We start from the raw sequence: 51,980 nt of genomic DNA, 5'->3' as shown, positions 1-51,980 counted from the left end.
CGCAGTGGTGCCAATAACTTGCAACAGATAAGTGGGCCAGCGGCCCATTCGCCGGCGACGCTTTACAATTCGCCACAGCACAGCGCTCAACACACATCCCTAGCGACGGCAACAGCTCACGGACATCATCCCCTTTCGCACAATCATCACAATCAGCAACATAGCCCAGCGGTACAGTCCGATGCTTTTAGTGTAGGCGTTGGTGGTCTTGGCGTTCTTGGCCCTAAAGGACCTTCTGCTACGTCTGGAAATACAACTGCCTCCTTGCGACAACACATGTACATGACAGCAGCCGCTGCGGCTGCTGCCGACCAGAGCATTAGCAGTTTTAGTTCAAATCCTTCAACCCCGGTAAACTCCCCACCGCCACTGACACAAAGTGGTTTATCGCAATCCCTAATTGATAAATCAGTTGTTGGTAGTTCTGGAGGTGGAACTCCATGGGGAGCCGTTTTAAATGGTGGTGGTGGTGGTGGTGTGAATTCAGTTAGTGGCGGAGGCATGGGAGTTGGTGTAGGCGGCAGCTACGCCAGTGACGTTGGTCCATCCGGTTTGCACACAATGGCCGCTGTCTTCCAAGGTGCGCGCATGGAAGAACGTCTTGATGACGCGCTTAACGTGTTACGTAATCACTGCGAGCCTGAGCTGCTGGGCGGCGTAGGCGCTGCACTTTCGGCAATGGACCACATGGATGGGCTGTCTAGTTTTGTGCCAACATCTCCGCCATCGCACATGGTCGGCGGTGTGGGCAGCACAAGTGGTGTATCAGCTCTACATTCACCACATGACGTTCTGTCAGGCACCGGTCCGTCGGTGGATACAGTAGGCGCAGCTAGCGGTAGTGGTATGAATGCCACGCCATCAGCGGTCACACAAATAAAGATGGAACGAACATCTACGGCCACATCCAGCGGCTCTGGAACCACGACGAAGTCATCAAAGAAACGAAAAGAAGCAGCAGCCGCCGCTGCTGCCACAACCGCAATGTCTGCCGCATCGGCTAACTCTGGCGCAGGAGCTTCAACGTCGTCAATGAGTGGTGCTATGGGAGGCGTAGTTGACGGACCTGATACGAAACCAACCAGCTCAATGGAGGCTACTCAACACAACCATCCTGGGGCGTCAGGCAAAGGCTCAAAACGACCGCGTCGATATTGCTCGTCAGCAGACGACGATGACGATGTAGAGCCAGCCGTTAAGGCGATGCGAGAAAAAGAACGACGTCAAGCGAATAATGCGCGGGAACGTATACGCATACGTGACATTAACGAAGCGTTAAAAGAGCTTGGACGGATGTGTATGACACACCTGAAGTCGGATAAACCGCAAACAAAGCTGGGCATCTTAAATATGGCCGTGGAGGTGATAATGACACTGGAACAGCAGGTACGTGAGCGTAATCTAAATCCGAAAGCGGCTTGTCTGAAACGTCGTGAAGAAGAAAAAGCAGAAGATGGGCCAAAACTTGCGGCGCAGCATCATATGTTGCCACAGCCACCAGGCGGTGGTGTTTACGGCCAACCGCCATTGCCACAGGTGTCAATACCACCTGGCGCCGGTCTGCCAGTACCACCGCCACAAGGAAGTGGAGTGCAATTGCCACCACATCTACAACAGCACAATCAGCCGCAACATCCACAACAATAGCAGGCGGCAGCAGCATTAGCAGCGGCTACAGCACTCATGACTGATCCTCCCACTTCCCAACTACCACCCTTCACCACCCAGCAGCAGCAACAGCACCACCAGCAGCAACAGGAGGCCATCAATAACAGCAACACCAATACAACAAACGCCCTCGAATTGGAGCAACAATTATTGAATAACCTTTTCAGGCGAAGACATCCACCGCCACCACACCTACAACACAGCGGAAGCAACACGCATGCGCAATTGCAAATTCAGCATGCACAGCACCAGCTGTAGGTAGACAGGCAGGCGCAACACCGGCAGGCAGCAGGCAGGCAGTCGCCTTTTTGCAATTTTCCCGGTGAAGAACAATAGCGAGGGCTGGCTGGCTGTCTTTTGTTGGTAGTTGCTCGCATGAGCGGGCGCACACAAGCGCACATCCCTTACACGCGCACACGCAAACACATAGGTACGCACATGGAAGCGTCACAATTGTATATAATTGATAAATGAGTAAGAAAACTAAGTACATACATACATACATATTATGTAAATATACATATGTTTGTCGTACCTTTAATTTTCACTGCGATTATTTGCGTGGCATGCACGGCAATCGCATTTTTTACCGTCTTATACATACTTATTTGTTTTTTATATTAGTGCTCATTTCGTTTATTGCTTTATGATTTATTTAACACACATACATACATATGTACAATGCTATACTGTGTTGAATTGTGTAGGTTTTATCAACAAGCTATTTTTTTAACAGTTTTTATTTCATTCTCTACTTGTCGTACAACATCAAATCATGTATATACGACAGCCATATTTTTCTATACCTTTATAAATTAAGTAGCGTAAATGATAAGTAGATTTTGTATCGCTTCGTTTGTCGTTTGTTGACCGTATTTTCGCATATATTTTATCGTAAATCCCATCATTGTCATAATTTCCTTTTTTTTTTTTTAATATACTTTTAGAATGTTTGTTTTAGATAATAGAAACCAATATTAGATGAGCAAAAAATTATGATGAGACAAAGTTCAATTCCCACAATCCACATCTGCCATTTTATTTTAAAAGCAGTAAAGTTATCAAGAAAACAACAAAAAAATGTTGAAAATCTAATCGCTTGGTGCATATGGTTAACGGGAGGCAATTTTTTATTTTAAAAGAAAACGTTAGTATCAGAAAAATATTTAGATTATGTCACCACCGGCAGGCAAATGCTTACAAAAATGCATTGCATTAATCTCCATTAGGATTTTATGTGAGCTAAGCATTTATATCTGGTAAGCCACTCCAGCAACATTAGCATTTGTTAGTCACCAGAACTCAAGAAGCAGCCAATGATCCAGAGTTAACTCTGCAATGTCGGTATGGTTGGCAACAGCTAACGGATATACGTTTTAAAAATTAGCAAACATGAGTCAAGTTATTAATTGTTGTTTTTGCGCTAATCATAAATAACTAACGGTTGCTCCGGCAACGTAATCTCGAACATCATTAGATCCACTGGCATTACATTTTTTTGTCGAAGTTTTTCAAAGCCTCTTGACGGGAGCCTATGAATTGGCAGTACTACTGCTGCATTCGGTCGACATACCGCACCCTACGATTATCTGCCGATAGAGCTGCCAGTACTGCTGATAACGAAATGACAGAAGTACCATTTTAAAGCTCAGGACACAATCACAAAAGACGCCGATCTTTCTCTAGTTTTTCGTATGTGTTATTATATACATATATATATATATACGCATATTCGTTCGGCTTTTGTGAACGTTAAAGACTTCTATATGAATAACGGAAATACGGCATAAGCAAACCCAAAGCAATGAAAAATCTGTAAGGATTCGACGAAAAAAGTGGCACCTAGCCGTAAATCTTAAACCTCAAGTGGAGTTTGTCTGTTTGTTGATGAAACCATTTGTGAAACAAATTTCTTATGAAAAGTTGGAATGTTTTAAAATGAAGAGTTAAAAAATTTAAATTTTTTGGAACTTCTTCTTTGGTGCCAGTCGTTTCTCTTCTGTGCCAACTGACGGCAATTGGAAATGCCAAGTGAAGCCAAGTCCTTCTCCCCTTTCCCTTTCCATCGCAATAGCGGCCTCCCTCTTCCTCTGCTGCCACCAGCGGGTTCCGAGTTAAATACTTTCAGAGTTGCAGCGTCGGTGTTCATTCGAACGACAGGACCAAGCCAGCGGAGCCGCTGTATTTTAACTCGCTGCACTATGTCCATATCATTGTAAAGCCTCATACAGCTCATCGTTCTATTGTCTTTTCGGAACGAAACAAATTTAGTTATCTATATAGACATTGTGTTCATCCTTACATGCAGACGAGTGCTCAGTCTTTCATACTATAGAAATGTGACCTGCCTGTCTGCCGAGCGATAAGTTGCGTTAAAAAAAAAAAAACAATGTACTAGAACTGTTTTGTAATATAAAAAAAAAAACGATAATAAAAAATGGCGTGAATGAAGCGAATAAGGCATGGATATGGGCTTAAATAAAAATAAAAACAAATTAAAAAACACACACACAAAATGAAGTAATACATATTTACATAGATTAATAAAACTTAATTATTAGCTGCATATACATATACATACATAGGTACATAAATGCATACATATGTTATAATTACGATAAATAAATATATATAAAATAATACATATATATAAAATGGTTTAAATTTAATGATATAGCCTATAAGCCCGCAAAACAAATGATAACAAAAAAAAAAAGTTGAATGTTTAACGAAAAGCGATATATAGAACTGCAAGTGTAACTAAGTATTGTATCGAAAAGAAATTGTTGAAAGTATCAAGTGCAGGATAGTAAGACTATGAAGGATTAAAAGCAAAAAAAAAAAAACTAATAATATTTTAGCAAGCAAGGGGAGTAATATTTGAAATGCCAAAACGTTAAGTGCTCGTCGCGGTGAAGTGTATGTAGCTACTTTGTTCATGTAACGTTGCAGTAGATCGTCACACCAGCGTTGAAAATCTGAAATACTTGCTGTGGCGTTTTTTGCGTTTGCCGATACTCGTAAAACATACTAAAAGGGTAAGGGCTCAATCAATTACATTGCATAAATATGCTTACACGATTGTGTATTTATATGTATGCAATGTTGACAGATTGTTTTTTCGAAAAACTGCAAATTTCCAAAAAAACTGCAAAATTTCCAAAAAACTACCTTTTTTCAACTAAAAACTAGCTACAAAAAAGGGATTTTCGGAAAATTACAGTTTTTAACTGTGTTATTTTTTTTTTAAATAGAAAACGCTGCCCCTCCATCGTGCTTTTTATATTAAAAATTTACTTTCGAGAAAGAGATATTTTAATTTATTCGTTGAAGTCGGAAATTTTGAAAAAAATGTAATTTGTACTAGACGGAAATTTAAAAAAACTGTAGCCTTGTCTAAAAACCAGTATCTACAGTAAATACTGTCAATGTTGCAACACTGTATGTATGTAACACCTTCTGTTTAAATTTAAACTCACAGGACTGTTGCATACAACTATAACTTCACCGCAATGATACACTTACGCATTCCACTGAATGGCGTTTGAAAATTGTTTAATTGTATTTTTTTTTAAGGCGCTTAGTGTTTGCTCAAATAAAACAAGATTTTTAACAAAAAAATGTTTTATAATGGCAAATAAAGCTAATTAAATGTGATGGTTCAAAAATTTCTCTATTGCATACCACCTTAGACACACACATGTAAGCCACAAGAAAATGCTGTAAAAAATAATTTTCGAACCTCATTCAACTGCAAAATACCTACATAAAAAAATGAAAGTTAAGATTGCAGCTCCAGTAACAAGTTGGCCAAATTTAAATGTAAAAAAAAAACAGAATTTTAAATCGCAAGCAATTGTTAGCGTTCAAACTACTGGCCCTTTATGCTCATTGCCTCTCTTAATTCCGCATAAACCGCAAAAAAATAAGCAGCGCGCAACTGCAAAGCATGCAAAACGCTAGTTTATAGTTTTCTGGTAAATACAAATTATTTTTTTGTTAAATTATTATTTTTAATTCTTTTGTTAAAATTTTTAGTACGCTAATTTTATTGCCAAAATCATTATCCGTTTCTTTGTAAGCGTTTGCCCTCCTGCCTTTATGCGCCAACAGGTGCTATGCCTAGCAAGTGGTGTAGAAAACGGAACACTTATGCCAGTACATCATTCAGTTACAAAAACAAAAATAGTTAAACTCAAAATACATAAGTTTCATTAGTACTAGTTACAATCAATCGCCTTTAAGTTAATATTCTATATAAAACATAGTTAATTTTTGTTATACGTATGTATTTTGATTATGCTTTTTTATATGTATTTTTTTTTTGTATGGTACTTTCTTGTTTAAATAATGGCAAACAAATGTCATGCAAAAGTATTTACTTAATCGATTAAAATAATCTAAGTTTTATAATAAATTTAATTAGTTTCGAAACAGTTTAAAATTTTAGTGTAGCTACATACATACATAAAAATGTAGTATTTTAAACGAGAAGTGCATCCAACTGTTTACCTACATAATACGCATAAAGTTTGTATTTAGTATATATACATATGTAAGTATGTATGCATCTATTATAAATTTTATTTTTTATATACTACATACATTGGTGGTCACGCATAACACCACAATTTTTTTTTTTTGATGAAGCAGGATTTTGTACATTAATATATATTTTTTTTTAAATATAATTCACACTGGAATAAAAACTCCAAAAATGAAATTTTCAAACTATGTACAACCTTTTGAAAAAATAATCAAAATGTATAATTTTTTAATCAAATTTTTTTTTGAAAGTTGTATGTCGTATAATAATTTACAAGTTTTAAGTAGCCGTAAATTCCCGTTGATTTAAAAAATTGCGCAGTTTTTTTCCATGCTTTTTATATGAGGGAAAATGCGCAACATCGTACGAGAAAAAAATTTCAAAAAACGACCATATTTTTGAGCTACTTTGAGCTGCACTCTATGATACTAAAATTAATTATGTAAAAAGTTTGAAATTTTTATGTATTTTTTTTTTTAAATTTTGGACAAAGTTTGAAACTTTGATTTATATAGGTTTTGTTATATATAGTATGAACTATATTTATAAAAAAAAGTATTTTATATTAGTTTACAAAATTTTACCACATTAAAAAAAAAGATAGTTATGGTAAGTTATGCGTTACCGCCAACGTACATACATACATACATACGTACGCGTTTACATGTTCATTTATATTTTCGTGGATGTGTTTTTTATTTAAGGGCCACGCGTTAATGCGATATAATAACGCAAGTGAGAGAAATTGTGAAAAAAATATGTTTATGTATAGCAAACGAAATTGGATGATGATCTAAGGAAATTCTATGTATTAATACTATTAAAATGGTAAAATATATCACATGTGTATATTATATGTACTTAATTTTTCAATGTTGTTGTTGGTTTTATTCTTTCTTCTGCTCAAGCAGTTGGTTTTCAACTGCCGAATCTTACGTATTATGCTCTTCCAATCAGCTATTCATTTAATACGCGCTTAACTCTTCACATCTTAGTGCAAGGAAACGCATTTTTTAGTGTTGTAGTAGCAGCAGTCATACTAGGCTCTCAAATCACTCGCCGGCAGCAAAGACAAAGGTACGTTGTTGGCAACATACGAGGCTATTGAACGTCCCCAGCAAGCAGTTCCAGACTGCTATCGTAGTGAGCATCCGAACAGACATTTGCTTGAGGCAGAGCCCGTCCCAGATACGCCAGAAGACGTATCGAATCCACGGCTACAATTTAGATATAACCATTGAACTCGATGATACGACAAGCCCAACAGCAGTCGACCAGCTTCAGTTGCCTCGAAAGGCCAGAGTAAATCTGGCTCAATTGAGGCTTGAACACTGCAGTCGACTGAGCTTGTATGTATCCAGACTAAACCCTGACATACCCTACAAACTTGCGGTTTGTGAAGGCTGTCCCACGACACCAACCATCTCTTCAGTTGCCGACTCAAATCCACTCAAGCTAACACCGCCCTCCGTTTGGTCCGTCACAACCGTTTTATATGTGTCACTGTTCACTCTGACCATCGCGCAGATGTGGAATCGTTACACTTCTTAAGCCAGAAAAATAGGTAAACAAAAGATAATCCTACATGCCCATATCCGTGTTATACCCAATATACCCCAACATCTTACAATAGTAGGAATAGCAGCATGGAAAGCAACACCACAGAAGTCAACTCCATCATTACACATAACTGAGGGTCTGGATCATATTCCACCTTGCGATAGGACGGTTATCGTTGCGCTTGATCTCGAAGGTACTAGATACCGTTAACCATACGACCCCTTGCCAAACCATTCTGTATTCTTCACTTTCATCCCGTACGAAACGGTAGATAACCAGATATCTGTGTGGAGGTAAATCGTTATTTGAATTCAGAAAAGACGAGACTGCTACGTTGAATTAGGGGTGCGCACTAAACCCGACGCTGTGGAAAATACGTAGAATCCATTACCCTTTAAGCCACAGATGGCGAACGCAGGAGAACCGTACAGACAAATTTGCCTTATCTCCCTCTATCTTCTCCCCAGACTGACTTAGCATCCTAAAATAGTCTGAATAGCAGCATGGATAGCAGTGCATGCCATCACTATTCAGATAAGTGAGGGTTTGGACCAACGTTGACCTTATAATAGGACGGATCAAGTAGCGGTTAACCTGTCTAGTCTCTTCAATGTCACATTTTTCACCATATGCACCAAGGAGATTAGGCTAGAACTCGACGTGTAAGTTGAGGCCCAAAAATATCTACTGCGTACCACCTCCCAAGAGCTTGAGAGCACGTTCGATAGCGGTTTGTCCTTCGCTATGGGTTACAAAAATTATCCCATTCGATACTTTTTTTCCTTCTCAGTTGCAGTCCGCCCCTCAACACGGGAAATGACAGCTGTATGACTGGAGAGCGCACGTAGACTACACGTATGATGATGCACGATACAAAGCGGCGTTCGACAACTTAACTTAGACTCAGCTAACGCCATTTTTACATTCGACTCGATCAAAGCAGCCTAGGAATAAACGCCATTAACGCTCGAATAAAAGACGCTCTCAATCAGAAGCCCATGTGCACGTAAAATCTTCGTAGCACTCGATCTGTCGATGGCCCTCGACACCGATTTCCACGCTACACTGTACACTGATTCACCACTATATATCAAGCGCTTGATGTCAACAGGTAAATTAAGGTTACCTCCAACCCTGTTTAGCATGTACCTCTGCAATCTTCCGCTCCATCATGGCAACTGGCAAGATATCGAAGATTTGTGCAACGGTCTTTTAGTACGCGAAGTCTTCGCGGAGTCCACGGCCACCTTATTCATAACCTTGGTGAAAGACGTCAGGCTGGAGTTGGACCTAGAGACAGATGGCACAAAAATTCTGACCGTAAATCACCCACGAATACGGGTTGTAACGTTTAATAGCCTGCTCTCTTTCTAGGTTCACCCCACGACAATCAGCAGCAAACTCCGAAGCAGCAATTAGGTCCTGCTTGCCACCTACTAGATTATCGGATGATATGTAAACAACGACGACCTGTCGGTGGGCACCAGCAATGCACAGTGGACCAGGCTCCAAACCGGGTAGAATACTGCCACTCGCTCCGCTACAGGTTCTCTTTTCGTTTCGGCGGAGCAACATCTACAAGATAAGACCAGAACTAACCGAAACACCTTATAAACAGCACCTAAGTAAACTGGGACACCTAGATTAGCACGCGAGAAACCCTTTGGGCAGAGGAGTCTACATGGAAGAATAGCTTACACCATAAAGCAGTCGCGTTCGCAACTAGGCTGCCCCCATTCACCTACATGTATCCCCTAAGAGAATTTGACGTCCCCGATATACCAGAGTTACACTGAGCCAACTCCGATCCAGTTGGTGTAGCAGACTCAATTCATACAGAGCAAGACTAAATGTGCACATCGAAAGCATCGGTTCGCATTCGGAAACGGATTAAACGGTATAAGTCACCTCTTTGGCACCGTAAATATTTCACACATCTCTTATCATATACTCAACCAATGAAAACTGCGCGCCGCGGAGATGACTAAACCGCTATTTAGGGTTTAGACTAGCCGAATTAGACAGGCCTTGGTAGTGCCTCCACAGCCATCAAAATCACATATCTTCCAAGAAGTTAAGACTAGGGACCGAGAACGCGCTCCGGTTTATGTTTTAGTTCTGCACGAGAACTGTAACGTAAAGAGCGTTCCCGCAAAAGAGAACAATGGGAACAAAAGCGTTCAGAGCAATATGAACGGGAACTAGAACAAAATGTTCGGGAATGTTTCCAAAAAGGTCAAAATGCGAACAAAACTCTCGGGAACTTTCTCAAAATAGAGAAAAAACTTCTAAAAACGAAAAGAACAGAATGAGAACGAAACTTTCGGGAACGTTTCCAAAGAGAACGGAAGTATCGAAAAATTTTTCAAGGAGGATCAAATAAGAACAAAATTCTGGGGAAACGTTCTGCTAGAGAATACAAGTTTTGAGATCATAACGTTAAGAATCAGAGGGGCGGCTGCGTGTTGCGATGAAAAATCGTTTCAGTGATTTATCAGTAGGGTGACTGTCAGATAGTTCCTGAGAAATTGCTCTTTTAAACTTTTATTCCCGTTTTTTTCTTTGTAAGAAAGTTCCGGACATTTTTGTTGTTTTTTTGGTTCTTTTAGAAATGTTCCCGAAAATATTGTTCGCAATTTGTTCTCTTTGGGAACGTTCCACAGAGTTTTTTCTTGTATAATTCCCGTTGAGAACTTTCTCGACAGCCTACTCACTTTCGTTTTTGTGAAAACATTCCCGAAGGTTTTTTCTCATTTTGGCTTGGATTTTTAAGCGTTCTTGGGAACAAAACAACGAGAACGACCTTTGGTTTCGATCATATTTCTTGCACTCGGTACCTGGTTAAGACCATTTAGTCTGTGTATGTGTAGGAAACAGAATTCCTCGGCAGCCACTCTCAGCATGTCTTTGCAAAGTACAGATCAATTAAGCGGGAACAAAGTTTAAAATCTCAATCTCTCGCCTGTTAGGATTTTCTTAAATGGAAAAATAGGAATACTCGTATTTTTTGTTAAAAGGAAGAAGATATTTAGAACTGCCTCAAAGCCCATAAAGATTTCCTTGTATTTTATATGGAGAAAAATAATTTTTTTTGTAGAAATTCTTGAAATCAGTATTTTTCGATCGGAAAACTCTGTTTCTCTTTATGGATGCCCCATAACACCCAATTGTTTATTTCATTATTTTTAATATTAACTATTTTTTATAGGCCTTCTACAATCCTAAAAAAACGCAATGAGGGGGGCCAATAAAAAGTCGCTAGTATTAAAATATGGTAAAAGTCTTCTGAAGAGAAACAAGGTTTTTCGATCGAAAAGTATTAATTTTCAATTAACTCTATACCCTTTCTACGAAAAAGTGTTTCCCAATATAAAATACATCAGGGGCGCGACCAGGAATTCATTTAGGGGTTTATACTTCAGAAAATTCGATTCAGATAATATGCTCTTTAAATACATTTATGCAAGTTTTATGTATAGTATATAATAAATAAATAAACTTTAAAGTTTCATAAATTGCACTCTATTTACATAAAATTAACAAAGACCTCAAACATTTTTAGCCGACTTCAAAAAAGGGAAAGGGTTATCAATTCGACGGAATATTTTTTTCTTTTTTATGTATGCTGCCGCATAACTGTGGACCACGTGAACCGATTTCCATAGTTCTTTTTTTATCGGAAATGTGGTACCTCTCAAGGGTCGTCCCGTAATTTGGTTTAGATCCGATCATTGGATCATGAAAAAATTAACGGTATTCCTAAATTTGTATACGAGAATCGAAGTCGGTTATGTTTTTTTGCTAAAAAATGACTTGTTTAATAAGAAGTTCTATATACAGATGCGCTCAATTTCAAAAGTAATAAAATTGTTAAAAAAGAGTTTTGTTCATTTCCTCGCTTCTGGTTTTTGTATTGGAATTCTGACAATCGCTACGCAAAATTTTCGTCGCCAAAATTCTCTAAATGAAAAGCAATGGGCCTAAAAGTATACTGAATGGAAAATTAATAACCAGGGCCCGGATTTCTATGCATTTAAATTTTTTTTGGTAAGTCATAGGAACTTAAAGATTAGCAAATGTTGCGAATCAAGAGTTTTGTGTTAAGATGACATCGATTTGTTAGTGCATATTCTTACATATTTTGCCATAAATGCACATTTTTATAAAAACCAAAAAAAAAAAAATACTTTTGGTGAAATTTTTTTTATAACATTTCAAACTTTTTAATTTTTTTTTCGTTTTGGGATAACCCTACAATTATTTTTACTTAGTTTTTATTATGAAACTTTTATTAGCTGGAACAGGATAACCGATCTTCTTCAATATTGGCACCTTTTCTGCACTTTGCACTAAAAAATTTAATATAAACAAATAAAAATTCAAATTCGGGATCAACTAGCCTCTTGAAAATTTTATTAGCTTTGATTTAAAATACAAAAAAAAATATGAAATTGGTTGAGAAATGGAGGCTCCAGTGAATTATGAACATTAAATTCCATTTATTGACCACTGTGCGCTGATGGCTGGGCCTTGCAAAGGACGGATCAATGCTTCGAGAAGCAAGCAAATTTACTAAGAAAAAAAGTGGCAACAATTTTATTTTTTTTCCAATTTCAATTTTTTATTCTTTATTTTTTTTTTGTATTTCACATGGCATGCTTTGATTTAGAAGAAAAAAATCAACAGTTTTTGACACTTTCGATATCAGAAGCAACAAAAAAATACACGCAAATGTTGTTTTTGCTCTAATGCTACTACCTGTTTGATATGCCTTGGTCACAACTAATTTTTAAGCAAAAAACAAAACCGACTTCAATTCAAAATCGGTTAACGTGGTCCGAAGTTATGCGGTAACATACATAAAATTTGTGAAGTCGGTTAAAAATTAAACTAATAGAGCACGAATTTCGATGTGAAGCAATACTCTCTGGGAAGACAATATGTACTTGCAATAATTGCACCATGGGCGGGAAGTAAATAGTAAAAATATTTTTAAGAAATTCGATGTCCGAAATATATTTATTTACCAAAAAAATCGTTAATTAAAGGCAAATATTCTGAAAAAGGATATAGATATATATGTATGTATATACCTCTTAGTCTCTTAGAACTTGGATAATTTTTGCAAAGAATTTTTTCTTTTCTGCAAAGTCATTGGTCAAAATCTGCACTACGTCCAAGAGATTATCATTGATTTCCATTTGCTTTTGTACCAGTTGTCCTATCGTTGAATCGGAACGCATTTTCGGTGTTACAGTTCCCACACCCAAACGCCTATAGGACTTTGCCCGATTTTGTTTGCGTACAATGCGCTCTAAATTGTAATGTTTCAACAACATGCACTCATCAATCTTCTGGCGATACTCTTCGTCGTTTGCCTTTTCACCTTCAATATTGTTGTATAAACGATTTAGATCGGCGCGTATGCGTTCGTTTTCGCGAGTAACCTTTACAAGTTGCTGATCGTTAATGATGCTTATCTCATTTTGTATCTTCTTCAAACGATTACGCAAATCGATGACTTTCTGCTCGGATGAAATACCAGTTTTCATGCGTTGTGCTTTCACCTCGGCCAACTTCTTTGCCGAGGCGGCAACATAGATGTGCTCACGATGTGCCACACCATGTTGCAAATCTTGTGCAAGCTTCTCTTGAGCGCGCATCAGCTGTTGAAAACGTATACGCATGCGATGTATCTCCGATTTCATATTACCGATTTCGCTGGTGAGATTCGTTTCATCCTTGCGCCAACGCAGCGTCTCCTCTATGAGCTTATATTTGGTCTCCCACGAGAGTGATTCGCGATGTTTATCCAATACCAAGTCTTTATAATGCTCGATCTCATCCTGCAGCTCATCAATTTCGGCTTCCATATTCAAAACATTCATTTCGTGGTCCTATGTAAATTAAATAGAAATTCGTTTTGTTAGAGGCTGAGAGCATTAAGAAACCTCGTTAATGGCTTACCTTTAATTTGAGTACTAGCTCCGTGTGCTCCAATTGGCATTCATTTTCCTCGGTATCATGCTGCTGGCGCGCCTTACTTATTTTTTTATTCAATATCTCCAATTTCGTTAAGAATATTTCTATGTCACGCTCCAGTTCTTTTGTAGCTTCCTCTTGCTTTTCTAGATCTACATCGATCTTCAGCGACTTTTGCTTTACAATACCGAGCTCTGCAAAGTGCCGGATATTTTCAAAATAAGTAAAAAATAGTAAGAAGCAGATAAAGGGTTGGAAGTATGTCCGCCCCTCATACAATTAAGTCCCCTAAAGCGTGAGAGTTATTACTGGTTTCGATATTCTAAAGTCAGTTCTTTGCTTAGTCAAGTTCTTTGTATACACCTTTAGGCATTTGGATAACGGAGGAGCTGTGTTTTGTGTCACTATTCGCATTAATGCCGAAAGGAATAATTTAAATACATACCTTCAGATTACTTTGAAAACTTGGCATACCACAGCAGACCTATTGGGCTTTAAAGTTAAAAATAAAATGTCCATAAAATAACAGTCCATGCTGGTAAGACCGCGTAACCAAAAGGGGAGGAGGGTTTCATGCCAATGATCTTTACTTGGAAGCAGTTATAACAAATTTTACTGTAACCGTTCAGCGAACGTTCTTATTGCTAAGGTCTAACATCAAAGGGTAGGCTAGGTTAGCCTACTCTGATACAGAATTGTCCATTGTGAGTGTCCTCTTCAAGCGAGTGTCAGGCGGAGACATGTACCCAAAACCGAGAGAGTAGCTAAGTACTTTCAAATCATTCTACTGAACCAATTACTATCCCTAATGAAGCCGGGGAGATCCAACAGTTCCAACTTCGCTATCTCGCTCAGACTGTTGAAGAAGTGTGAACCCAAGTGATTCAGGCGCTTCGACTTTAGACCCGGACGTCGACACAGAAGGTGGTCAATTTGACTCATCCTCATATCAGCAGCTTTTGCGGAGATTACTTGTTGGTATTCGACACTATTTAAGCATTGGTGCTATAGCATAGTGTCCTGTGATGACAAGGATAAGGACTCTTACTGCAGACCTATTGAGCTTCAGTGGGTCCCTCGCCTTTTTCCTATTAAGCCGCGGCTTAATAATCTTGTGGTCTCGCAACGTTCCTGCTTATAAAACAATATATTAGTCATACATTTTCCGTATCTGGCCATCTCAGTAGCCGACTCATTCTCTTCAATATTGCTATGTCCGGGGACCTAGCATAGAGTGACGTTGATATGGCTCAGTTACGTTAGCTTTGTGCGACCGACGATGGAATACCAGATATCACTATTTTAGATCCTACTGTATTCAGTGCTGCTTGACTATCGACAAAGATAGTGGCTCAATCTTCTGGAACCATACTACTACGTAAAAGACTAGCCACCACTTCTATAGCGTAGATCTTTGTTTGAAAGACGCTGCTGTCACTCAGATGATGTCAGGATCGGTTGATCTGCAGTCCTTCCTCTGGTACTGTTATTCCTGCATCCAATTCTTCTTTGGCCGGGAACCTCATAGGAACTCTAGTATTGAATTCCCAAGCAGGCGTAATGTAATCAGTGCTAGCTTCTATGTCAGCTTTAATTGCATTGAGCCGGCCCCCTTTTATTTCATTCAGTATTTCTGCATACTCGAAATTGGTTGTCTTCCATGTATTGGCCCTCACTGAGCCTGAGGGCGCATTTTGTAATGAGCGGCAAAGCGGCTCAAAATTAAAACATATGAAACACTGTTGAAGTGGCCATGCACTGAGCGGCTGAGCGGTGTTTTTGTATGGCGCCGCTCACCGCTTTGCCGCTCATTGCGTGGCCTCGACCTTAGGCATGCGAGTCTTTGCAATTTTCCTATTATTTTCCTGTTATTCCCTTTTTCTAGAGCCTTCCACCATACTAAGGACCAGTGGGTTGGAAATTGGTCTGATGACTGCGGTATACATCCCACAGGCGCCGCAACAATTCCCATTGCTTTCCAAATGTCCTTTTGAGCTTGTACTATGCTGCTAGGGATTTCTTAGCCCTTTCCACTAAATTTTTCCTATTCAATTTGGAGTGCAGAAGTGTAGAAAATCTTATTAAACATTCAAAAAACTAAATTGAGAATTTTTATTAAAGCACTTTTAGGTCGCTGTAGACTACGAAAGGTCTACTTGACTTATCGACTGTGGCATCAGAAAACGTGTTGGAGTTTCCGAAACAATCCAATCTTAAACGGACGGGACAAGCTTAGCGCTTGCAAATGGGTTACAACTTAGTTGAGGCCTACACAAACGTAGTAGGTGGGACGATATATTTAAGGTCACTTAGTAAAAATGAAGGAATTCCTTCATATACCACATATAAATAATATTCTGCGCGGATAATAGGAATATACATTTTCTTCTTTTGGAAGTTGCTAGGAACGTTAAAAGTCAACAGGTTTTATGCAGAGATGCTCAACAAACTATATGAATCGATTTCGTTTTGTTGATGCGCAAAAATAGCTTGTCAAAATAATTTCGTTTCGTTGCAGAGCTGAATTAACGAAACAAAACTCAATCGCTAACGTCGAAACGAAATAAATCTTCAATCGTTAACAGCGAAACAAAATAAATCAACGAAAAGTTGTTGTTGTATGCCATTGCCAACTCACTATAAACACCTAGCACCATGATCTTATATGTAATACTTCCCCTATAAACATTTTGGCGAACGTTCGAAAATTACCTTCGATATCCAATATAAATATCGAACTGAGAACGAACTCATAACCAACCTTAGTTTTCCAACGTTCATAATGTATTGGAAATACATTCGAGATGTGTTCGAAAAAAATTAAAACCATAGTAACAAGAGAGGAAGTGAAATCCAGCTCATTTTTGAATGGAAATATAATACAAACACTCTCTCTCATTAAAATTTCAATTCGATAATGGGCTGGATTTCGAATTCAGAACGAAGGAAAAATTCATTGGATAACGAAGGCTCCGTTTTGCTGGAGAATGGCCTAGTTCTCGAATCGAATACTAACATATTCCACATTCATTATCGAAGGTGAGACTTGAAAAAAATGTTAGTTTTCCAATCATTTTAGAATTGTTAACCAAGCCAAATGTTTATTGGGTCTATATTGGCAGTAAGCTAACTTCTCAATGTGTAAGCATTCCGAAATCAAAGCGAGACAGTCTAGTACTGTTTTTGTCAATGTATTGTGTACTTGAGTGCCGTTTTTGTATATGTGTTGTGTACATGTTTACATATTTATAAACGTATGTGTTTCTATTCTTTCGTACGTGTTTATTGATATATCTGTACTGTAGTGTTTTCGGACGGTACTAGCTCTTACTGCCAATATAGGAGTATTATATATATGACCATGATACAAAAAAGAAGGTATTTAGTTTCAATAAACAACTTTTGATGGATAATAAAATTTTTTTAAGTTTATAAGTTGTATAAGTTGTGAGTATTATCAACGGCCTTGCCACTTTGATGATATTAAAACAATAAATCGGAGTATTTTCTTTCCCATATTTATACCAATGTAATGACATTTGAAATTAAAAACCATTAATGGTAATTATCAGTGTTTGGTACTTTTTTTACTTACGTGGTTCGCTCCTTTTTTTTATTAAAAATATTTAAAATGTAAACTGTTAAAGGAGACTTCATCGTAATTGTTCTTTTCATTTTGTAATAAAAACCACGCGCGCATTATTCTGCTATTTTTTTGTTTTCTTATTTTGAATGCAATCTTGCGATTCGAATCTAAAGGATGTTCTTCCCAAATAAAACCTTTTTATATTTCGGTTCAAATTTACTTTTAAATTTCTCATAAGATTTTGCAAAAAATTAGGCTTTGTGATTAGCGCATCATCATTAAATTTCACAAATTCTTAATTTATGCAAAATACCTGAAGTCGGCTTGAAGAGATCGCCCTCCGATAAACAACTAACAGATCCTCGTTTAAAGTACATAAACGTGTATCAACAAAATGCACAACTGCGTATGTGAGGTTACATAAATTGTTTTGTAGAGAAACACTCATATTTCAAAATGGTTCTCTTTTTTTACAAAGAAATCACATTTCAGGACGAATGGATAAGGCTTGAGCCAAAAGCTTGTGTGAGCAAATCCCATTTTTGGCAAAAAATGTCAGTCACGCGGTTTTGCAGAACGACGATACGCGGTTTGGTACTTTAAGCGACGATATGTAAGCATACACTTTCTTCATGCTTTCTGAAACCTAGTCGTCAACCCCATTTTCGAAATCATGTAGCAGGCATAATTTTCTAGTTCATCATATTCCACATCGTTGAATGTACTGATAAAATCTTCTGGTTAAAAGAAAAAAAAAATATTTCTTCTAGTGATCAGGCAGCATGAATTTGATGAAATGTCATAATTTTATTAAAAGTCAAATGGTTAACAAAAACAAGGAATGCCATTAAATGAAACTACCTTCTTTTTTGTATCATGCCTAGCACCTAAATGCATGCTACAGCTTCAGCATTAACGTTAATAAGCAAAATAGAATTATTTTGATAAATTACCTAAACGATAAAAAAGTGAATCGTTTCAACAGAAACGATTGAATTTTTTTTTTTGGTAAACGCTGAAATTAACGTTACAATGCATCCTTGGTTTCATGTACTTTCTCAATCAACACTTCCTTACCTCTCCGAAATTATCCCCCTTATTCTAGAACCCGAATTTTCGTAATTCGTAGTTCGTAGCTCAGCTACGAAAAACGAAAAATCCACATGCTGCAACCCTTGCGGAAACATGTGCAGCATTGCCAGCTATCAGTTGTTTTTCGAAGATAGCTGAATGAAGGAAAACAAAGTGGAAAGGAATTAAAAAAACATTCATGAAGTGCTTATTTATAGTAAAATGTTTTGATTTTACATATTTCGAAGGAAACGGTGGATTCTATTGCATTTGCAATTATAGCAGCGGAGCAAGAGCGCGCTATGGGAATGATTTGACAAAGATATGCGGAGCTGTCGGGCATAGTAACCATGGACGCGTCTATGTCAGCTTCCGGTTGAATTGCTGAACCACAAGCCAGAACTACTCCTATGCCTGAAGAACTGGTTCTCAATCCAGTTAATGCAACAACAACTTCTTCCAAGCCATTGAAAACATGCACTTTATTAGGTCCACCCCCTGTTGCAATTGCTTCTGCCTTAGGGATTATAACCTTTACTAAGTAGAATTCTCCTTTCTGTGTTGCCGGAGAAGAGGGGCTTCCGCATGTCAAAGGTATACAACACTTCTTGTGCACATCACTCTGGCTACGCCATCCACAGTATTTTTGCGCAGAACCCACGTCGAAATTTGCAAAAAAATGCATAGTGCAATCCGAATTTATTAATAAGATAGTGCTTGGAAATTTGAAACATTTGTTTTGAATAAAATTTTAATCCTTCGATTACACGTGATGTTAAAGTTTTTGGATTCGGATTATGCGTTTGGACACAACTACCGAAAAGCATTGTAAAAATAACTAAACTGGGCCCAAGTTTCTCGATAAGGGGCAACAAAGATTATTTTTCGCTCGTTTATATAAAGCAGTGGATAAAAATATACGTGTATGCGAAGGACAATTTTATCTGTTTAAATGAACACCACTAATATTTCCTGCAAACACACATTTGATTTACATCTTTTATCTCGCCTCCGACACAGAATTGTTTTCGTACAAAATTACGCAAAAAGGCTTACTCGTTCGTTTTTAGCCATGCCATTGTTACGAATTTCGAAAATACGATTCGGATTGCAGCATACTATTTCTACGATTCGTAGCAAAATCCGAATACGAAAGAGTTGCAGAATAGGGGTGTATGTTTTTGCCGTTGCAATGCGTTGACTGACTAACAGCCCTATTCGCGTGTTGTCACAGCCGTCAATTGTCACAGTTCAATTGTCATTATCGTGTCATCAACTGTAGTCACAGGTATGCACATTCAATAATGACAACCGAAAAGCTCGTTTTATTTGCCAATTGTGGCGAAAGTTTCTCTGTAGTGAAACAGCTGTTCTTTACATTTTAATTGTTCTTTTTGACCGCCACTGCAACAGACTGGATTTCTTTTAATTAAAATATACCGCAATGGATTACGAAACGCCCGAAAAGTGAGCAATTTTATAATAGGAAAATTTATTTCATTTTATTAGGAATTCGTGTATTAACAGGCGTGAAAAATATAAACGCACCACACAAGAGCAGATGCAGTTTTGTAACGACCACCCCGAACTGCAAATGGGTAAAAACTGTTGTCCCGGGGTCCCCTCAGAAGTCTTCTTCTCTGAATAATTCCTTCTTACTCCATATCAATAGACGCGCGCATAATAATTATTTCCTTCATTATTAATATTCTGCATTATTATGATAAGCAAACGCAAATGGTATCTTTTTGACACACATAACGGGTGATTTTTTTGAGGTTAGGATTTTCATGCATTAGTATTTGACAGATCACGTGGGATTTCAGACATGGTGTCAAAGAGAAAGATGCTCAGTATGCTTTGACATTTCATCATGAATAGACTTACTAACGAGCAACGCTTGCAACTCATTGAATTTTATTACCAAAATCAGTGTTCGGTTCGAAATGTGTTTCGCGCTTTAAATTTTGTTCAGCGATGAGGCTCATTTCTGGTTGAATGGCTTCGTAAATAAGCAAAATTGCCGCATTTGGAGTGAAGAGCAACCAGAAGCCGTTCAAGAACTGCCCATGCATCCCGAAAAATGCACTGTTTGGTGTGGTTTGTACGCTGGTGGAATCATTGGACCGTATTTTTTTCAAAGATGCTGTTGGACGCAACGTTACGGTGAATGGCGATCGCTATCGTTCGATGCTAACAAACTTTTTGTTGCCAAAAAATGGAAGAACTGAACTTGGTTGACATGTGGTTTCAACAAGATGGCGCTACATGCCACACAGCTCGCGATTCTATGGCCATTTTGAGGGAAAACTTCGGAGAACAATTCATCTCAAGAAATGGACCGGTAAGTTGGCCACCAAGATCATGCGATTTGACGCCTTTAGACTATTTTTTGTGGGGCTACGTCAAGTCTAAAGTCTACAGAAATAAGCCAGCAACTATTCCAGCTTTGGAAGACAACATTTCCGAAGAAATTCGGGCTATTCCGGCCGAAATGCTCGAAAAAGTTGCCCAAAATTGGACTTTCCGAATGGACCACCTAAGACGCAGCCGCGGTCAACATTTAAATGAAATTATCTTCAAAAAGTAAATGTCATGGACCAATCTAACGTTTCAAATAAAGAACCGATGAGATTTTGCAAATTTTATGCGTTTTTTTTAAAAAAAAAAGGTATCAAGCTCTTAAAAAATCACCCATTATTTAAGCAAATAAAATGGTTGCACAGTTTTTATTTAATACAACTTTGTAACTTTTTTCTGCAAAATTCGTAAAATTTAAAATAATTATTAACATATGTTTTAGCGTTGTCACGTACTCAATAGGTCATCACAAAAATAATAGCAATTGTCACCGTTAGAGCTTTCAAATTGCTCTCTGCATAACTAAACGTGACAATTGATTATAAGCATGACAATAGTTATAGCGGCAAGTTTTGTTATTGCACGCGAATAGGGCTGTAAGGGTAAAAACATAGTGGAGTGGCGAGCAAAGCGAAGAGCTAGCATCGAGCAAAGCTCCAATTACAAACGTGTATGTACGCTTTGCTCTGCACTATGCATTCTTCCATTGAAACATAAGCGTTTGAAATCGACGCTTTGTTCGATGCTCTTTGCTCGCCGCTCCACTATATTTTGACCCTAAGAAACATTTGTGTGCGGTTTCCAGGCGAGATGGATTGCGATGGAATTGTGATTATCTGTACAATCCAAGGTTAAGAATGACTTTACCTCAGGATACTTAGAGTGAAAACTTCCATTTTTTTTGGGGATAGCCCCGTTAAAATTTTTACTCTTCATAGAATACGCATGCTTTCGCCCCTACCTGATGTAATTGGTGCAAGCTCAAGAATTAGATATGTCGAAATCTTAAACGAAGAGCCTTGCGATTGCTTCCTATAGGTTATGCAATCAGTGCATACATTTATCTGATTATCCATCGCCTATAGTCACCATGTTTTCTCTCGAGAAATTGTGCATTGTGCTAGCTCGCCAACTTCAATTGGTTGGTTCAAGTTGGCGTGAAGGCGATTATGACTCTCACTGCACAAAGCCGTTTTGTCGCCGCGAATAAAGGTCTAGACATGTGTCTCGTTTTATAGAGAATGTGCTCATATAGGAACATCATATAGCAAGGATTCGTCCACTACCCTAGATAAAGTCGCTTGCTGATTCTAGGACCGCTAAAGTTGGGGAGCATTCTAGAGCTGATTAATTTGGACGGCTTCTCTATCGCTTCGCAAGCACTTCTAATTATTTTCTGCGCAAAAGCTTTTTATTTAGGTTGAGTACGGGATATTTTAGTTTATTTATCTCTAACCGTTTTGGAGGAGTTAAAATATATTAAATTACACTAGACTTTGGTCACTGTCGCAAAGTGTGTTTTCAGATTTACCGCTCAGTCCGTGTGTTCTTGACTGTGATACCCTTTTTTAGCTAGCGATTCTATAGAAGATCGTCAACCACTAAGCTCCATAAGAAGGGTGTACACTTTGGTGGTCCCTTACGGCATACATACATATATATATTAGTACTACATGGGGTATCCTCAGCCAACCCAAATAAGCCTATAATTATAATCGGTATCCTCAGTGAGTCGCATATTACTATGAGGGCAAGCTAAGTTCCATTACTTTGTCAGGAAACCAGTTCGTGCTCATAGGCCCCTTTGGCTTGCCTGACCATTCGCTATTGGGCGTCAAATTAATAGATCTAAAATTTTTTTGTAAACTCTACTGTGTATCCCGTGGTGGCCCGAGAGAGGCTGAGGAACATATAGGTTCCGTTAGTGCTTAAATTTCCCTAGTGCTACTGTGCGCTTATAAAAATTATCAAACCTTTTTTTTTAATGTTCGGTCTAGCCTCTTCTGCGATGGCATAAACCCAGTCGAGGCCTGGTCTTTGCCTGCAGAGCAAGAACCGCTATTGGCGGGCGTCAAATTTAGTCCCTACTTATTAAACTAACGATTCGACTACGGTGCGTTTGACCTTGTCCCATCGCCTTCCGACTATCTTTCGCAGTGCTGAAAGTTCAGGTGATTACAAAGAGGTATTGGCTAACTGAGACGAGGAGATGGGGGAAATCCATTTACAAATAATAACTCTAAATGAGATGTTTACTTATAAACTGTTGGTACAGTCACACATCTTAGAGATAGATTTAAATAGATGCTCTCTTAATAGTAATAATCAGGGCTGCAACCCGGTTTTAAACCGAACCGTTTCTTGAACCTAACTGTCCCTGTTAACGGGCTTCGAACCGAACCGTTTTTATTTTGAAATGCCAAAACCGAACCGAAAATCACTCCAAAAAATGATTCGATTCGGTTTAAAATGAAAGTCCAGTAAAGCATTTTTCAAGTTTTGTGATACGCAACTTGGTCTAAAAACCCGTATAGTAAAACTGCAAACATTTTTTTTGTTTGATGGCAACTCCGTGAGTTGTAATTTCGTCCTGTAAAGAATGCTTGATACTTTTTTATATAGAAGAAAATGCTTAACGATGCCAGTTAAATATAAAATTTCTAATGGCGATTTCGTTTATACAAAAAATGTTGCCTTCTCATCGCCCCCTTCTTAGTGTTTATGCGTAGAGGACAAAGAAAAGGTTGCATTTTTCGGTACAAACGAAATGGGCATAACTCTCGGATTTTTTTAGTTTGGATTAAAAAGTTTGAATTTTTGATGCAATTTTCTGGAAATTTGTAGACTTTCTAATTTTCGTACAAAGTTTGAAATTTGGATTTATATGCTTGTTATTATATAACGAGCTATACTTTTATAAAAAATTAATGAACATTAAACCGAAAAAAGAAAAATAGTAAAATGCAGCACTGATATTATTTTGACCATAGGTATACATCTACATATGAAGTTAAGGCCAGTGTCAGCTCCAGTCTACCGAAGATGAGGTTTTTAACATTAAGCTAAGATTTTGAGGGTCAATTCGAAATTTTGAGTATGCTGTTTTAATATACATACTCGACTAAAGTTTAAAGTTTAAAAAGTTTATTAAAAATTTTCTAATTTCATTTTGATCGCGTTGATTTTAAATAATTTTTTTTGTTTTCTTCCATTGAAAAAAATTGTCCAACATACAGCCAGTCAATAAAGTTTAGGTACGGCGAATTTTTTACAATACGGGCAACTATGTTTTTAAATATTTTATTTTTTGCTAACTTTTTATAAAAATGTGGTTGATTGTACAACAAAAACCCAAAAAATTAGAGTTCCAAACCATATACAAAAGTAAAGAGAATTCTGCAAATTTTCATTAAAATGTTACACTTTTTATTTACACTCTTCAGAAAAAAGTTGAGTACGCAGTTTTTTAGCCCATTCAATTTTAGTATAACAAAGTGCAAGTTAAGGTAGCTAGGACTTACCACTGATTTTTAGAATTTTTTTGTTGAAGGTGTCGCTCTTTTTCTCCGTATAAAATAATATTTGATAATTTTTTTATATGGAAAAAATGTGCGACATCTTCAACAAAAAAATTTCCCAAAAATCAATGGTAAGTTCTAGCTTCCGCATACTTGCACTTTATTATACTAAAATTGAATGAGCTAAAAAACTGCATACTCAACGTAGAGAGCGTAAATAAAAAGTGCATTATTTGAATGAAATTTTGCAGAAGTTTCTTTGATTTTACACAAGGTTTGGAACTCTGATTTTCGGGATTTTTGTTGTAGAATTAACGATATTTTTATAAAAAATTAGCGAAAAATAAAATATTTAAAAAATAGGTTCGCGCATTGTAAAAAAATCGCTATACGTTAATTTTATTGACTGAATGCACAGTCCCAGGGCCAGTGAATTTGGCCCTTAGATTAAAAAAAATCCTAGGAATTCTTATTAAAAAGTTTGCAATTTAGTTGAAACTATGGAGAATATTCATAATTTTTGCAGAAAGTTTGAAAATTGGTTTTATATAGTTAAAAAAAATAAATAAACAATAAATAAGGAAAAGAAAAATAGCCAATACTTGATAAAATGCCGCGTCCCTATTTTTTTCCACCACTATACATGTGGATATCTAAATTTGATTTCAATAACAAAGCCTTTATTTTTTATATTATGGATTTGTCATATTTTCGTAAAATATATAAAGTATATTGGCCTTATTCATAAAAAATAAAGTAGCTTTAAAAGGTTTATAAATTGAAAAATTTTTGAAAACTTCCAATTTATAAAACTCTCTAAACCTACTTTATTTTTTATGAATAAGGCCAATATACTTTAGCATAAACAAATTGAACAACTTGAATCGAACCGAACCGCGGTTCAAGGATACTCGAGAACTAGTTCTTGTATCGGTACAAGCTTTTTCTAAGTGGTTCGAACCACTGAACCGAACCGCGCCCTGATAATAATAGATGGCGCTTACACATATGTTAGTGTTAGGCCGAGCTTCTTCTCCGATTTGTGGCGTGCGCCTTGATGTTGTCACACAAAGAAGACGGGCCCAACAGTTTTACGCCGACTCCGAACGGCGATTGTATTTTTATGAGAAGCTGTTTTTCATGGCAGAAATACACTCGGAGGTTTGCCATTGCCTGCCGAGGGGCGACCGCTGTTAAGAAATTTTTTTTTTGCGATGATGCTTTGACCGGGGCTTGAACCCAGGCCCTGCGGAATAGAAGCGGGCACTGCTTACCACTACATGTTCTCTTAATAAACAAAAAAAAAAAAACCGAATGAAATCTCTCGACACGACCGTACTTTTTATGGAAAAGAAACTTGAACGAAGACGTGGTAAGTTAAGAATGCCTTGGGGACTTTCGAGAGAACTATTTTACGTAATATCTAAGAGCCTGTTTGCGTGCGCGACGGTTACCGTGTAAGATAGTATGACGCACTGTAGGTACGGACTTTATAATGACCCAGGCATAGTCAAACTCGCAAAAAATTCATCGATTGTGCTGGATTGGGCATGTGGTTGGATGTTGATGCTGTGGTGCAAGGATTATACCACTCGGCACTTTCAGTGGTCAACGAAAGCAAAGTCAACCATGGAGACAAAGGGAGGAACAAGTGCACAAAGACCTGTCTACACATGAATTGAGTAGCTGGCGCAACTTTGCAGAGGACAGATAATTGGTGAAGTTTGTTTGGTCTCGATTAAAACCAAAAAACGATTGTAGAGTTAGGTTAGAAAGAGAATATGCGTTTGTTGCGGTGACGGCGGTCACCTTTCCCCGGGAAAGGCTCTTTAAGCTTTCTATACATTTTGTATAGACGCTTGCAGAGTAAAATAATTGTGCCTATCGCTGGTTTATTGACATCATTTAGAAACAGTGCAAAATATTACAGCGTTAGGCTTATGTCGGAATCGTTTCTTCTTAATTTTTTGTTTAACAGTACACATACTTACGTTTTTGGGTAACCTGCATTTCATTTAGCTGATTATTTCGCTTCTCGGACAAATTAACATAGTGATTCTGCATCATCAGCCAAAATTGTTGTAATTCACGTATTTGCTGTTCCATGGATGATATGGCTTTCTCTAGCAATTTAATCTGTAGGCAACAAATCAGTGGTCTTAAGAATATCTCTTTTTTATATGAGCTATCACAGAAATACGAATTGATTGTTCCGCATTTTTCCAACTAGCTTCTCTACATTTACCTTCTTTCGCGTTGCATTTAATCCCTCGTCTTCGCCAATACCAGACAGATAGGCAACACGACTCGACAAACGATCGACCTTCTTTAGTTTCAAATCGATTTGTGTTTCCATGTTACGCGTCTCGGCCGAAATTAGTTCCGCGTTGTGTTCAGCTATATCCAAACGCTTTTGCAGTTCTTCTTGCTCCTGATTCAAACGAATCAATATACCCCGGTAACGTTCTATATCCAGCAGTATTTCCGAGAGTTGGCTTTGCACTATAGCCAAGTTTAATTCGGTGGCTCTGCGTGTTTCCTGTGCTTCGCGAAACAATTTCAAGCGATATTGACTGGCTTTATCCGTAATCAAACCTTCTTGCGCCAGCTTCAGCATATTCTCCTCCAGCTGATACTTTCTGGCATTCATTTTATCACATTTCAATTGTAATCTGCGTAATTCAGTTTCTAAATTAGTGCCTTCGCGATTAGCTTCGGTTAAATCTTTCTCATTTTGCTCCAACCAAAGCGGAAGTTCTTCGAGTTTCGTTTGTAGAGCAAGAAGCGTGTCGGATTGCTTTTGACCTGCAAGTGGTAAGCAATAAAAGATTAGAGATATCTACTACGGAAGTAATAAAATAGCTCCTACTTACATTCGCGCTTAATATTACCACAATCGGCTAGAAGACGTGATTTAAAAACCTCTAATTTTTCATTTAGTTTTGTTTCCTTTGCTATTTGCTTTTTGATGGCCTCAATGCTTCTGGTGTTAAGTTTCATGGACTCTTGTTCTTTGCTGAAAGTTCAAAAACACATTTTTTGGAACACCAATGCACTCAGAGCTAAGCTTAACAGTACATCACCGCTTCGACGATTTCGTACTCACCCCATTGCTTGTTGCGCTTGATAGAGTATTTTATCGCGATGTTGTATGGCCACAATCACCTCGCTCCACGCCAGAGTCAAGCGTTTGTGCTCGGTTTGTAGCACCTCCAAGTCGGTGTTTGCATCATTAATGCTCATCTTCAGCGCATCGGTTATTTCACGCATATCTTGCACCTCACTGCGCATTATCTCGATCTGATGTTCCTTCTTCTTCACTTCCATATCCAGGTGGTAGAATAGCATGTCAGATTTTTTCTTATCCTCGCTTAGTTGCTTTTGCAGCTGGGTATCACGATCAACGATACGCTTGGCATTCTTCACTTCGTCCTCCACCTCATCGGCCCAATTGCGTATGTGTCCCTCTAAAGTGTTTAAGTTCTCCAATTCGACCATACGTTTATTATACTTCTGCTTTTGATTCTTATTCACTTGAAAACGTTCCTCGAACTCCTCTTTGAGTTTGGCAACGACACCCTCCATTTCAACACGCTTCTCCATATTTGTTTGTATCTCTTGTCCATATTCATCGAGCTGTTCGTTTTGTCGCTTAATGCCTTGCTGCAAGTCGTATAGCTTCGCTCCCTGCTCTTCGCGTGTCGCTTCTTTTAACTTGAGTTGATATTTGATTTCGGCAATCTCACTCTTCAACTGCTCCTTCGTGCGCAAAAGATACTCCTTCAAGTTTGCCTGGAACTTTGCCAAGAGCGGATGGTCCGGTGGCAAAAGCGCCAAGCGTATAGGTTTCGGCTCAGGTGGAGCTGGCGCCTCTGTCATAGCTGCAAATTCGCATTCGGAAAGCCCATCATGGCCGTGTTCTTTTACAGATTCCGACTTGGGTTCGGGAACGAAATCGTCGCCAAATGTCGGTTGCGTTTCCGGTGCGGTCTCATCGGAGGTTTGTTCGTTATTCATAGTGGCGTTGATTCAAAAAACCTCTTCAAAATAAAAATGTGAAATATACCGCTAGCTAAAACCGGTTCAGTTGGAAAGTAAAAATTGAATAATACTTTTTGGTTTTTTGATTTTCGGGGTCGACTGAAATTGAAACGTGTTGCTTTGGATATTTTGAGCTAAGTGTTATTCCCTTGTAAACATTACAGAGTGTGAAATTCTCGTTGCTATGTCAGCTATTGGATTTTTTTCTCAAACAAATTTTGAATGAGTATTATTTGTTGACATGTACATACATACAAACCATGATAAAAACATACAGATGTATGTACGCACATTAGACCGGTTCGGTTTCCATACGAAAAGTTTTTAATGGAAGCTGAAACAAATTTTTACAAGGAGCTGTGATGGTGGTGGTGTAGTTAGACGAAGGAATCATAAAAAAATGCAACATCCAACGCACTCGTTTGCAAAACGGCACAATGTAGAAATTACATGGGCGTTAGACGAAATTTTTAGAACTTGATTGAAGATGTAATAGGACTCATGCATAAAAAGTGAGTTCAAGCTCATACTAAATTTTTTTGCACTGATGGAGTGAGGTCAAGCTCATTTGTACTGAAATTCGAGTCCGAGCTTACACTCAGATGAGTGCTGGAACAATTAGTCCGGCGGCTTCATTCCAGCCGGTTTAAACGTAATCGAGACGACCTACTAATCATAATCGACGTAAAGCAAGACGAAGACAACCGATAGAGTAATAAATTTGAAATCAGAGCCGCCTATCATTCGATATATATAATAAGGCTGTTAAGCTCATTATTTTATGTATGAGGCCCAATGAAGCTTGAAAGTTTACTCTTAGAATAACAGTCCAGTATAATTAGTTAATAATTAGAAGTAGTAGTTAGTAGAAGTATGTAGTAGTTGTGTCAGCGGAAGAGGTGGTTGGCTCCTTCTCCTACTTTCCACGTAGGAACAACTGGTATGACGAAGACACCAGCAGTCGTATTATTAAATTGGCTCTCATTGACAAATATGTACATGAACGATTCCCCTATCAACAACTACACCGTATGGCAATCAACGACTTTTTTCATTTTTTAGCTCTTATGAAGTGTAGGAGTGGTTTTATTCCTCCCATAAGAGAGTTACCCAGAAAGCTCTCTGCGACAGCTACAGAAGAAGTGCTCAAATATTTCTTCTTCTTCCTTACCTGTGCAACTTCTGAAATATTCATGGGAGAATGCTCCTAGTCTCGAAGCGTGGCTACCAAATAGTTAATAATCGATTACATAAGCCATAACCATCAAAATATCCTCTCTTGAATGGCTGAGCAGTTCCTCCGTTTTTTCTTATCAATTTGTTATCAATGTTACCAATCTTACTCCTGTTTTCATGCAGTAGAAGAGGTTAGCTCATCGGCTTGGAAATTTTCATCAATATTTCTATGTCCTGCTGTCCACGTGAAGTTGACCTTGAAGACCGTGCTAATATCATTGATTTGATGGCTGTCCGAGAAGATATTAATCGTAGTCTTCGTTACGGCATGTGTATTAAGGTACACAGCCACCTGTTCTTTTGCTAGATCTGCCTGATAAACGCTGCAGCGCCCCGGGATTCGGTTGAATATTTCCAGTCCTAATTCTACAGAAAAAACTCCGTAGCCAACCCTGTTCTTTAGCTTGGATTCATCCGTGTAAAAACGTGAAACGTGTTGCTTTGGATATTTTGAGCAGAGTGTTTGTAAACATTACAGAGTGTGAAAGTTTCGTTTCCATGCCGGCTGTTGATGCACATTAGATCGGCTCGGTTTCCATACGTAAACAGTTTTTAATGGAAATTTTTGTAAAGGGCCTAAGGCTGGTATTGTCTTTTACGAAGTGAACGGTATGGCGACATTTGAGTATACTTAGGCAGTATAATGGTCTCGCGGGCGATAGATGCATTTGATAAGGAACACTTTTTTCTGGAGTTTTAACACTTAATTAATGGAAAATTCAATGCGTGTACAGAGTGCTTTAGTGAGACTTCAGATAGTCAACAAAAAGTTCTTGATTCGCAAGTTCATCTTGTGATTGGGTCTTGAGTTTGAGTCTGGGATCGATGCCGGATGAAGGAAGCATGTTGACGATTGTTTTTCTCGCGATGAGATTTATTCAATAATACAAAAAATACATATATATAAAATTACTCTGCAAAATGTGCTTGCTTTTCGATGTACACAGAAACCGAAACGTGTTACTTTAGAAATACCATGTAATGTTTTTGTATATGATATAGAGAACAAAGGTGGCATCCGCTCTCAGTGAATGTGACAGAATCGCTGTTTGTATGACGTCATACTTGTGCCACTTGTTTACGTTTTTCTTGCAAAATTTCTTCTTCTGCACCAATGCGACGTCTCAAAAATTCTCTCTGATGGGCGCAATCTTGTATTCTATCATTTTTGTTTTTTATTGTAAAAACAATACACAGTGTGCTTTTCTGGTAGATACGAGAGCTCCGCTAATAAGAACGCATCGGAATTAAATCACGATTGAGAGAATACAAAGGTTGCGCCGATCTCGGACCGCTATTCCTCTCTTAACGAGTTTGACAGAATCGTTGTTTGCATGACGTCACACTTGTGCAACTTGTTTACGTTTTCCTCGCAACATTTTTTTCTTCTTCTTCCATTCTTGCTCACGTTTTGGCATTTCTCGCTCGGAATTGCACCAGTGTGACGTCACACAAAAGTTATTCTCAAAAATCCTCTCTGATCGGCGCAATCAATACATTTATATTTTCGATAGAAAAAAAAGCAGCACAGGACCTAAAAAAGGAGTACAATTATTTTTTTTTTTATTTTTTTATGCAATTTATTGTTACAAATTACCATTAATTAGGTACAAATAAACAAAGATTTTTTAAAAATCTTTTTCAAAGCAACAATAAATGTTAAAAATAAATAACTAAATGAGCTGGCTTTCCAATAAGGGCGGTCGTTAAAGAGATGGTGATCAAAGGGGGAGTGGACGTGGCACCCAATTGTGATATTTGGCGATTTTTCTAAGGCATCCCTAGGGACCCATAGGGGGCCTATGTGGTCGGGGGTGCCACGCCCACTCCCCCTTCGCTCACCGCCTCTTCCATGACCGCCCTTATAGGAAATTTTCCCCAACTAAATTCTACAAAAGAATTCCAAACTCTTTCTGAATATATGGCCAGTTTTTTAATTTAAGCCTTATAATTAATTTAATATTTTTCTGAATTTCATACCCGAGCGCTCTGCACCTACTTTGCTACGTCCATGCTTACACCTTTTCACTATCACACTTAACTTTGCTTACTAAGTAGTGTTTGCCACAATATGAATGGCAAAGTACAGGGCGTAAGATAATAACTGTCGCACAGATTTTTTGAAAAATAAAAGGGTCCTTTATAGATGTTGCGAAAAAGAGTATTTTTTTGTTAACTTTGTAAATACTTTACATTAATTTTATTAATTAGTTTTAAAATTTTAATCCTTATTTGCATTTGCCAGCTTTGGGAGATAAGTTCATGCGGCACTCACGTCTTTTATAGGTGTACTTTTTCTTAGACTTTGTATAAAAGAAAAGAGAAAAAAAGGGTTGATCGTATGAATGCCCTCCTAGTCACCGGTTCGGAGTCTTTTCGTTTGCTGAGTATGAGGCCTTATGTTGGACAAAAGTCGGAGTATAAAGGACCCCAATGGGGGAAATCAGCCTATATTTACAGAAGATATGTAAAAAAGTATTTGACGAACCAATCCAAAAGTGCAAAAACGGTTCGAACCGCTGAACCGAACCGACCAAATTTTTCATCCGGTTCACGTCCCTGGCATAAACTTCAAACTGTAATTTCCTATGTACTTTGTATGTATTCCATTAGCCAGAAATTAGCAGAACTTTTAAAAACTTAGCGATCTTGTGAGTTTACATTTCGCTTCACATTTTCTTAAGTTACATTTTTATTGCACTGATACAATTAGCTGTGCGAAGTTATGCGAAATATGCATAATTAGACCTTTACTTTTCCAACGTATATTGGAAATACATCCGAGATGGCTTGGAAAAAAAGAGAGAACATGAAATCCAGTTCATCCTCAAAGAGCATTATATGACCATCTCTCTCATTAAAATTTTAATTCGATAATGGGCTGGATTTCGAATTCACAACGAAGGGAAAATGCATTGGATACCGAAGGTTCAGTTTTGCTGGAGAATGGCCTAGCCCAGTTCTCGAATCGAATACTATCCATTTTCCCATTCGTTATCGAGGAAGACTCGAAAAAAAAAAATTTGTTTTACAATTATTTTCGAAATGAAAGTTTAAGTTATTAAGGTATTGATTTGGAGTTTAAAATAATTTATTTTATTTTATTTATTTCCCCTTTTTTCACTAAAATCTTCCAAAGTATATACATAAATGCCTTCTTTTATAAAAACTTAAAATATTATTTTAAAACAAATTTATTAATTTACATAGTTCCTACCTACAGACGACGATTTTATGCTTTAGCACTAAGTATTTGTATATGCACAGTTATGTATGTCCAAGTGTGTTCTTTAAACATACATCCATACATATCACTCGTACATACATACATTTAGTCAGCTAAGTATTACGAACCATATAACATTAATCCTTATCATCAAAATGTTCTTTCACTGTCAAACGTTCATCCTCGAACACATAATATTTAAAATCATTATCATTTTCGGGATAGAATTCGGATGCCAGCTCTTCAATATCAGATTGACAAACAGCTTCATTGAATGCACCCAATGTCTGCAATATTCTCACCATAGTCGAACGTTTCTCGCGTACTTCCTGCCGCTCTCTTTCGTACTTATGCAGATAGGAGAGTGGCATATCCACAGCTATATGCACACTTGCGATGGCCAATGGATCTGCTGTTTGTAATTCCACATTCAAGCTGGTATGCTTTGCCAAACCCAAAATCCACGCAACCACATAGAAGCAGGCTGCGTTCGCTGGGAATGCTCTTATTATGGTCGATGTGAATCCGCGGAAAAAGAAGCGTAAACCATCCTTTTGATAATTCTTTACCGCGCAGTTCCAGGCCCCCTTATACACTGGCGCTGAATGCATTCCGTCTGCCTGCAATAAAGTTTTGATCACATCTATGGGGTAGCACACGAGCCAGGAGGCAATTCCGGCCAAGCCGCCGGCAATAAGAGCATGCGCCACGTTTGGCTTTTCTCTCAACGACATTAACCACTCATAGCTGACGAAGTATGCGGAGAAACCTGTGAAGAAATTGTGGTGAAAATGTATTTTTTTATATTTGTGAATAGAAAATTTATGTACATACCTGGTACATCCCTCAGCGCTGTCATACCCAATCCACGAAATGCTCCCTTAAACCCGTCTGTAGCTATTATATGCCTTATACATTTGAATGGACTTTGAAATTGAGGTGCTTTCGGATTCAGATGTTGAAGTTGCATACGCGTCTTAGCTAATTCCATTGGCGAACAGGCGATACTTTGTGCAAAGCCAGAGACCGCACCGGCTAGTAAATGTGAATGTAATGTATTATGCTCCGGCATTTGACGTTGTACATTGCCATAAACACCGAAGACAATGGCATTTACAACACTAATGCCCATCAGTGGGCTGGACATGCCTCGATATAAACTGCCCACACCATCGGTTCGAATTAAAGTTGATATGCAGTGGAATGTACCCCGGTATACCGGATTTTTAACATCTTGCATTTGTAAGTGAACCTTAACTGTGTCGAATGGATGACCGACTAAAACGCCTGCACATCCTAAAAAAGTTGAAAGAAGAATATTATTTATTAGAGCTTTATTGAAGATAAATAATCCGTTAATTATTAAGATACTGTCAGCTTCCCTAATAAATACGAAGAAGACCTGTGTAGATGATTGCCTAAACTTAAGAAATCAACCGTAGATGAAATGAAAGTTAAGTCATTAAGAATCGTCTAGTCCCTAGTGGAGTCCATAGCTCCAAAGTCTTTGGTTGGTCATGCCCAGGACCCAGTTATTGCTGAGAGCATCGTTTCCTTACTTTCCTCTAGCTTGCCGCTACGGCACCGGGGGTTGTACGGCCGCATGTTCGGCAATGGCCAATGCCCGTTATCAGTGTTGCCAGGTCTTCAGCATGAGAAAACGTCCCTCTTGGTCTAAAAAATCGTAATTTCCTACCCAAAAACGTCTTTTTCAAATGAATGTACAAAAAAGTGTTCTTATTTAAACTTTTATTGTGTTAATTCCTAGAGCATCTAGATACATTTCTGCATCAAAAAGAAAATTTTGAAAAAAAAAATGTCGCTTACGTTATTTTGGCGGTTAGGGCTCGATATGTACGTAAGGCATATTAAAATATCATTTCGACAGAGCACATTTAAAACTCATTGTAAACTGGTTTGAGATCGTTAATATAAAAATCATTTTATACATACACTTGTGATCAGCTGATTAAGTCATCAACATTTTGATCGATTTTGGCTGTTTCTCTTTCGTTTATTTAATGTTTATTATTTTTCCATAAAAGCCAAGGTAATTAACAAACAAAATATAAATCCGCAAAAATTGTGCAAAAATTATAAACAATCTGCAAATTTTCAGCTAGATTTTTAACTTTCTATTCGGGTTTTTTAGCCCATTAAATTTCAGGGCAACAATGTGTAAGTTTAAAGGGGCTAAATAATCGCGTTGTTTTTTACTATTTTTTTTTTCTTGTAGAAATTTGGGTAGGGGATCGGTTGTCGAAAATGCTAAATTACATTCTGCTAAGAAGGAGCATAGCAATAGGTCCATTCAATATCAAAAAATTCTTACGAATTGTTACTAGTACTTGCAAGTTTTTACTGAAAATGCATTCAATTACCCAAACTATTTGCAAGAGGGAGCGAATTCGAGAGCGTAACAACCCGAGAGAGCTGCAAATTCTTGCAAGTAAAAATTTTACTAGCAGGAATTTGCAGAAGTCCAAAAGTAAGGTTACGTTTCAAACTCAAATGTAAACAAACTGTTTAAGAGGATGATTTGATGAAACATAATTAGTGAAATGAAAATATGGATAAAAAATTTAAAACTATTGTATATATTTTTACTTTTATGACTTATGAACTATTCCCAATTAAAAAGAAAATTGCGCGCCAAAACTTAACCGTCAGAAAGTGTCAAAATGGCTTAAGTTGCAAGTTTTTACTAGTTTTGCGTTCAATAACTTTTTCTGAAAATTTTCTCTTGCTCTCAATTTTACTGTCTATTTTTCTTTTACGTTCTCGCTGCATGTACTTACTGGAAAAGTTATTGAATGGACCTAATATTTCAGTCTTTTTTGCGTTCAGTACATTTTCAATAAAGTCTTAAAAAAGTCGCCTACTTTTTTCTGACGTTTTATGCTGCACAGCTTTTTGATGCTTTTGTGAGCGTGCCTGCTGCAATGGATCGGCTCTACCTGATTTGGCTTTTATGGTGCAATTCCATCATTACAGCAAGCCTCGTAACCTCAAGTGTTTACACAACCAGCATTTAAACAAAGGATCCTTAGTCCTCGGATCCAAAAAAAAACCTTTGGAGGAAGCAGCTGCAGCAAAACACAAAGATTGTAAAGATTTATTAAGAAAATAATTCAAAATCAGTTCTACTTAAAAGATTTAGTAACAAAGAAAAATTACTGAGAGGTTAAAAAACGTAATTTTTTACATAAAAAACATCCAAACGTCAACAGGGTACAAAAAACGTCCAAATGACGTTAAAAACGTCAACCTGGCAACGCTGCCCGTTATCGTGGCTGTTGTTAACCTAACAATATCTTTCCTCGTTATTATTTCTTGTCATAATGCGGCCAAATATCCGCGTTGATCCAACGCGTATCAGTCAACGTAAAAATTGCAAGTGCAGTTGCCTTTTGATTAGTTCGACTGGGCAGTTTTTTGTTTCTGCTTCATCAAGAGGTGCACCGGCCTTAACCAATTCGTCAGTTCACTCATTTCCGTATATGTTCCTACGGCCTGGAATCCAGATACAGAAAGATACAGCTCTTGACTCCACCGTCCAGCTTAATGTGCATTTGTGATCTCTGACTATTTTGAACATTGATACCGGTGAGTATAGATTTCAGTGGAATTCTCCTCGATTATCCTGCCTTTACTCCAATCACGTCTAGAAATAAACTTTAGCAGAAAGTTTTTCCTGAAATCCATCTAGGTAGTATAGACATAGTCTGATTGACATTGTATTGTTTTTCTAGTGCTGGTCAACTTCCTAACGCTCCGAACAGTGGGGCAAAAAAGATTGCTGTAGACAAATGAATTTTGAGAGCACAAATATGAACCAATTTCATGTAACTTTTTTTTTTAAATAAGCGATAATTAAATTTATCGTCGATTTATCCGTGGCGATTTTTTTTTAAAAGCTCTAGTTTTTTATTTATTTATGTTGAAAAATGAAAGAAACAAAATTTTTACGTTTGAATGCTTCCACTTTTTTGGAAAATATTTGAAATTACTTTAAAAAAAATATTCATAAATATTTTCCTATAGGATACATTTAATTACAAAATGTATTACTTTTCAAAGCCGTTTCTTTGGTTTTTTTCTGTTCGTAAATCTCGAGATCAGCTGTACCGATATCTTTGAAATTTTGGACATTGACTCCGGACTGTCCAAGGATGATAATAGATGAAAAGCAATTTCGATATATCAAGGGGGCGTGGCACCTCCCATACAAACTGAAGTTGTCACACAACATATCTCTTGAAGTATTCATCGTAGAGTGCTGCAACTTAGTACAGAGATATATAATATCAACGCCAAACTCATGGGAAAAAATTGGAGTTATTGAAAAAGGGGACGTGGCTCCTCCCGTACAAACTGAATTTCTCGCATGACATACACATTCCAATGTGAGAATTTTTTTTAAATAATTGCAGGCATTTGAAATTAATTTCAAGTATTTTCCAAAAAAGTGGAAGCATTCAAACGTAAAAATTTTGTTTCTTTCATTTTTCAACATAAATAAATAAAAAACTAGAGCTTTTCTAAAAAAAGCGGCACGGATAGATTGACGCGAAATTTAATTATCTCTTATTAAAAAAAAAAAAAAAGAAATTTGAACTCGGTTCATATTTGAGCTCTCGAAATCCATTTGTTCACAGCAACATTTTTTGCCCCACTGTGCACCGTAGGAATATCTTTTTGCATGTGTAATAAGCTGTGTAGTCTATCTCGATGCTTGCCTTCCAGCTCAGTTTGGTATATAAAACGACATCTAAGTATTTCTACTCGGAGGACAATGTTAAAGTCGTTAAAGGAAGAGAAGGAAGCTTGCCGCTACATATGAGTACGCGGGCAAATAATACCGATTAGATAACCATTGAGTAACCTAACGAATAAATAATAAAAGAGCCCTGGTAATTTAAGGTCCCCAATCAACCAGTTCGGAGTTTTCGACATCTTTTTCTAATCATAAAAGCTGAAATAGCGGCAAGCCCCACTGAAAGAAATTATGTATACTCCGCTCGCTTGGTTTCTTCTCGTTCACGGGCTCTGCTGTTGGAACGTTCTAAATACTTCTCTAGCTACAACTCAGGGGTCAATCAGAGCGTAGTGAGCCTTGCATTATGGGTCTATCGTAGTCTCGTTGTGAAGTCTATCTTTTTATTTGCTTTTTCAACTCACCACCAAGACAACCCGCAACAAAATCAAAAGCCATTCTCGCTATCTGTGTTCGGTTTACAGGAACTATATGTTGTACACCCTCGGAACGAGCCTGAAAAGAAGTAAATGTTGTATAAAGGATATTTTTTTAATACTATCGGAACAAATATGTATGAATATTATGGATGAACATCAGGGCGGGTCACTTCTACCAGAAACCATTTTAAATCTTGCGGCCTCTGGTGGAAGTTTTAAGAAAAATATAAGTGCAGAAATGGACTCCCCATACTACAAAATCGAAAAAGTCACCCAAACAAACTGACTGTGTATAATACTTTACTTTTAAAATCTGCACTAGACAAACAAAGTTTTCATTGCTTTAAGCAAGTCTCATTAGAAGAGAGGATAATACCAGTATATGAACAAATACAGGTGAAGGAAGTCTATTAAGAAAACGTGATCAGTATTAACTTCCCTCACGGCGATCAGAGGACAACGATATGAACCAAAATGGGCACTCATAGGAGTTGCTGGACTCCATGGTAGATAAAAAAATAAAATTATAAATAATAAATAAATAATTTTTCACCCTATAAATCACTTGGCCCTATAATAAATGTAAAAGGATATTCAGTAGAAATTCGAGACTTAAGTCAAAAGTGGGCATTTGAATTTATACAGCCATTATGAGACCAGCGCTGGACAAGAAATACTACACCAAAAAACTAAACAGCGTTCAGCGAGCAGCTTATACAGGTGCTAAAGGAGCAATTAAGTCACGTCCTACCGATGCGCTTAATGTGAATCTGCATCAACTGCCCTTAGAATTCTGTTGGAGGTCGAGGCAGTATAGGCATAATTATATTCTTGACAATGTCTCTAAATCTTATTGAAATGCTTCATTATTAACATAAGTAGATTGGTCAACAAGTCCAAGTGAATTTAAGAGACCGACGAACCTTGACAGCAGTTAATACATATCTGAAGTAGTAGACATATCGTATCAAGATGGCATAAATTGGCTTCGGGATCATTGCCAAGTATGAGTGAGTTCTTGTACACTAATAGAGAATCGTTGGAAATTGAGGAATTAGACAATCAACAAGCCAGTAGATATGTCTTCGTATTATATTATTGCATTGACCCCTCGGAAACAAAAGTTCAACTGAAACGGATGCAGTATAAGAAGACATTTGGCCAACTTGTTACGTATTTAAAACATACGTACATACATATCGCCGTTTAAAGTACAAAACCGCGTATAAACAAAATGCAAAACCGCGTATCTGAAGTTGCATAGGGGGTTTCTTTTTTATAAAGCAATCGCATTTCTGGCTAGTATACTTCAAGACGATTGGATAAGGGTTGAGCCAGGAGCTTGTGTGAGTTTTGTACTTTAAACGACGATATACATACATATATCTACGTCGCACTATGGGACTACAGCGGCCAAAAGTAGTTAAAACGGATTAGCGAATTCTGAATAAGTAATTACGCAGATGCATAGCAAAATATCCAGCTAACTCAAACCAAAAATAATTTTTGATAAAAATTTGCAATCATGACACGAGCTTAAAGTAGTAGCAATGCGAAAAAATAAATTTGTAAGAAACAATTTTGATTTTGTCGCAAGTAATTTGAATTACTTTTTTCTACTTGTACAGATATATAAAAAAAAACCAATCTGATTAATGAGCAGTTTTTGAATATATCTGGGGTCAAACATTGCTTAACATTTTTATAAATCTTTTGAAATGTATAAAACAGTTTACCTTGAAATTCTACATAATTTTGTGAGTGTAAAATTTTTTGAGTGCTTACTTTAAAAAGGGATATTTAAAAAGGACCTAGGAAGCGAGGTAAATTATGCTTTGGATAAGTAAACATTAAATATGCGTGTCATATCTCAAATAGTTCCTTTTATAGACCCACCTCCTGTAAAATTTATTGAATTTGTATTGTAGAGCTGAAAGGAAAGACTCTGATATGTACATAAAATGAATAATATGCGATATAAAGTGGAAATGAAAGAATGACTCGCCAATCTATTAATCACAAACAACATTCAGCCCCTCTGGACGAGATCCGTTTTCGATGGCAAGAGTCCTGCTTGCCTCAGCTCAGCTTTTTTTGTATAAAATGTAGTTAAAATTGAAAGTTTCAGTGTAAATACATATCGTGCACATAATTTAGTATGCAGGTATTGTAAATGTTTTCGTTTTGTCATTTTTAAAATGAAGAAATAGGAACTCCTTTAGAAATAAAATAAATGTGCCTGTTCATTTTCTCCAAAATTCATAAAATTTAATAATTGGAGGCAAAAAGGTTGTGTAGGAGGTGGGCACCGTAATAAAAAATTCTTTATTATCTGCCAAGTTGGAAAATTTTGGCTTAGACGACCAGGGCAAACCGCATTTCATCAGAAAGATTTTTTTTTTTAATTTGCGCCTGTTTTTCTAGAATTACTGGACGATAATGTAAACCGATTTTGACGATCTTTGAGATTCAAGCTTTTCTCGTTAAAACCAGCATATGCCCTGAATTTTATCAAAATCGGATAACATTTACTATTTCCGCCCACAAGAGCTGTGGGCGTGGTAGTGCGTTGAATTTTATTATTTTCCACATTTCTTCATTCCTAAGTGCCGAACAACGCATATACGAAATTTCAGCGAATTTCTAGTACGGTTTCTACTTTCGGCGGCAGCTTATATGGGGACGTCCCACTGTGCGTCGCGGCGTACAACGGAACATGAGCGAAAAAAATTATATTTGTGATGGTTTTACAAGATTTGCAAAACATTCGTATCATTTGATGCGAATGCGAATGTGTAAAATGATGCTAATCATTCCCATAACGAATGCGAAGGTAAATATTCGCAACATCCCTGGTATGTACATATATACGTATATATAAAAAAATTAAAACAAATATGTCTGTATGCATATGTCTGTTTTTTTTTTAATATATACGGGCTATGTAAGTAGACAAATTTTTGCGTAAAATGGTCTTGCTAGGTGGCGCCAAGGTCGAGATATTTTGAAAACCCGTATTTATGGTCCGATTTTTTTCGAATTTGGCGTATGCAGTTGAAACATAATAAATCGTAAATTTCCTAAAAATTTACTCTGAATTGGCGCTGAAGTTATTCGCCCTAAAATGCATGTTTTATTTGCGTTAAAAATTCATTTAAAAGAAATATTAACAAAAATATAACGATGGAAATTTATGTCATGTGACGCCACGTCACGTAACGTTTCACACTTGGGGTTGTAAAAGCAACATGTAAACCAGTTGCATTAATTCAAAAAAAACTCTAAAAAAAACTAGAATTACTCCAAACCAGAGATAGGCACGGGCCGAATCAATATTTTACATCAAATTTTATTATTATTATTATATTTTTATAATATATTTTCTGGGAAGTAGAAAAAGTGGAAGGTATTTTATGTACAGATATGTATGTAAACAAAACTACTAAGTATCATATATTTTCTATCGGTTTCCATATATTTCTTTTTTTGCTTTTCTCTTATCAAAAGATTTTTAAATATGTACTATTTTGCTTTGCATAAAAACAAAAGCTCATCTAAATTTTTAGTAATAGTAACGGGCCTTTTCGTGCCTTTTCGTGCTTTTATGAAATTTTACTGAAAGCCCAGGACCGCACGAGTTCGTGCTGAGAGCAAATATTCCGGCCCGTGCCCATCTCTACTCCAAACCATATTAAAACAAGTTTTATGGAAAGCCCACAATTCACAGAGTTTTGCGATTTTGTAAGAAAAGCAAAAATCAGCTTTTTTGTCTTGTAACGACACTCTCTTTAATTGTTTATATTTAAGGACCATGCGGTTCGATTGTTTACGTTTTTCAGCTAAATATAGAGCTAATTATGCGCTATAAAAGGGTACGTAAAACGTAAAAGAAAACAAATGTGTTTCATTGTTTGTATCTCATTGAAGCGTACGACTGGCAAGTATGAGACGTATGGAAATACCCATATGTCATGTTATTTAATATGCCACTATATTAAACTCAAAAAAAGGTGTCGTCAGGGCGGGCTCCGTGAATTATGGGCGCGGGTATTAAGACCACGATCCAAAAATGAAATTGGGCCGAACGGGCATAATTCATTTTGATTAGGGAAATTACGCCGCGATGAAAAAATGAAACTAGGCCACGGGGGCATAAGCAAAAAAACCCAAAAAAAAAATTTTATAAATAAACTTTTCCAAAAGAAATGCACAATTAATGCTAATGAAATTTATATTATTTAGAAAGTACAAGTTATTACCTTTAATTTGATATACATATAGAGAACACCTTTCTGCGTAGGCGGCCATCGGCCGCGCTCAGTGATTATAACCCTCACTAAGTAGAATTCTCCTTTCTGTGTTGCCGAAGAATAACACCTTTCTTTATTTTGTGGTTTGATTTGTCGACCAAATGGAAAATAAAATTTATTTGTGATTTTATGCGGATAATTCAATTGTGCCAATCAAAAACGATCAAAAAATAAAATTAGGCCGCGCGGGCATAATTCATTTGGCAGGTGACATTAGGCCGCGATGAAAAAAAGAAATTAGGCCGCGCGGAAATAATTCATTTTGGCAAGTGAAGTTAGGCCGCAATCAAAAAATGAAAATAGGCAGCCAAACAAATAAGAAGGCGGCCTTAATTCCCGCGGTCAAAATTCCATCCCCCTTCAGGATGGTGCTATTAAGCCATTAACATGAAACTCTCGAGTATATATTTTTCCTCATTAATCATCTAATCTAAATGATAGATTTCGTTGTTACTTTGAAATATTTTTCGTTGTTGCATTGAAACCAAAAAGAACCAAAAATACTATACAGGTCTCAATTTGATATTATTGAGGGTTAAGGGGTTTTTCAATATACTTTTTTTACTATTTATAATTACATATCGAGGGCTTATATTCAATTATACCCTCTAACTGCACTTTTCACAAAAATGAGATTCTGATATAAAAATCCACCTAAGATTTAAATGTCATCGGTGATATTAATGCTAACCTTGTATAACGCTTGACATATAAATAATTGGTGCTATATCACGACACCAAGATCGTTGACGAAAAAAAAGCCGCAGTCGAATGAATTAAATATTAAACGGTCAAAAATGTCAGTTTCTTTAAATTAAATAATTACATATGTGACCTGGTCTACGAAAAGGGAGCTTACGTGCGAAAAAAGTTGTCTGTGAAAAAGCTGTTAAAAGTGAAAATCATCTCATCTTCCATCCGAATCAACCAAAAAGTGAAAATTGATTTTTTGACACCTAAGCTCCCTTTCCGTAGACCAGGTCACATATGTAATTATTTAATTTAAAGAAACTGACATTTTTGACCGTTTAATATTTAATTCATTCGACTGCGGCTTTTTTTTCGTCAACGATCTTGGTGTCGTGATATAGCACCAATTATTTATATGCCCAGGATCTAATCCATTTGAGCTGCAATTACCTGAAAACTTCTTCTATATACTAATAAATATAAATACTAGCGTTTTTAAGGCTTTTTCGAGGTTAGGTTTGCATGGGAGCTATGCGTTAAAATCAACCGATTACGCAAATTTTTCGTATTTTTCTTGATTTATATCTAGAAAGGCTATATATGAACAACTGAAGCCGTATGCCAATTGTGCAATACCATAAACATGCGACTGCATCGTGACTGGCATTGTAAAATGTCTAGTTCACTCACACGTGTCTCTCTGCATATGTAAGCCTATAACTGTAAATAACTTAGTGCTTGATTGACATATGCAGATAATAACGATCTTTGCCCAAAGCAACCTCTGCTAGTACTATTCGGCAGACTAATTTTCTAAAATCTTGTATGTGTAGAGCTTATAGCCATTTTTATGAAAATTTCTTTTGGTAAAACAACAACAATTCATAAAGGTAGAAGTAATTTTTTGTTTGTCATCAGACTTCCTTTGGATGGGCCGCAGTAGACAATTGAAATAAGGCCCGATTAGTGGTAACATACCATAACCATAACCGTATATACATATACGTAACGTAACGTTTTACGTTTGCAAGTTTGCGACCCTCCCAATCCCTTGCCTCACGATCAAATCGTCAGATTATTGAAATCGACACTTCAGCATTTATTTAATTAACCCACCATTCCTTAGGCCCAAGTAGAGATAATTGATTAACTTCTACTATTCATTTTCAGATCATACATTTAATCTGCACTTAAATGGCCAATATTGGCAATTTAAATATGAGATATGCAACCCTGTGTTTGTACCAAACAACCAAGATTGATTGGTAGGTTGTTTAATCAATCCCACCAAAAAACAATCAGCTGTTCAGCACAAAATGTAAACAAACAAGCAAATGCAACAGCAATTTCAAGGAACATGCAGTAGTGCTGCCAATTGTTGGGCATATTTAAACAAAGTTGATCCGAAACCCAACGAAAGTAAAATGGCATTTAAACAACAATCCACAATTAAACTTAAGTGCCATTTAAATATTCATTTGAAATTGGCCCTTAATCTGACGCGCTCTAGTAAATCCGACTAAAATTTTTTTTTTGCTATTCAGAGCAGCTTTCCTATGCGCTCTACACAGATGGGCGTTTTCGAACTGGCTGCCGAGATAGGTCGATCTTCTACTCAGCCATCGATATGTAAAGTGGCGGCTGCTGTGGAGCATTTTTTCTAATAGCGGTTGCCCCTCTGTTGGTAATAGTAAACCTCCGAGTGTATTCTCTGATGGAAACAGCTTCTCATAAAAATACAATTGCCGCTCGGAGTCGGCGTAAAACTGTCCTTTGTCGTGGTTCTGCAAAACCTCGAAACTGAAATTTGTGCCAAAAAAGATATTTTGTCACCGGAAGGAAGCTTCGGGCATCAAGCCCTCAGGCAATTAAGTTTAAGAGAGAGAACCCTTTTTAATTAGGAAAAGTTTTACACTCTCCTATAAAATTTAGGCAAGCTCACTTACGAGGTTTTGCATTTTCTTGATGCGCGGTTTTGTACTTTAAACGACGATTTGTAGAAGTATTGCTTACATATTTTGGTGCCTTTTCAAGTAAAAAAAATCCATTGAGAAACGGAAGAAAAGGGCATCGCTATGATTTAAACTTATGCCAAACGTTTCGTAAACAAGCAATTCTGAACAAAAAACTGTTTTTCCAGAAAGATGTTTAAATGGAAGCATTACAAATATGGAAAAATAGCAATCCACAAGGCTTTATTGAAGTAGGTCCCTTTTAAAGCACATTTAACAAAAAAAAAAAGCTTTTAGTTTCGAAGCAAGCAAAAAATAATTCTATTTTATTTGTTTACATTCAACAAATTTTATTGAGCTTGAGACCGTTTTTTGATGAAAATTATTGTGGAAAAGCAACAATAAATTGAAAAAATGGTAGAAGTGATAGCTATTTCGGAAATCACCACATTTCCTCATCAGACTTCTTTCAGTAGGATTCGAACCGACGATCCCACTGGCTCAGCCAGTTGCCTACGCACTATGCTAAGTTCGCCTTGTTAATTCTTGTTGCTTATTTCCACTATTTCACTTGTTAAGCCAACTAAAATCAAGCGCAGCTCTTCCGCTGCAATTCACTAGATCATGTGGTTGTTGGTTTTGTTGGTTTTTGTTAATATTTCTGTTAAAATTTTCCATAAGGCCTTAAAATAACAAAAAAATTGTGGTTTACAAAAAAATACTTGCCAAATATATAAGTCAAAATTGTTAAACATATATCGCTTTCATTCATTTCTTCATAGAGTTGGTGCTTCTTTTATAGGATAATTCATACGGCTTATGAACAGATTAATACCATGTAAATGCACCATTACAATAACTTTTAAGCGAAAAATGAGAATATTATAAATTTTTTGGAAAAAGGGCGTAGCCAAGCCCACTTACATGTGTATATCTTGAGAACCGCTCCACCAATTTATATCAAACTTGGCACAGTTGGTCCTGACAAAGTATACCAAACGGCTGGAAATTTTATAAATCGGACACTAACCAAACCCACATCCCATATAACGGTAATTTATAGAAATTCGAAAGCTTCGATAAATCAGTAAATACTGAAGCTAATGTATTCAAAGTTGATGTTTGCAATAATTCTTTAGCAAAAATACGCTTATAATAAAATTTTGGAAAATGGGCGGGACCCAGCCCACTTATGACCATATATGAGTATCCGTTCGATCAATTTGTACCAAACTCGGTATGATTATTGTGCTTGCCACATAAAAGCAAAACGTTGAAAATGATTGAAATCTGAAAAAAATTAGCCCACTTTTCTATAACGGTAAATTTCAGAAATGCTTGAAACTTCGATATTTCGAAATTTAAGAACGCTAATTTTACTCAAAATTTATACTAACAACAATCCCTTGAAAAGATATATGTAGATTAAAAAGTTTAAATTTTTGGAGAAAAATGTTTGATTTTTTTAAATTTCATTTAAAGAGTTCTTTTTATAAAATAATAATAATAGATTGGCGCTTACACATTAGTGTGTGGCCGAGCTTCTCCTCCGACTTGTGGCGTGCGTCTTAATGTTGTCACACAAAGCGGAGGGATCTACAATTTTACGCCGACTCCGAACGGCCATTGTATTTTTATGAGAAGCTGTTGTTCATGGCAGAAATGCACTCGGAGGTTTGCTATTGCCTGCCGTGGGACGACCGCTGTTAAGAAAAAAACCTTTTTTCTATATTTTTTTGCGATGTTGCTTTGACCAGGACTTGGACCCAGGCGTTGCGGAGTGGAAGCGCGCACTGCTTACTACTACACCACAGCGGCCAATTTTACATACATATGACAGGCCTTGCGGCGGCGGTGTGGTCAACTTCAAAAAGAAACGCCGGCGCTACTGCCCATGAGGTAGATTCCAAAGAGCCATTAGGCTACTAATCTTATCATGTCATCTCGTCAGCGTTAGGCATTCACCATGCCAATTCAGATTATAATTCTATTTAATTTATTCATTGAACTAGTTTTAAGTTTAAATTACGATGGACGAACAGAAGAAGGTCTGAGGTATATATATACATATACACCCTGCAGGAAATGTATCTAACTATAAGCTAACTTTAAGTTGATTAGGAAGGAGCTAAAATTCACTTATTATCTGTATATTTTCTTTGACGAAAGCTAACTATATTTCCATGGCGATGGCCGCGAAATAGTCAAGGGTAGTTTACATCTGCATTAGATGTAACTAACTTGTAACTAACTACTTTTGGACATAAAATATCAATAGGAAAAACAAAAAATTTTTTTTTTATTTTTTATTTTTATTTACTTTATTAAATTTCATATTTGTTTTCATATTCTGCTGTAGGTGGTCCCAAATGAAAATAATAAATTTCGATCTTCCTTTTACTTGTCCTCAACGCGTTTGTCAAAACGCGTTTAAAGAAAACAATATCCTTCATTACTCATGCATTACTTGTCAACTAGTTTCAAGCTAGCTTTTTGTAGTTAACTACAAGTTATATATTTTTATAGAAATCCCGCAAAAAAGCTAACTACAACTGGGTTATTTTTTATTAATTGATAATTTTTTTCTGCAGGACATATCCGTATGTACTATTTAAATTTAAAGAAATAAAAAATTTTAAAAGTTAAGTTATTGGCATAATTTATGTCGCTATCAATAAATTTTTGCAATATTCTTATAAACCGTTATGTTAAATTACGGAGTTCTTACGATTTTATGCGGATTACATATTGAAAAAAAGGTTGGTCTACTTTTTTCCAAAAGTTTAACCCATAAACTCGAACCAGAACGGGTCTTTTTGACCCACTGTTTAAAAAAATGGCTTATAGATGGTTAGGGTTGCCAGACGTACTGCTTTTAGGAGTAAACGTACTCCTTTTTATTGCAATGTACTCCCTTATACTCCCAAAAAAAATATCTGGAAATGTGCTCCTTTATTAGCTTTGTACTTCTTTTGTACTCCTTTTTCCAGCTATTAATATTTTATCATATACAGGGTGTAAAATAATATCTGTTGCACAGTTTTTTTTTGCGAAAAAGTAGTTTATTGTTAATGTTCCACAGATTTTACTTCAATTTTATTAATTTGTTTTTAAATTTTACCCCCCATTTGGGTTTACCGGCGGTAAACACTTTGGGAGAAAAGCGCAAGTCTTCGTCGGTTACTTTATTACATATCTTCTGTAACCATAGGCTAATTTCCCCCATTTGGGTCCTTTATACCCCGTCTTTTGTCCAACATAAGGCCTCATACTCAGCAATCGAAAAGGCTAGAAACTGGTGACTAGGAGGGCATTCATTCGACCAACCCTATACAGGTTTTTTTTTCTTTTTTTTATACAAAATCTAAGAAAAAATACACCTGAAAAAGAGGTTCGTGCCGCATGTATATGCTGGCAAATACAAATCAGGATTAAAATTTTAAAACCAATTAAAAAAATCTATAAAGAACTGTACTTTGCCATTCATATTGTGGCAAACACTACTTAGTAAGCAAAGTTAAGTGTGATAGTGAAAAGGTGTAAGCATAGCCTTAGGGGCAGGACGCTCGGGTATAAAAATCAGAAAAATATTAAATTAATTATAAGGCTTAAATTAAAAAAAATGGTCATACATTCAGGAAGAGGGAATTCTTTTGTAGTTTTTAGTTTTTTAGTTGGGGAATCTTTCCTATAAGGGCGGTCATTGAGAACCGAATTCTACGCAAAAATACTGTGGTCGCAAGTGAAAATTGTGGCTTTTGGCAATTTTTCTAAGGGGTCCCGTAGGGGCCCTAGGTGGTCGGGAGTAACATTTTTGTCAATGGCGGTTCATGCCCTCTCCAAAAAGGTCGGAAAAGGTGCCACGTCCACTCTCCCTTCGATCACCATCTCATAAATGTACTCCTTTCTCCGTTTCAAAATCTGGCAACCCATAGATGGTTAAAATGTCCACCAAAATATTAAGCACCAAATTTTTCTAAGGAAACCCGAATGTAATGAAAAATAATACTAATTTTTACCAAAAAGGGGAACTTAAACCCTTTGTAGAAAACGTTGCGATGCGAGGGAGCAAAACCACCTTCCTGGGGTTTGACCAACATTAAGGAATGCTAACGTAATTTTCACACAGCCACCTACTACTTGTATACGTATGTGGGACCCCAGAATAAAATAACTTACGAATGTAAAAATGAGCAAAAAAAAGTGTTTGCTCTTTATTTAAAGTCTGTTTCAAATATACAAAAAAAAAAAAATACTCAGGAAAATCAACTTGTCTTTGTTTTATCTCTAATAATTGAGGAGTTGGATGGAATGAGCTAGATGAACCGAAGCTGCTTCGGTTAAAACGGCTTTATGAGATATTGGCGTTAAAGTTTTTGATGTGTTGTAACTTTATTGTTGTTGTAGTATTGGAAAGAGTTGTCTACTGCAGAAAAAATCGTTAGATTACCAGTATTCGACCCTAATTTAACTGCAATAAACGCTTTCGATCGAAAAATATGTTACTATGTTTTTTCTGAGTTACGCTCTTTGTGGCCCAAATTATGCAAAAAAAAACTCCTTTAAAAAGTAATTTTCATTTCGTAAAATTGTGTTTTTAAACGAGTAGTATTTAGTTCCTTCAAACGATGTATTTCAATGTCATCATGAAAATTTTGTACAAAATTGCTTAGGCGCCGAACGCCGCCGCCGCCGCGCCGATATTTTCGTAACTCGGCGGCGGCGCGTGAGGAATGACAAAAATCGGCGGCGGCGGCGGCGTGGCTCGGCGGCGTATACCTCTAATATATATGTATCTATATATAATTTTTTGGTAAAATTTCCTGAAGATAACTTAAAAATATTGTTTTACCTTTATATCTACACAACGATCTCAGTATTTAGTAAGCAGCTACAAGGATTTTTATTTTTGTTTGTTTTTGTTTTATTAATTTGCAAAAAGAAGTAATAGATTTTTTTTTTAGAAATTTAGAGCTTGTTATTATTTATTTATTTATTTATTAATATTTTTTATTTGCACAATTTCCACTTTATCACAGTAGAAGCAATCTTGACCGTTTCCATGTGCGCACAAACAATTAATTTCATAGTAGGTGAACAAAATTTAAACCTTTCTACGTAAAAGCCGGATTCTGAATAATGTTTACTGACTTTTGAAATCAATGCACAAACTACGCTGTCGAATTATCACTGGATTATATTCCGCATTAAACTGATAACACAAACTTTCTGAACGCTATTTGGTATGAAAATTGTTTTGGAGAAAACTAAGATTAGTTTAATTTTTCTTCAAGATCACAACAACAAAGAGTGAGAACGCTAAACTTTAAATGCGTTTTAAGGCTCCGAGCTCAAACAAAATATTTGCCATCTTACTATTGTGTTTTTAAACAATTGAGTAAGAAGTAAAAATCAAAAATGTATAAGCGCTTGTTAGCAATATTCCAACCCGACTTAAAGTCACTGGCTAATCGCTAGCTCTGCAGAACCACAGACCTAATTGAAGCTGCGCACCCAATTCAATTACATAGATTCAGAAAACTTACTCTCACTTTGACGCTTAACTGATAAGCAGTGAAGAGCACAAATACTCGTGTTGTAAGCAAAAATAAAAATGATAATTAGAAATCAGAAATCACAAGAAATAATCCGCGAAAAATAGAAATTAACGTACAGTTATGATACATATTATATTATAGCAACAATCATAATTTATTTACATGTTTGGTTCGAATTTTGAGGTTATCAGTGGGTAAGAGCATCTAATACATATGTACTCGTATAATACGCCTGCGTGCGTAATCAGAAATTTCTAAAAATGTCTATCAACAATTTGGAGTTATGTGTTTTTTTTTTACTTTCTGTGGTAAGGAATTGATAAGATATTATGTATGAAAAGCATACATCTGAAAGCTCTTTATTTTACACCTATTTCTTAGTACATATATCATAATTTGTATCTTTTCTTTCGCCTTTTCTTTTCTATGCATTTCATGAAGACCTCCGAAATGCTCCATAATTTTTTTACAGTGTATTTATTTCCTTATACATACGCACGACCTATGGATGCCATCTCAGCTGTCAGTTAGTATCTCATCGATCGTTGTTTTTCCAAAAACTGATAGTGGAAAATTACAACGCATGATTGTAGGTGTCAGTGTGAAAGTAAGTGTTTGCTGGTGCGCTTCACGCGCAATTGAAAGCCGTAATGATTTAAAAGCTGGAAGGAAAAACGGTTAACTCAAACTTGCTGCCACAACGTAATGGACCTTGAACGAAAAACTTTAGAAAAAAACTTCCTCGAGCATACACTGAGGGAAAAAAATATTAAAATCAAACAGAAACGTAATTGATCTTACTACAAACGTCAACGAAAGTACTGTAAATTGGTAAATATTCAATTCAATTACGCGAATATCAAAATGACCGCGTTCGTTCTGAAAAAGGCATCCGTGAAGTGAATAATCAAGACAAAAACTAAAGAAAAATATTTAATTTGCATGTTGCCTGCAGTGGAATTCGAACCCGATCGTCTCCGGACATCAACAACTTGTGGCAAGCATCTTTGCGCACTCAGCTACACCCAGGCATATAAATTTTCTTTTAAATGTTGAATATCCACCAACACCACTGCACGGCCCTGTAGGGAAACCCCGAACTGGTGAACCAAATTTGTTGTTCCGTACTAGATCTTTATCGACAAAAACGAACCAGTCCGATAATAACTAGATCGCCACCAGTTCAAAAGCAGTGATATGTGGTACTTTTAAAAAACAATTTTAGAAATCTATATCTAAAATGACGAATTTAGAACTGGTTCAAAACTATAGAAAAAGGGATGCAGAACGAACTAGATCTCATCTGGCGAATTTTGAACTACATAGTTCGAAACTACTGAAAAAGGTATGCAGCGGGGGGCTTGTTTACTTTAAATAGATTTTTGCTTGGCGGGTTTTTCGTTCAAATACGTTTTCAGTCTGCACGTCGCACATGCTTTTTCATAGTTTGGTAATACAAAACTAAAATTTGTGTTAACA

General features: G+C 36.8%; 3 protein-coding genes across 4 annotated transcripts; 1 reads left to right on the top strand and 2 right to left on the bottom strand.

The window, feature by feature from the left end:
• Positions 1–3: 3 nt before the first annotated feature.
• LOC118751943 (protein daughterless-like) lies at positions 4–3,650 on the top strand (the record flags this gene model as incomplete). Its single annotated transcript, XM_036486767.1, has 1 exon — positions 4–3,650. A coding segment is annotated over one exon (1,644 nt), but the record flags the coding sequence as incomplete, so codon positions are not given.
• A 9,211-nt stretch (positions 3,651–12,861) lies between these two features.
• Positions 12,862–28,687, bottom strand: LOC118751945 (coiled-coil domain-containing protein 40-like). The gene is made up of 6 exons (XM_036486770.1): positions 27,399–28,687; positions 27,166–27,308; positions 26,538–27,097; positions 26,284–26,428; positions 13,742–13,950; positions 12,862–13,671 (listed from the first exon to the last, which is right to left on the bottom strand). Exons 1-6 carry the CDS (start codon positions 28,307–28,309, stop codon positions 12,871–12,873), a joined length of 2,769 nt encoding a protein of 922 aa, XP_036342663.1. The 5' UTR covers positions 28,310–28,687; the 3' UTR covers positions 12,862–12,870.
• Positions 28,688–32,676: 3,989 nt separating this feature from the next.
• LOC118751944 (mitochondrial basic amino acids transporter-like) lies at positions 32,677–50,402 on the bottom strand. Of its 2 annotated transcripts, XM_036486768.1 has the most exons (4): positions 49,796–50,402; positions 37,977–38,067; positions 33,630–34,091; positions 32,678–33,564 (listed from the first exon to the last, which is right to left on the bottom strand). In XM_036486768.1, the coding sequence occupies exons 2-4, from the start codon at positions 38,008–38,010 to the stop codon at positions 32,933–32,935; spliced, it is 1,128 nt and encodes a 375-aa protein (XP_036342661.1). In that variant the 5' UTR covers positions 38,011–38,067; positions 49,796–50,402; the 3' UTR covers positions 32,678–32,932. The 2 variants fall into 2 exon arrangements, with proteins under 2 accessions (XP_036342662.1, XP_036342661.1); XM_036486769.1 differs by lacking the exon at positions 37,977–38,067 and having other exon boundaries at positions 32,677–33,564.
• Positions 50,403–51,980: the final 1,578 nt, after the last annotated feature.

The sequence above is a fragment of the Rhagoletis pomonella genome, unplaced genomic scaffold (genome assembly GCF_013731165.1).
Source record: "Rhagoletis pomonella isolate Grant_MI unplaced genomic scaffold, Rhpom_1.0 Rhpom_scaffold_01101, whole genome shotgun sequence".
In the NCBI taxonomy this organism is placed as follows: Eukaryota; Metazoa; Arthropoda; class Insecta; order Diptera; family Tephritidae; genus Rhagoletis; species Rhagoletis pomonella.
The sequence above is the reverse complement of the archived record's forward strand: the minus strand, read 5'-3'. Positions and strand labels throughout refer to the sequence as shown.

Bases quoted from the DNA above. Each gene is read 5' to 3' on its own strand.
- LOC118751945 (XM_036486770.1), bottom strand. From the start codon at position 28,309: ATGAATAACGAACAAACCTCCGATGAGACCGCACCGGAAACGCAACCG. The intron at 27,098-27,165 runs GTAAGTAGGAGC...TACCACTTGCAG, and splicing joins TGGTAATATTAAGCGCGAAT to GTCAAAAGCAATCCGACACG. The intron at 26,429-26,537 runs GTAAATGTAGAG...TGTTGCCTACAG, and splicing joins TAAATGCAACGCGAAAGAAG to ATTAAATTGCTAGAGAAAGC.
- LOC118751944 (XM_036486768.1), bottom strand. From the start codon at position 38,010: ATGGCTTTTGATTTTGTTGCGGGTTGTCTTGGTG. The intron at 34,092-37,976 runs GTGAGTTGAAAA...CAACTTTTTTAG, and splicing joins TGTTGCGGGTTGTCTTGGTG to GATGTGCAGGCGTTTTAGTC. The intron at 33,565-33,629 runs GTATGTACATAA...ATTTCTTCACAG, and splicing joins AGCGCTGAGGGATGTACCAG to GTTTCTCCGCATACTTCGTC.